The 55,911-nt window shown below is 44.3% G+C and overlaps 3 protein-coding genes across 4 annotated transcripts; 1 reads left to right on the forward strand and 2 right to left on the reverse strand.

Annotated features, from left to right (window-relative positions):
- Positions 1-646: 646 nt before the first annotated feature.
- On the reverse strand, positions 647-3,596 carry KCNRG (potassium channel regulator). The gene is made up of 2 exons (XM_054271864.1): positions 3,013-3,596; positions 647-1,170 (listed from the first exon to the last, which is right to left on the reverse strand). Exons 1-2 carry the CDS (start codon positions 3,588-3,590, stop codon positions 918-920), a joined length of 831 nt encoding a protein of 276 aa, XP_054127839.1. The 5' UTR covers positions 3,591-3,596; the 3' UTR covers positions 647-917.
- Positions 3,597-5,186: 1,590 nt separating this feature from the next.
- On the reverse strand, positions 5,187-11,611 carry TRIM13 (tripartite motif containing 13). 2 transcript variants are annotated; one of them, XM_054271863.1, is made up of 2 exons: positions 11,384-11,611; positions 5,187-6,419 (listed from the first exon to the last, which is right to left on the reverse strand). In XM_054271863.1, exon 2 carries the CDS (start codon positions 6,414-6,416, stop codon positions 5,187-5,189), a length of 1,230 nt encoding a protein of 409 aa, XP_054127838.1. In that variant the 5' UTR covers positions 6,417-6,419; positions 11,384-11,611. The 2 variants fall into 2 exon arrangements, with proteins under 2 accessions (XP_054127838.1, XP_054127837.1); XM_054271862.1 differs by lacking the exon at positions 11,384-11,611 and adding an exon at positions 11,199-11,267.
- Positions 11,612-18,823: 7,212 nt separating this feature from the next.
- Positions 18,824-29,035, forward strand: SPRYD7 (SPRY domain containing 7). Its single transcript, XM_054272105.1, has 5 exons — positions 18,824-18,951; positions 20,170-20,286; positions 23,208-23,374; positions 24,993-25,095; positions 27,589-29,035. The coding sequence occupies exons 1-5, from the start codon at positions 18,846-18,848 to the stop codon at positions 27,684-27,686; spliced, it is 591 nt and encodes a 196-aa protein (XP_054128080.1). The 5' UTR covers positions 18,824-18,845; the 3' UTR covers positions 27,687-29,035.
- The last annotated feature ends 26,876 nt before the right edge of the window (positions 29,036-55,911 follow it).

Below are 55,911 nucleotides of genomic sequence, written 5' to 3' on the forward strand. Positions count from 1 at the left end.
AGGACAAAAGATTCTTAATTTATAAAGCTTCATTAACTTACCTCTCTCAGTACCTGAGCTAATTTTGGCATCTTTACAAATCTTTGCACAGGACTAACAAGACTCTTAAAGCCACTTCTGCTAAGCCTTCCAACAGTGTTGTACTTAACAAGTGCTAAAAAATTCTTTGCACTACTTTGTTTGAAACTGTACAAATTCTTTCATCTGAAGGGCTGTTCATCACATTTTCATCCTTTTTGTGGTGAAAGCACTAAAAATTAACTGACCCTCTGTTCACAAAGATCTTTATCATTTAATTCTCAGAACCAAAGGGCATCTTAATGCCACCAGAGTGGGAGGAGAGGAAAGAGACAGTCCACATTATTTCACAGACTTCAGTGACGGCTTTCACAAAGCCACACAGCAGCACAGCTCGGGATGTTCCCCTCCCACTGCCCTCAGCCAACTGCAAGAGAGTCAGTGAGTGGAAGCACTAATCAATCACTGGGGTTTGCATTCCTCCCCCAGCCACTTCTCCTGACTGTTGGGATGACAGTTGCATCATCTTCATGTGTTACCCTGTTTTTAAAATCTACTTGCAGATTAGCACAGAACATAAAAACAGTTTTCTGGAAGGGATGGCTGATGCTTTGTGAGTCTTCATGTAAATTTTAGCCACAGAGAAAAAACAAAAACAACTCTTGGAATTGCTGAAATCTGGTCCACAAACCCAGTACTGAATCTGGGTTTCTTTTACTTAAAGAAGGTACAGCGATAAAAGGCAAGAAAACAATTTTTCCCCCTAAATACTTGAAAGAAAATGTATTTGTTACTTCCCTCAATAGCTGCAGTTTCAAGCATGCCAAAACAACAAAAAGAAAAGGTCACTAGTGCTGACACATCCCTCTTCTACATTCAAAAGATGGAAGGAAAAGCCCTTATTTCCCTTTCTGTACTTGGCTTCTCCTTGCCTGTGCTACCCCAGAGCTCCCTGGGGTTTGGTTCACCATGATGGCAAGGCCTGCTGCCCTCTTCATCCTTTCAAAAGTGTAGCATTCAGCCTTCTCTTCACTGGGGACTGTCCTGGTGCTTATGAGGCGAAATCCATCTTTGAGCAAAGTGTCAAGCAGCAGGCCTAGCACGTTAGTACCATTAATCAGCTTTCTCTTATCAGGCTTTATGGAAACATACCTAAAATCAGAGGGAAAAGCAAAAAGGAAAAAGCAGTTACAACACACTTTAACTACTTTACAGCACAGATCAGCCCAGCTGCACTGTGTTTACAGCAACCAAGGCTCCAGATATTTTTTTCTTCTTTTAAGGAGGACTTGACTCTTTCCTTCATTAAGAGTAATTCTCAGTTCATCCAGTTATGTGCTGGGGAATAAGCACTTCCCTTTCACACCCTCCTCCACCACAAAATTTACTTTCTTAAGAAATATCTGTGACAACCCCCATCTTGTCTCAACAGAGGAGAAATAAGCAACTAAGCAACAGGCTCTGCAATGCTGCAAGTTTTTCAGGTAAGAGTAAACAATGGACAGCAGAGTCACATTCACCCCAAGAGCATCACTCTCCAACACACAGGATCTCTCTCTACAAACAGTGACATTTATTGCAAAGTTACCTTGTACAGCAGGTCGTGTGGTAACAAATATTAAAATCACTTTCACATGGCCTCAAATGGTTTTATTTGATATAAAGTAGAGTGTAAGAATCTATCCAGACATTCTGAGGAGCAGAAGTCAGGTAAAAATACTATTACAAAATGTATAAACTGACAGGTGAAACTGTTCCACAGTTCACAGGCAAGTACACCAAACATTCATGGAAAGCACAAGAAAGGCAAAAAAGTCCATGTCACCACAAAGACTAAGGAAATAGAAATCCAGCAAGGCAACATGATCAAATTTTACTTATTTCATTACTCAAGATCAGCTTTTCTATTGATCTGCAAAGGGAAATTTTTACTAATTCTGAAGAAATAAATGAAAAAATCAGAAATATTTTCCCCACTACTTAAGTTGCCATAACCTACTCAACCAATTGCTAGTCCATTAAAATTAGTAATATGTTATAAAATTAAGGTTTGGCACACAAACATATATATTGCTTCACAAATGCAAAGTAGTTTTTATTCTAATTGTTTAGCCAGAGAAAGCTGGAAGAAAGATAAACTTTATTTTCTTTAAAAAACAATCAAAAGACTGCTGTGTTGGTTCATATATTCAAATAGAATATTTTTGGAAATATTTCAATGAAATTTCCATAAAATTCCAGATGTTCTAACAGCCACAGAGGACAAATTAGGTTAACATTTTCTTATACAGTAAGAACATGTCTCCATACAATAGAGACATCCAGCAAAAGATAGTTTAAAAAAACCTAAGTAGTCATTAGAATACAATACTGCTATCACAAAAATTACTGATACACAGTTATCTTAATAAAAACAGAACCTGGGCCTGAATTCAAAGAAAATCCACTGTGAAGCATATAGTCAATAATTTGTTTTTTTCTCCCTCCCCCTAATAAAAAGTTCTACAAAAGCTTTCCAGTCCTCAAAATGCTGTCTCAGTTACAATGAAGTTTTTAACCCTTCTTGCCATTCTCTGTTTCCTGTTTTCCATATGAAAGCCTTTTGCACCATAAGCTAGTGGAGATTTTAGGCTTCCACCCAGTAATTTACTTTACTTTGTTTCCTTACTGTGTTTTTCATGTTCTGTGGAAGGCGATACTGTGAAATCCTAAAGTGAGTGAGGAGGAAATTGCAGAGAGAGAGAAAAACCCAAGAGCACTTACAAACAAACATCAAGAACAGTACTTCAGGAAGCTGAGAACAGGCAAATCAGTGTAACAAATTAAACTGGCTGTTTCAGAACTAGAAAAAGATAACATTGAACAGAAAGAAGGAAACATATTTCTTTTCTTTCAGTTTCTTTAAAATGAGCTTTGCTAGCACATAGTGTGCACTTCATGAACTGCAAGTCACAAAGACGTGTCTGTAATGAGAAGTCACTCCAGAGACAGTACCTGGCCACGAACTGGTCACCAGCAGAATACTCAGTCCCACACAGAAAAACCATATCATGATGAGAGGGTCTTTCCAAAGGAAGTGGAACGAGTGGTTTCTGGGAAGGAAAAGGGCTGTTCCAGCCCTGTCCTGACTGCTGCCCTGTAAACACAGTGATCTGCTCAGCTAGTGCCTCAATGGTGGTACTGCAGGAACCAAAGATCCGGAAAAAGGCCTGCATTTCTTGGAGAGAAAAACGCACTTCCAAGATCTCCAGCCTTGGCTTCAGCAAATGTTCTTGGCTCAGGAGGTTGGCCAGGGGGTAGAGTCCATAGAATTCTGCTTCTCTCTGCAGCCTCTGATAGTCTGAGAAATCAGTTGGTAAGGAAACCTGGAGAGTCCTCAAGAAGTCCATGATGTAACTAAACAAAGCTCCATCTCTGTCCACAAAAAACTCTCCATTCACCAGTTTAAATTCCTGGTCATCGTCACTCACCATGCGTGCCAGCCTGGACTCGGGGAACTGCTGCAAGGTGGAAGCCCGGGTTACAAACCTCACACCTCCCACACTCAGAACGACCACCTCCCGACTACTCATGGCTGCCTCAGCCACTCAGGAACTGCAGGTCCCCGATCTACACCTCTGTGACTTGATCCTTCCTAACCTGCAAGGCAGCTGCAAAAACCATTGCATGCTTTTAGCAAGTGTTTGGAGTGAGGTGTGGAGCAGCAACAGGATTCCCAGGCAACAAAGATGTAAATATCATGTACAATAGTTTTGTTTGCTGGGTTTGGTTGCTTGGAGACTTTGAACTCTTGGAATTTAATGTTTTATTTTTGAGATGAACAGCTTGCAAGGACTACCAGAATACAGTGAATTGACTGTCGCAATTTATGAGACCTTGAGAGAGGCCAACAAATATTCCTGAAGGATGGCACACATTATATTTGTTTTCTAGAAATGTCAGTTCAACATTTTCATTCCATACACTGCTGTTCACACTACCACTGCAAAAAGAGGTTAAATGTGCTTCAGGCAAGACATTTCAGTACCGTATGCTCTGGAAGAAGGGCACTTCAGAGAACTCAAGCTTAAGGTTCCCTTTAAATCATTGTATCTAAGGCCAAGTCAATACAAACAGAAAATTCAATTAGCTCCTCAAACAAGATACACAAAAATACAGCAACAGCACAAGAACCTATACAAGGTTCTTCAAACACCACCAACATCCATACACCTGCTGCATCACACAACCTGTTCCAGGAATCATCCAGTCATTTTTCCTGGCTTTTGGAATTGCAATCTGGAGAGGCAGAGAGGGACAGGAGAGCAGCTGTTTTACTTGCCACCTCTGCAGGGTTAGAGCCCAGGCTGCCTTCCTGTGGCAGACCCCTGCATGCCTTTCACTGCACTAAGTTCTTTATGTTAAGGCCAGTCTTTAAGAAAGCGTGGCTCCAGAGAAACATGGATCTAACAAAACAGCCCAGCTACCCCAACAATTTGATGCTGGAAAAGTAAACTGCAAAGTATGAACTCTCTGCAAAGCACATACCATCCTGTAGCTTGTTCTTATTATTACCTCTAGAATTTATGCTTGCCCTGAAGAAACATGTTTGTATAGAACATGTATCTGAATGCACAGGGTAATTACAGTATTTGGTTATACAAAAAGATACCCCATAAAACCAAACCAAAACATACAGCTATTTCAGAGAGAAGTAACATTGTCAGATAGAAGCTGGTTCCAGAAAATGAATGATGCACGCTGCATTTTGCAGTGGAAGGGCAGTCCTCAGCAAACCTGTCAGCACAGTGCTCACCTCAGTTATAACTCTTCTTCCTCTTTCCAAATGATCTCCCCGTTAGAATGTTTTTAAAACTACAATCTTTTACCTTATTCTACATTAACATCAAACTAAAGATACAGTTTGGCCCTATATTTTGGTAAGGAAAATGATTTACGGTGAGTAATATTCCCATAATCGCCACTGAAAGAAGAATCCACAAAATGTTTTTCAAAGCTCCATTTCATTTTCTGGTTTAGCAGTACTCAAACTATGGGAACATTATGAATGTTTTGGAATCATTTTGAATCTAGAATGTTTCATTGAAGTCTGAAAAGACCAATTAATTTAAGAAGTTCCATGTTTTCTCCCCCAGATCTCTCTTAGTTCTTATATTCCAGCAGACACTTCACAACAGTTTATATTTGCACACAAACTGTGCGACGTTATCCAGTACAACCAACGTATAGTTTTTACACTTTTCTCTTAAGAGTGAAGCTCCATCTGTCATCTGTTCCCAGTAAAAGACTGCATGATCTGCTATCTCCACGGTATCTGCCAAATAGGACAAGCAAATTGTAAGGAACTGAGATTTCCAGCACTGGAGATTGTCAATGACCGACTCCACAAAGGACATTCTGGTGACAGCAAGAATGAGCAAGAAAATAAGAGAGTTCACTATAAATCTGCGTGAAAAGACTGAGGGAATCTTGAATTTGAAAGTGTTGCTTTCCTGAGGCAAGGAAAGTTTGTCCACATCAACAAGCTTTATTCCATTCCACTGGCTGGTATCAAAGCTCTTCATTGTGGGACTGATGTCCACAGTGGAACAAGGTAAAGGGGTTTCTTTGAGCACCTTGATTTTTTCCCTGAACTCCTGCATCTGCTGCAGAAATATAATGGGCTCGGACACATCTTTGAAGGCCTCTGCAATGTTAAAAGCCATCCGCTGCTCTTGCAGAATGGTGTTCAGTTTATTGATTTCCGGATCGTAGGCCTGCATCACCGCAAGCTTCATGGTCTCAAAGTCAGACAGAATCTCATTTCTCTTCTGCTCCAGCGTGTGCTGCAGCTTCTCAAAGAACTCCTTCACTTTGTCAGAATCTTTCGTCAGCATCTGCAGAGCTTTCCTCTTGCTGGTCTCTAAGGTATCCAGCCGTGAGAGGGCATCTCCACAACGCCAAGTTTCAAAGCCCTGGAACAAGGTTTCAAAAGCCCGCTTCTCCTGGGAATAAGCTTCTTCAATGGAACAGAAAACATGCTTTGTGTGGTCACCACGGGTGGCACAAACCCCACAGATCAGCTGCATGTCTGTCCTGCAAAAAATGTTAAGGGGTTGCCCGCTGTGCACTTTGCACACAGGCATTTTTGGAGTTACTTTGATTTTGTTGTACTTCTCCACGATACCCTTCAGGGAATAGTTGACCTGCAAGCTGTTGACTCCAGTGACAGGAGTCTCCTTTCTGCATGTGGGGCACTTGAAAGGGGATGGCCTCCAAAGCACATTCCGCACATTTCCCTCAAGAATTCCTTCCAGACACTTTCTGCAGAAATTGTGTGAACAGGGCAGGACACGAGGATCGTCAAACAGGCTACAGCAAATGGGACAGGTCAGATCTTCCTCTAAGAGCTCCATCATGTCCTAGGAAAGAGAAAAAAGATGGTAACAGAACTTAAAAAACGTATTTCTCCCTCAAGGAGACCATACAAAGACCAATTTCCATCTGAGACATGTTTCAGTGAGAAAAGGATGTATTTTTTCCTCCAGAATCCTTAAGACAGAGCCTCAGCTGGGTTTTTGCAGCCAGTCCCCCTTAGCTGTGGTACCTGGCCAGCAAATGGCAGGCACAAGAATGGTGCAATGCTCAGGCAAACCATTTTTTGGACTCTCAACTAGAAATGCTGGAAAAGAACACTTGCCAATCCCACCAAGGATTCTTAAAGAACATACCTCATGTACTCACAGTAACAGTGCAAGACTTACATCTTTCCTTGCTGATGCAATACACATAAATAGGATTTGCACAGAAGATACACAGCCAATATAGTCTGCTAAGATTTGATTACTTTCTACTTGCTCCACTCATCCAAAACTTCCAGTTTCAACCCCACGCACTGGTACTGTAGACAATACTAAAAGTGACTGAAAAAGCCCTGTTGCAGTGTTTCTGCTGCTACAGAATACATAATGTGTCTTTCTGCTCTACCTGCAAGGCCAAAGGAGAGTCACCACTCTAAGAATTAGCGTTTCTCTTGCTCCTGCAGTATTTTTAAATAACCAACTGCATGTGCTACTATTGAGCCATTCAGCACCAAGTCAAAATACTTCAAATAACTTCAAACAACAGCCACCCATAATCCTTGATAATTCATCATGAAACAAAACTGTGAAACATTTTTGCTCATCTGCAATCTCTATTTCCAATTCCATTCTCACAGCATTCACACCCCAGGAATTTCTTTCTGTGGAGAGAACCTACAGGAAGAATATTTATCATGTAATCCTTCCTACTGGAAGGTCTCAGTGAAAGGACCCAGTGCACTGCCCTCCCCCCACCTCTAACTAAAGCCAAGTTCTCAGATGCAGACACCTTGTAACTTACAGCATGCTCTAAGAAAACAAATAGACAATAAAGACCAAAGTAGGTGACAGTCTGTATCATCCAAAGCTCTCATACACTTTGTTTTGAGCTATAATTAGAAAGATGCTTCCCTTGCATAAATTCCTTCCATATTATACAACATTTATTCATATATATGTAATAAAATTCCTCTTATAAATTGAAAGACATCACAGAAAAGTGCATCAAAGTACTGCAAGTACTGCTGCGACATCAAGGCATGTGAATGAGCTCTTAATTAGTTTTGATGTAATTTCTAAGGTTTCTGTCCCCTCAAAGAAATATGAAGTGGAAAACACGGGAGCCAAGAACAGAGCTGCAAGGGAAGATCCACGCTGCACAGGAGACAAGAAGAGTAATAAAAACAATACTACTGACCCAAGGAAAGCAAAGTTCACTATCAGGAAGAAAAGTGAGGTCAGTCCTGACTTTCCTTCACAAAAGGACCAACAGTCCCAGTAAGACTTCACAGTAAAAGCTATTCTTGGGAAGTGTAAGCAAACCTCCCATGCTTTCCAAGTGAGGAGGAGGGATTGTCACAACCTGAAAATTCAGTAGGACTTCTCAGTGGGCTGAACAAAGACAGCAGTCCAGTGTCAGGGAACTCTTATCCTTTATTATACAGCCACCTTAACTCCCACAGCCATCCTGCTATTTAGTTGTAGAGGTGTTGGCTGACAAGCTCTTGACTTTTACAATGAACTTTACCAAGCTCCTGACTCTTCCAGCAAACTTCAGCACAGAGCAAGGGGTAAAATCCAATTGCTGGGATAGAACAAGAGAGGAGAGAGTAAAAAGGGAAAACAGAGAAAGTGAAGGAAAAAGACCACCAGTCCTTAGATCCCATATTGGTCCTGCCACTATGTATGGTCCAGACCTGAGATCAACAAAAGCCTGGGACCAATCCCTCCCTTTTAAAGTTTCCCTAGGGCACATCCCTTCATTTTTTTGTGCCATTTGCTGCTGCTGGCACACGCACAGTGAGCCCTTAGAGCCCTTCAGGAAATGAGGGGGGGGGCTGGGAGCCTGTGGTGGGCTGGGAGCCCCCTTTAGTGAGGTGCCCAGGACTTGGCCCTTCTCTTGCTGCAGGCACACTAACCGTGAGCCTTCAGGCCGACTAACAAGCCCAGCAATGAAAGGGAAGCTGGCTCACAACAGCTCTTCCCTGCCTCAGCAGGACCCTCCCTCCCAATCCCAACTTTCCTGTGACAGCACAACAGTCAGAATGCTTGAGACAACCATGCTTATGTACTTACGCCCCTCCATATATTTTCTGTGCTTGCTGGAAAAAAGAGACTTTGGAAAAGTTGCCAGCTTTTTTACTCAGAACTGAAGTCAGGAGGCAGAAGAAGCCACCACCTGCAACTGAGGAAAAAGTCCCAGAGAAAAGATCTAATAACCCTTACTAATGGGTTTCCTGTAAGCCCACAGATCCCATTCAAAAACCTCATTTTCTGTGAGGAGAATGTAGTTTTGAAGCACCTCTCACGCTCTCAAAGCAACGTTTCTCTTCCATCTTTTTCCTAGTGCTAAAAATAATGGGATGACAGGAAGATGGTATGGAGGTATTCATCCCTCCACTCTTGAATCTTCCTTTTTGTGAGCAGCTCTCTCTTTCCAACTTGTACTCATAGCTTTAAGCCACAGTAGCAACACAAAGATCAGTTCAGCTCATGTGCTAAGAGGATAATAACTACAAAACTAAAATGACAGTTTTCCATCTCTAAGTAAATGGAAATGCACAGGGCAGAAAATATTTGCTCTGGTCCATCTCCTTTACCAGGGAGGATTTTACTTCCCAGTTAGGGAGCTGGAAAAGCAACTTTGCATGCCTGACAGCAAGAACTGCAAACCCATGCAGAAAATGCTTACTGTAACACTTTCCATCAAAATTGCAGGACAAACACTAAAGATTTTCGCACTCCTAAAAATACAAAAAACACACACAAAAAGTCTTCATGATCCAACTAAAACTGTCCTGTTGCGTTTCAACCCCACTTACTGAATTACATAATTATGCTTCATAAATATAACCATTTCAAAACCTTTATACAAGATCATTAAAACCAATGGATTTTTTAAAAATAAATGGGCAGGTCTATTAACTTCCCCCCCTCCCCCTCTTACAACACCAGAAATGCCAAACCAAAAATACTGAAGACCTGTATGACTGGTTGGACAGATTAACTTCTGTCTTCTTTAATTTCAGACAGTAAATTGTCTGTGGATTGAAACATCCCTTAGCAACCTGGTATTTGTGTGATGATTTAAACTTTTCCACTGGGAATTTCTCTGTGTAACGTCTGACCCAGGTTTGGGTGGCCCTGGAATTCCCCACTTGTAGCACACAGACCAAAAGCATCTCTGGGTACAAACCCAATAGATGTCACCCATCAGAAATAGCAACTTGCACAGTTTTATCATTAGGAAGAAGAATGACAAGCAACATCAAACCATAAAAGCAAAAACAACCACACTCCAGACAAAAATTCATTTAGCATGCTTCTCAGCACAGAAGTTTGGTTTATCAGCCAGCAGCATGCTGAAAGTGAAACCAGAATTTCACCAGGCTTCAAAACAACCAAAAAGATTCCTGCAATGGTGTGTAACTGTTCGAAATGAGACTTGACCAAGTGAAGCTACATTTCTACAAGCAGCTGAGCTAGTCAGGAGAGGTCACATCTCCCTTCCTTGGCAAGGACCCTGGTCTGTGTCAGGACCCCTATGAGCAATTTCACCAGCCTTCCCACAGAGGGGAAGGGAGATGGAAGATCCTCCTTCCAGCAGCTATGATCTTAACCCTGTTCACTCCACTAAGAGAAACTGCAATCTAACGGAGGGTCATTGTATCCATTTTATTGGGGAACACCTGATCTCCATGAGCAGTAGGCAACACAGGATCATAGAATGTTAAGGGACTGAAAAGGACTTTGAAGATTATCTAGTCCCAACTCCCCCTGCCATGGGCAGGGACACTAACCACTAGACCAGGTTGCCAAAGGTCTTACCCAATCTGGCCTTGAACACTGCCAGGACTGAGGCATCCACAACCTCCCTGGGCAACCTGTTCCAGTGTCACTGCTCCTACAGTAAAGAATTTCTTCCCAATATCTAAACAAAATTTCCCCTCTTTCAGTTTGTACACATCACTCCTTGTTCTGTCACTATAGTTCCTGATGAAGAGTCCCTCTCTAGCTTCCCTGTAGACCCCTTTCAGCTACTGGAAGGCTGCTATCCAGACAGCCAAAAACACCTGGGTAAATTGCCCATGCTTCAAAGCTGGTATTTCATGGCCAAAGGTTTTTCCAGGAGCACCAGGCAGATCCAACATGTCATGACTCTACAACGGCAGGAAGGCCGGAAGAAATAAGCGATCTGTGCTCGGTGCATTCACAGCCCCATGAACACCGTTTCACCCCCAGGGCTGGCCGGTCTGTCGAGCGCAGGGGCTGCCCCAACGCTGGCCCCGCGCTCATCCCCATTGTCCCTAGACCTGGCAGAGGCTCCCTTGCCGCTCCTGGTTACAACCTCCCTCTCCAATTCCAGCGGGGAATCGCCCCTAAACGACGGCACTGCAGCCAGCCGCCGGCCCTGGCTTCCGCGGGGGTCTCAGCGCTCTGCCGGGCACCGCAGCCCGGGGCAGGGAGGCCCTGACGGTCCGCCGAGCACAGCGGGCATGGCGGCTGCCGGCGCTACCGGCGCTCCGGCCGCGGCGTCCCTCGCCGCCTCTCACAAAGCCGCGGCCTGCGCTCGGCGGGCCGGGCCCGCCCGTCCTGCCGCCCCCTGGCCCCGCTACTCACCATGGCAGCCGGGGCCGCGGGGCTCCGGCCAGGCGGGGGCCCGGCCGCCTCGGTCACTCGCTCGGCTCGCCGCGCTCCCGCCCCGGCCGCCGCCCGCCTTCCGGGCCCGCCGCTCCCGCCCCGCCGCCCGGCCCTGGCCCGCCGGAGCCACCGGCCGGGAGCTGCTGCCCCGCCGTCCCACCCACCTTGGCCCGCGGCCGCCGATCCGGCCCCGGGGCAGGAGCTGCTGCGGCTCTTCCCTTCCTCCGTTTGCCTGCGAGCGGCCGGGAAGGCCTCCGGAGCTGCCGGGAGAGGGCCGGCGGTGGATGCTGCCTGCCTAAGGCGGCGGCCGAGGCTGCAGCCTGTGCCTCCGCCGAGATATATACGGGATTCTGTTGTTTGTTAACTCTGTTAAATTACACTTGAGCCTGCAGCTCACATGGCGCACGTTGCACAGCCTAAGGAGGGGCGCTGCTGGGTGACAATCCTGCTGGGGATCTGCCACCTTCCGAAAGCACTTATTAAAAGAAAACATAATTTGAGACAGATAGCCTTATGTGCTTCATAAAAGGAGAGTGATTCATTCTTATTTGCTTGAACACACTGGTTATACCGTTTCCAGCTGGTGAATCTCTTCAAGACTTAACGTGGCCTGTAAAAGCAGTGCAGCTTTTCCACAAAACATTGACTAGTCCCAGGGAAATGGAGCAGAAGAGATCCCATGTCCACTTGAAAGAGCATTCTAGTTACAGGACTATGAAACTGAATCTGGAAGTGCTGAGATGTCAGAGGACCTTTGTGTTGGGTATCTCTTTTGCAGTTCTGATAGTTATCAGTTAACAGAAAAGGTCTCACATCAAAGTAAAACTGAACTTATTTTCAAGTTAGACTTTGTGAAATACTACATCAAAAGCTGTTCTCATATGTACATACTCTGCTTCTGCACCCACTCCCCTACTCTGCCCCCACTGCAGTCCCGTCACACATCAGCACAGGGGAGACTCTTCACCTCTAGGACTACTCACTCCAGGAACATCACAAATTGTATTTTTATCAAATGAAGCTCCCTTGCACATCTGACATACTTCTTCTCATTATTTAGGAATCTGGATCTTAAAAGCCATTCAATAACGTTACTGAATTATAAGGTTATGCTTCCCCAATTCACTGCAGTCAGTTACTCCTCACCTTCTCTCCTTGCTGTCCACCCAAGCTGGCCTGCCTGCTCAGCTGAACTCAATGGGAACAGTTTGACCAGGGACAAGCATTTTTGAAAATCCCTTTCAGAGTGCTTGCACACTGAGGCATTTCTTCCACTATCCACTGGAGAACAGCCCCAGCAGGTAGAGTTGCAGCACAAAAGCAACTGAGACCTTCAGATGTATTCCAACATCCTGCTTGTTTCTAATTGTCCAGCATCTTGTTTGCTGTTTAATAAAAACAAGTAATTCCAGGTAGTTTCCCTCAGCCACCTAAGCTGCTTTCAACTGATATCCCAATGCTTGCGCATTTACATTTGCTGAGTACTCCTTGTCTACACATACCCAACAGCCACTTTTATATCAAAAATTTCTGGGTCCTATTAATCTTCTCTGTAATTTTATGGTTAAAGATTAACAACAACATGGCATTTTAGATTTCTCACTCATTATTTCCATGTATTTTTTGTATAACATTTTCCCCATTATATTTTTAGAGTATGTTTTATTTTCTATTTGTTCTTTGGGCTGGTCTCCTTATGAATGACGAAGGAGCTGAATGGGTGGAAGAGTGGTTGCCTGCCCACCTGGGATAATGCCTCTTCGTTAGGTCCACTTGAAAATGTTCTTGTCCCTCCTTGCCTTTGATTTCTTCTGTCAAAGAGGAAAGCTTAAACTTCTGGGCAAACATACAGCAGGGTTTCTGTGCTTGGTGCACAGAAACGCTGCTCAGCCAGCACCCTACTTTAGTGTCTCACGGCTGTCCTGAGCATAATCAAATAGAATTTGGTCACTCTTCTATTTCTTATCTGAGTCACACACAACTGTAAGTCCATCTTTCTATACTTTTTAACTCAGCTTCAATAGCAGCACTTTCAGTAGCAGTTTGTTTATGAGCTTGCATTCCTGCATCCAAGAGCACAGTGTCTTCCCAAGGCACATCAAAGGCTGGTTGTAGAAGCTTCAGAGAAAAGCTGTGGCTGATGGAAAAGAACATTTGTAGATCTGTGGAGTAATACATAAACAAAGCCAAGGGAAATCTAGGCTCAAAGGAGAGGCACAGCTTGAAAGGAGGTGTTAGGATAAATGCCACTTAGTTATGGGAGGGTTGAAAATACAGGGGTAGAAATTTGGAAGGAATTATACAATAGTGGTAATTTCCAGATTTTCAAGACAAGCACCATATTTTTTGTAAGACAAAGGGCATTCATCTACTGTCATCTTTAAACTACAGAGAGAACCCAGATCATGGCTCTTCTAATAAACACTATGCCAGGAAATTTCTGAGACTGAAACTCAGAGTTGTGGTTCAGTCGGCGACCTCAGAGCTGACAGCTACTACTCCCCTTGTCTGTCCCAGCTCTGCCAGCCTCTGCAGATGCTCTACTGAGCTGATTCCACCCACTCAGTCAGCAGAATGCTATTCCCTTCTCTTTGTTGAGGTGAGTTTTGTGCTGATTCAACAAGTTAAATCAGCCCAACACAAGATTAGACAATCACCAGGTCTAACGTCAGAAGAGCGATGAAAAGAGGAGTAAGATTTTCCTCATCCAGTGGCAGCAAGCCATTAACGTGACTCAGGTTGCAACAGGTAACTCTACCCTGACAGGCAGATTCTCGGGGGGTTAAGCCAAGACAAGACTGTGCTACTGGCAAAAGTCATCATTCCTTCCTTTCCCCTTTCCTTAGTCATGCTTTCCTGAGGCCTCCTCTCTGCTGGCTGCAACACTCATGCAGCCACATGTTAAGCCAGATCAGCTTGCCAACAGAGCTGAAAGCTCACAAAAAAAAAAAAAAAAAAAAAAAAAAAAAAAGAAAGAAAGAAAGAAAAAAAGAAGAAAAAAGAAGAAAAAGAAAAGAAGTTTCCAGCAGGATCAATTTGGGCAGCCAGCTGATCCTGCAGCCAAACAAACACCAGTGCCAGGATGAGCCAGTGAGAGGGCCTGTTTTGGTGGCAGCCTGCACACACGTCAGCATAAACCAGAAGTGCCCCCACAGGCCATAATTTCACAAATGCTTCCAGCCAGCTATTGCCAGCACAGCTGCCAAAAGTAACACAGCCTTGCCCTCGGCCACACCAGCTGCTCATTCCAGGCTCCAGGCACCCGCTGTGCTTTGCTGGAGGAGAACTGATTGATAAATATAGCTGGAGTTAAAAGCAGCATTTTTTTTTCCTCCCAAATTTGTATTCCACATCAGTGAAGCACCTCTGAACCAAAGACCTGTTGGATTTTAATTGTCTCCTGCGGTGAAGCTCCAGGAAAAGAGGTGAGTTGAGGGCATTTTACAGTCTTAGCCTTGGCTGCAAACCTGCCTTCCCACTAAGGCTTCACGTCCCGTTACAGAGGTGTCAGACACACAGAATACACTCCAGCTTCAGGACAGAGACTTCTTGAAGGACTCTCCTTTATTCAGCTGTGCTGGGGTAAGCATACTCTCAATCTGAGGTGGATAATGTAGTCACTGTGGGAACCTAAATATGGACATGAATCTGCAAGAGCTTAGAGCAGCTTGATAAGAAGTTGCCGCAAGGTAACACAAATGAATAAATTATTCAAAACAGCTCCAGGTATCAAACACCTTACTGATATATAAATGTTTCACAACTATATTGTATCTAACTACATTTCTTTTCAACAGATACATCTGGACTATATTAAACATTCCAAACAAGGGATCAGAGAAAGCAGTTTCTTGTTATTGTTCCATAAAAGCTACTTTTAATACGGATTGTAGAAATCCTAGGCATTAAAAATCCATGAAGGATCATCAGCAACTGAAATGATCAACTGCTGTTTTGAGGTCTGAATTTCAGAGTCTGCCTTGATATCTGCAGGGTCTCTGCTGGCTATTTTAGCAGTCCTGAAAAGCTCTGTAGTTTTGCATACAGAACTTTGACCTACAGAGTTAACTAATATTCAGCACTTTGCCAGATTTTTCTGCAGAGGGACGTGGGGGGGAATCGATGATGAATTCAGTCAGCTCCTTAGCAAAATCCTATTTATTTACAAAGAATGTACAGCCACGTCCCATTTCCTTGCACGCAGAGGAAGCAAATGGGAGGGAGAACTGTACAGCAGTCCAAGTTTGCTGCTCCAGCCAGGATGCTTGCCCAGAAGAAGCTGTCCCTTGGCTTTTTCTCAGGGCCATACACCACTGCTTCTCCCACTGTCTGCTGGCTCTTGCGTGGTGTTTCCGGTCCCGGACATGCACACAGGCAAACACAGCTGCAACCAATCTGTGCTCTTGCTGCTGCACTCACAAGCAGTCCCTAGAAAAGTCTCCCTGACTTTCCCCAAATTAGTGCTTGCTCATACAAGTTAGCTCATCTTAGCACCACTTGGCCATGCACCCCTGTGCCATGGGCAGCAGTTTCTCGTTTTTAGCTATCTTATGCCATAAAAGAACTCAATTGCTCCTTCCTGAACAAAGCATGGCCAGCGTCCCTGTCAGTTTTAATGAGGCTTGGGCTTACCTATAGATCAAAGCTCTGCTCCAGTGGGTTTTGCTTGTATTGCATAAAGAGGAAAGGAGAAATGACCTCCAAAACAAAGAGAACAACAAGGAACACAATTAATTTCCATATGTAATTTCTTCTATGATTTGGCAAGCATCAGATTAACTGTGTAAAACAGAGGAGTTCCTACAGAAAGTTAATCCTCACAAGAACTACATTATGGTGAAGATTTCAAAAGTACAAGCACAACCTGTTTTTCATCTGAGACCTTGTCTGTATCATCCTCCAAACCACAGACCTGACCCTGGGAGTGGAAGGACTGCTTTCAATAAACAAACCTTGATTTTCCAGTCCTGCACCATCATTTACTTCTGTGCAAGTTGCATGGAGACATTACTAAATCCATTCCAACATACATAATAACTACTTTTTTACATTGGTTTTCACAGGTGTAAATGCCTCCACAAAGCACGCGGCAGTGGAGAAGCAGGTCCGATTGGTTTCTACTTGCAGGACAAAGAGGAATTATTTCTCTGAGAACAGATTAGTCATATATTACACTGTTGTAATGTGTGCTGCCACAATGGGAGAGAGCTGCCCTCTCCTGCAAATTTGGCATATCAGGGAACCTTTCTGAAACATACTTGTCTGAAGCCAGTAGATGTACTTGGCAGGGCTAATGAGAGACAGTTGTATTTCGTGAATGAAGCTCTAAGCCAGAGAATGAAACAAATCAATGACCATCATTTTCCTTCAGCAGGTCCTCCAAACAAGTCTGCATTTGTGAAATGGATGGGAGTGGTTGTGTTCTACTAGCATGGTTCCCAGACAAAATGTTTCTGCTGCTACTGTTCAAGGAAATAAAGTTAAAACACTGCAAGCAGCAAACATGTCTAGGCATGCTGAGCATAATTTTGCATCCAGTGTGGGAGGGTCCAAAATACTTGGCCACCCCAAGTGAAAGAAATGAACATTCAAGTAAGGCAGAAGCTGAATTAACCCTTGATTAGCAAGCACAATTATACTTCTAAATATTGAAGGCAAGATCTTCATTTCTCTGGGGCAGTTCTTTGTGCACTGTAAAGCTTTTGGTGCTCACACACTATAAACAGCCTGACAAGCACATTTACAAATACAGTGCTATCCTGCTGCAACTGTTCACCTCATCCTTCAAGAAAGTAATTTAGAGCTTAAATCTCTAGCTAAGTTTTCTTTTTATTTTCTTTTTTTTTTCTTTTTAAAACTATATTAACATTTATCTTTTAGCATTTACTGTAACAAATCCACAGGCAATAAAAATCCCACAGTGACTTAAATGAGACTAAATTTGTGAACAACAAACTACCAGTAAGAATCCCGATGCCCTCCATATGAAATAAATAAACATCAGTTTCCACCTAATATTTACTTCTTGGAAGTTCAAGACTAATCCCATTTGGCATATTTTAAGGAAGTGAGCTCTTGACCCCAAACATTTATGGGCTGTAATAGTAAGTCCAATAAAAAAAAAAGGAAGAACATTTTAAAGCTGCTCTTAAAATCAGATTGGTTTTAGGCACGATTTTGAGAAAGACAGCACTTCACCTCATGTTTCAAGTAAAAGGGGGTAAGTGTGACTGATACAGCCCATCCAGACCAGTAAGAGATTTGTGGCTATGAAAGTTTATTTTAACAAGGATTTCTGAATATCTGGATTAACCCCCTGGCCCCCACAAGACAGATAACATAGCACCACATGGGTCACATTACTTACATCATACTTCATACTGTAATAAAATGTTAAGGGAGCCTTCTTGGTGAAATGCCACATAATAATACATTGAAATAATGAGAAACAACAATTTCACTCCAAACTGGTTTGGAGATAAAGAAGCCTTCAGATGAAAATAATCAAATTACCTGCTATCTGCAAAACATTCTACGTCAGCAGCCCATGCCACATTTATTTGATATTTTTCTGTAGATAAATAAAAATGTGAAGTGGGCACAGGTAGGCTTCCATAGCCATGTTATCAATATTTACTGCGTGGAAATGCTCGTGTAACCCAGGGACCACAAGTCATGTTACAGCTTTTTCATTAGGGGTTATGTATTCTACCTCTGTGAGAGGGACACAAAGCTGGCCTCAAACTGTGCTTTGCAAAACAAAATAGTAAGTGCAGTGATAGCACAGTGTAGCAGTCATGGCAGTTGAATTTGAGTAAATTTAGGAGAGGTTTTGAGCACATGAAGAAGTACTCTAGGAGCAAAGTGTACTTCTTCAAACACTCGGGGTTAAGACTCAGAGATGGAAGGGCAGAGGTCTGGAAAAGAAGGAGAGAGCGCAACTCACAGCTGCACCTGCAGGCCCAGTTGTGTGAACCTTTCATTTCAGTCAGCCACATCTGAGTTTTCCAAAAATTAAAAAAGAGAAAGGTGGAGGGGGGAAAAAAAGGAAAAAGGACATAAAATAAACGGGTTTCTTGTTACTTGGTGCCAGGAATAACTGAGCAGTAACTTTCCATGAAGGAATCCCTTCCCACGTGTGAGGTTCGCGGATGCCATACCTACCACCTGCCCATCATAATCAGTGCCCTCTTTTTTTATATATGTGTATATGCATAGATACATGAATGCATCTATGCCTATATACATGTGCATAGATGTATATATGCACATGTATATATGCACAGATACATTTATGCATGTACATTATGCATAGATACTTTATAGGTATGTCCAAAAATACAATACGTCCTTTAGGAGGCTGCGCCGGCCGCCTCACGCCACTGCGACAGCTGCGGGAAAAAAAGATCAGCAGGGGCTGCACTCGTTGTCCACTAGATTTTAATTTCCAGAGGAAGAACGGGACGCTAATGTAGATTTTTATTTTTTTTCCCTAATTTAATTTAATTTCACTATATCCCGCGCTCGCCGCGGCGCTGCCCGCCCGCCATGTCGCGGCGGGGCGGGGCCGGGCCGTGCGGCGGCGGCGGCCGTTGCGCCTGCGCGGTGCGGGGGGTGCGGCCGGCCATGGCCGCCTCCGTGTTCTGCTGCTTCTCCTGGTGCCGGGATGGCGGCGCCGGGCACATCCCGCTCAAGGAGATGCCGGCCGTGCACCTGGACACGCAGCGCATGGGTGAGTGGGGCAGGGGCGCTGCCGCCGGCGGGCGGCTCCCTGGCGGGCAGGGCCGCAGCCCCGGAGCGCGGCACGGGGGGTAACCGCTGGGAAAGTCGCCTTGGGGCTGCTTCTTTAGCAGGAATTGGCAGGTTTTTAAACCAAGGAAGCGTGGTTTGGAAGTGGCTTAAAGCAGTTCGTGTTTAACTGAAGTTGATGGGCGCAGTGAGTGTGTGAGGAGGCCGAGGGCGGCAGGCTGCTCGGCGGGGCTGCCGTGGCAGGGTGGGCACGGCTGGTTCAGAGCCGAGGGGCTGAGCTCGCAGAACCGCGGAATCGGTGGGGCTGGAAAAGAGTTCTGAGGTCATCGAGGCCCACCTGTGCCCCAGCGCCACCACGTCACCCGGACCAGGGCACTTAATGCCACATCCTGCCTTTACTTAAACATCTCCAGGGACGGAGACTCCACCTCCAGTTACGGCAGTGGGGATGGAGAAGGAGCCAGGCCGTGCAGAGTCTTATCCTGCTGCTCTTTTGGGGATTACCCTTAGCATGAGCTGTCCACAGAACCGTGCCCGGGCTTTGCTGAGGACAGAGGGGATCTGGGCCAGCAGCAGCAGAGCCGGGAGAGCTGGGGAGGAATAGGTGCGGTCCGGTGCTCGGGCACAATTGTTAGCCACAGCCTCCCACGTGCTTGGCCATGAAGTGCTCCAATGGAGAAGGAAAGCTTAGCAGAGAATTTTTTCCTCTCTGTATTGGCAGGCACATTTCTAATATTTCGGAGACTAACTAAACACCTTGCAATTCCATCATCAATCATTTCTACCCGAAATGCTTTTCCTTCTTGTTGCAGAATGCTTTTTGTCGGATGTTAGAGAACAGAGTACAGGGCTTTGGTCTCACAGTGAACCCTTTCTGACTAAATTGTAAGTTATGCTTTTGATGTGGCTAAAGCAAAGGTGATAATCAGCATGGTGCCATAAAGCCCGAGAGGTGAAAATTAGATCAGCTTATAGATTTAAAATAAATAAACCCTAGTGGAAAGATGAACTAGCCTGTAAACAACCTTCCTTCGCTTGCTTCAAAGTACAGCCCATCATCATATTTCTCACAGACTAATGAAGCTTTTACTTGGGGCAGAAGTAACAAAACCTGGTCTCAATATTTAGGGCTTTTGAGGGCTGCTTTCAGGTTTCTAAAAATGTTTTGAAGTTCTGTGGGTTTCTTTTTTTCTATTTGCAGGAACGGATGTTGTCATTGTTAAAAATGGCAGAAGAATATGTGGCACGGGAGGATGCTTAGCAAATGCACCTTTGCATCAGAACAAGAGTTATTTTGAGTTTAAAATCCAGTCCACAGGTTAGTCAGCAAAAAATACACAACTTTAAACTTGGGAGGTGTGTTACATTGCCTGCTGGTGGCAGTATCTCAAAGGCTCAGCACATGCATCTTTCTAATTGCACCCTTGAACTTGTGAACGTTAGAGAGATTTATAAGTTACCGTGTGAAAGGAAATTTCTTTTTTTTTCTTTTTTAATTATGACTCTAAAATATTAAAAATAATAGTAAGGGTATTGCTAAAGGAGTGCAAATACTAAGCCCCCACATTGTTCTGTATGCTGTTATAGGCATGTTTTTCAGGTGGCATATTTTAGAAATGATTTTTCCTCAATAAATGCTTATGACCACATAAAACACTGTAGCTATGGAGTATTTTTTAAGGAGAGCAGTTTATCCAGTGATGTTTGTATCTATTTGTCTACCCTCATTTGCACTTAGCAGGCACAGTTCGCCCAAGCAAGGGTAACACTCGTTGTGCTACCCTTTGCTCTTCAGATCAAGTGTGTAGCACTTACTCTGACACTGCCTTATCCAGAGGAGCCTTTCAGCACCTTGTTCCTTTATTTGCTCCTACAAATACAGTCAGCTTCACTACTACAGAGAGCACTCCAGACGTGCCTGCATTCTGGCATGAAAAGTCAGCCTGTATTTTTAAAAGCTGCTAGCAGACACACTGAAAATGAAGCTCTGCTTTCCTGAAGTGTGTGTGGGGAGGGAAGAAGAAGGGAAGTGTTAGTCCTGAGGCAGGCCTTATGTACCAGCTGGAGCTTGATGCTGAAACTTTTTGGATAAGAATTGTTTGCCTTCAGGTGGGTCAGAGTGCAGGCAGCATGTACACAGATCTGCCCACAACACCTTGCAGTCCAGCTAGCTGGTTAGTTTTGAGCTACATGTAAGCCCATATCCAATTTAACTTGGCAATTTTATTATCCTTTTTTTGGGAAGAATCATAGCAGGTGTTGTTCATCTATGGTCATTATTCAGACAGATAGTCTATCCATGTTCTTAACACTTGAGAAACATGGGAGATAAACTCTCCTGGTTTCTGTGTGCCTTTTTTCCTCTATTCCTGTGCCCCAAGGCAGGAGAACTGTGGAAGACTTACTTCTGGAAATCTAAGATTTACTTTATCCCTGCACAGTCAATTAGAGGTTATCTATGGGGTCACCCTGACTATTATGAAGTTTTTTCAAGTTGAATCACACTCTTACCTTTTCATTCTTGCTGTTAGAGTAAATTATTCTACAGTTTCATCTTCTGAAAATAAGTTTCTTACATATTTGCCTCATTTTAGTCTTCTCTAGACTAAAAAGTGCCAGTTTGTTGGGGTTTTTTTTCATTATCACCTTATAGATAAAATTTTTACACTTTTGATTGGTTTTGTTGTTTCTTCTACAATATCTTTAGTCAGCCTAATTTATCTTGAGGTACAGTGCTTAAAATGGATGTTCTGCTTCAGCAGCAGTAGATTACCTCATCTGTTTTATACATGCCACACATCCAGAAGTTTTCCACATCAGTAGAGCACACTCACACTCAGCAAGTGTCTGTGAGCTGGTTACCAAGCCACTACTGTATTTGTGCCAATTACTGTTCCTACTTACCTACTCTTCTTCATATTTAAATAAAAACATATGCACTTTCTTTATCTCTAACTAGTTAGTCACTTTAAACCTCTCAAGAGCTTGCAGTCCTGTCAGGCTGGGATTGGCAGCGCGTTTAATCAACACATTGTCATGTTATGCAAGTAATTGATGGTAATACAGAACAGTATCTGACCTTGTGCATTCAATGCAAAACCTCAAACCCCACTTGAGTCATCTTTTTTGATTTGACAGGGTGCTACTGGTGAGTAATCCTGGAATAGTTTTCTAACCACTCGTGCCTTCATATTGCTGTAACTGTCTGGACCATGTTTTCAGCATTTGACTATTTTCAGTGTTGTATGAGTTTCAAAATTATTACCAAATCTAGGTCTGTAATATTAACACTTTCTTTTTTTCCATAAGACTAGTCTAACTAGCTGAAAAAGGAAAATTTGTTGTTTACAGATCCATGCTAGTTGGATTTAATTTTTGTGTCCACCTACAGCCTCAGAGTTTGTATTCAATATTTTTCTGGGGATGAAAGTTAAGCTGAGTGGTTACAGTTCTCTTTCTCAGAGAACCTTCTTTTTCAAGATAGATGCTGTTTGTCTTCAGTCTCCTGTGGCTACTTGTGCTGGGTCTGCTCAGGATGGAGTTAATTATCTTCATAGCAGCTCCTGTGGTTGTGTGTTTTAGATTTGTGACCAAAGCAATACTGATAACAAAATGATACTGGTAACACACTAATACTTCAGCAGTTGCTGAGCAGAGCTTGCACAGCATCAAAACCTTGTCTGTTTCTCACTCTGCCCCTCCAGTGAGTACGATTAGGGTTGCAAAAGAGCTTGTGAGGGGATAAAATCAGGTGGATGACCCAAAATAGCCAACAAGATATTCCATACCACATAGCACCTGTCTTGTTCAGGAATAAATGGGAGAGGAGGGGATTTAGGGAGATTAGCCATCTTTTACTTGGGAATTGGCTGGGCATCAGTCTACCCCTGGGAAGTGGTGAGTGATTGCCATTGCATCACTTTTTTCTTGTTGTCTCTTTCACTTCTGCTTTACTTACTAAACAATTTTTATCTTTAGCCACAAGTTTTCTTGGTTTTACTCTTCCTTTTCCCTTCCTCCATTCCACGAGGGCCTGAGTGGGGTGGGGGAAGAGAATGACTGGTTGGATGGTGCTTAGCTGCCAGAGCTAACCCACAATAGTTCTGGTATTTCCAGGAGATATTTACTGGTAGTACCATCATGGCATTAGTTAAAAAACAAATTCTTTATGCTGTCCTGCTTCAGTCAGTCTTCAAAATAACATGGTTTTTTTCTTACTGTGTTAATATCACATTTTAGGGATTTGGGGTATAGGAGTTGCAACCCAGAAAGCAAACTTGAATCAAATTCCACTTGGTCGAGATGTCCACAGCCTGGTGATAAGAAATGATGGAGCTCTCTACTATAACAATGAGGAGAAAAATAGGCTACCAGCAAACAGCCTTCCTCAGGAGGGTGATGTGGTGGTGAGTTTCTTAAGGCTTTCTTACTTCCTCACCTAAATGCCTCTTATTTACAGCTCTGTTTTAAGTCAAATTGTTCAGTTTGCATCTCTCAGTTTGGAAAGTGCTGGGATATAAATTCCTGTTATCTCTGAATGAATCAGCAGCCTGGACATGGGTGGACTTCATTCTTGGTATTGATAGGTTCCTAATGAGGGATGGACTTGACCAGGGTTTGAGAAATAGTTTCTGGTGCTGTATTTCAGTATCTACCTGACTGATAATTCCCATCATGAGGATCTTATGTTGTTTGAGATGGGATCTGCCTGAACAAATAATGTGCTGGAATGCATTACATGTCTATGCACCATGCCCAGCTGAACTCAAGAACCCTTAGCTAACTGGTTAATGATTAGCAGGACAGAGCAGGGCAGAGATGGGTCCTGGGTGATAAATTAATTGTATTTTTAGCCACACTTTTGTAGTTTATGGGGGATATTGAGTGGGGAGGGGGGGTAATGTTCACTAGAAAAATGATTGAGGGAAAATTTTAATTTTTTGTACCTTACTATTTCAGGTTTCTCAAAACATCCTTAAGTGACTTTGTTCAAAGTGCTGGTTTTTTAGTACTGTCATTTTCTCCATGTCCTCTTAGGTATTTTAAAAAATACATGAGAGCAATGCAATGAAATTGAGACCATTTATCCCCCCTACTTTTTCACACTGGGTAACTTGCCTCTCTATAGCCATGGTTAGAAATGCCAAATCTGTAGAAGCTGCAATCAGCTAGGGGTGATAACTCCACCCTTAACCCTCAGATAAAATAGTGGTCTTTTAATCCCCTTCTGAAATTGTTTTTTGAAGGGTTGCGGTTTGTTTCAGGCTTTGGTGAACTAGTGTGATCTGAACAGCTTCAGCTAATCACAAAGAACACAACTGATGTGTTACTGCTAACTTCCTCATTTCCATAAGTATCAAGTTATTTTGTTCTGTCATGAAAACAAATTTTTGAAGTCCTGCATGAGCTCACAAATTGTCACAGTCAGACATACCAAAGCAGTGAGGGAAGTCCTTTAGCTAACAGATGAGTAAGTTACTATCTTGTTAGCGTTTGCCTTCTGCCCTGTGGTCAGCATATTTATAGCGTTGTGTGTGAAACCACGGTCTGCTGCTGCCAGCAGAGTAAATGAGCTGACAGAGGTTTCCATATGGAGGTATGGAAGGGTGAACTTGGTTCCTGGCATCATTATTTACTAAAGTTATTACAGGGAGAAGATACAAACAAGAAGATTGCAATACTCCTTCTCATACTCAAAATCATTGAACATCTTGTGTTTCTTTAACGTGGTGAAGTTTGGAAATTTGTTCTGTTAACTCAGTAAGATGTGGAGTGTATTGTGCAGTACTGTGCTGCATCCCAGTTGGAATGGGCACTAAGGAATCCTGAGTATTTGAGAATACATATGTTACTGGTCACTTATTAACTTCTAGTCCTTGGCAGGATATGTCAAGTGAGATTTTCTAGGATGCTGTGGTTTGCATAATGGTGTTAAAATCTGCCTATGGCTAAGAAAGCTAAGTAGCAGTCTTATGTGTATAAACTTGTTGATGCTTTTTTTTGTTAATTTTCTGTACTTTGTAGGGCATTACATATGACCATGTAGAATTAAATGTATATTTAAATGGCAAGAACATGCATTGCCCAGCTTCAGGAATCAGGGGGACTGTCTATCCAGTGGTCTATGGTAAGTCAGAGATTTTCAAACTGTTTCACATTATGGAAAATATTTTCATTCCAGATCTGTTTTGTGAGCTGTGTATTCTTCTGACTTAAATGTAACACACATCAGTCATCTATTCTTGGCAACTCCAACAATTAATTACATGAAAATTTAAACCTAGAAAATGACAAAAGAATATTTTTGACTCATTTTTAGTGCTGCTTAATAGGAAAAAGAGCACTGCTTACTCACTGCTTATAGTGTCCACATCCAGCAAGCTGGGGAGTTGCTGCACTCAGTCTAAAAGTTGCCAGGTAAAAAAAAAATGAAGCAGATGGCAGACTTGTGGGTTAATCTGATTTATATGTGAAGCTTGATATTTGTGCCTTTTAATTTCCCATACTTCATAAATGCCAGCAGTGTTCCATAGCAATAGAATTGTTGTTTGTGTTTTCTTGAACTTCCTGTGCAGTTTCTGCTCTTTGCTGCTTGTCCTGTTGCTCTGCACCACTGAGCAGTGCCTGGATCCACCCTTTTGGCACCCTCCCTTCAGATACTCACAGATATTGGTGAGGTTCCTTCTCAGTCATCTCCTGTTGAGACTGAGCAGACCCAGCTCCCTCAGCCATTTTTCATAGGAGAGGTGCTCCAGTCCCTTCATCATCTTCATCACCATCCTCTGGACCTGCTCCAGGAGCTCCATCTTCAGTTTATCTGAGCCTCATTTAAATAGCAGCCGCAATAATTTTGGTTGTAAGGATAACCCTTAGCTGCATGTTAGGGATAATTTTTAATTCATGGTGGGCTCCTAACGAACTGTTGGCATGTTCCCATTTATATCTTGATACATTTTGATTGATACGGAGTTTTATGAACAGGAAGAAAACACACCAGTTGATTGTAGACTCTTTGAAGTCTGTGAATGTAGCTGGTGAATCCCTTGCTTCCAAGCCCTGAGGGCGGAATGGTTGTACATGGCCAGGCTGTGATGTGTCCTTCAGCCACTTGATGGCGCCGCTAAAATGCTGTGGCGGCAGCTCCTCGTGCAAAACCTTCACCATCGTCAGCAGCAGCAGCCGAGTTACTGTGTGGCTGCATCCTCCTGTCTTTTGGTAGGGGTCTTACGCAGCATGAAGAATGAAGGTTGCTTTCAGAAAATACTCGGTGGCATGTCACCCTACTGTTAACCTTTTTTCTCTGACTCAAGAAGTTCCATGCCTGGAGAATGCAGTGACCTTTTATTGCCAGGCTCTTTGGGTCTTCTTCCACAAGTGGGCATAATTTCATTATAATTATCATGTCTCCTACATGTAGCTATAACTTGAAGCCTACAGGTTGTTTTTTTACGCTACTTACTTGGTATAAACTTCAAGAGTCCTTAATTTAATGTGAACTTCTAGTCCTGTGGAAGGATTTGGCTATACAGAAGGGAGTTTCTCAAACATTTACTCTATTCAGACTAGAACTATAGATATCTTTTTAAGAGGAAGGTGGCAGATCAGGCAAACACAGTGTCAAACTTGAGAAGATAAAACAAAAAAATGGACTTAAAGGTTATTCCCTACAGCAGCTGTACCTCAGGCACTTTAATGGAAGCAAGACATAAACACTGTGTAAGTACTAGAGAACTGTACAAACACACTGATAGGAGTTTTCACAAAACCTAGGGGGGAAGAATTCCAACCTTGTCTTTGAGATAGTTAAGTTCCAAAATATGGAGATGAACCTTTTCTTGTTTGAACTAATGTTGATGTTCTGCCAGCTTCATCTCAGAAGTTGTCTTTGAAACAGACCTTGCTTTTCTGACTAGGTGGGTGTTTCAGTTTGCTAGTGAAGTACACAAAAGTGTTGCTCTGAAAATACTCATCAGTTTCTTTTTCATATTCTACATTGAAAGTACTGTTGTAGGTGGGTAGATTATGCAGGGGGTCAAAACCAGGGAGAAGTTCTGTACAAAAAAAACCACAAAAACACAATAATTTCCAATTTCAAGAAGCAGTCAAAGAAGCTCTCTTTGCATCATATGCCAATACTGATGGTTTGATACCACTGCTGCAGACATGATGAAACCTTGTAAACCTCCAGAAAGCCACTGTAGACAGGTGAAACTCCAACAGAATTAGTAACAGAAAAATATGCACATGAAGAGGTGACATCCCTGCAAGGTTTATCTGGTAGGAGCCTTAGTCTGTAGATTTCTGGAGAAATGGAGTAGAAAATTTGGAATTGATAGCCTGAAGCTCTGCTAACACTCCTAGTGAAATTAGACATTCTCATTGACTTCACTGAGGAACCATTACCAAGTGAACAGCAGAAAAGAGAGATGGTTTGCTCTCCTGGCTTAAGGCCTTACCAAATTCATTGAAGAGATTTATTTTAATTGTGTATATGTAATGGGTGTATTGAAGAAATTCTTTGTGGTTTGAGCACAGTCTACAGTTTATTAAGATGGTTTAAAAGAGGATCAAACTGTTAGTGTTCCTTCTCTAATTCCTTATTTTTGATTCTCCTCTGCAGTTGATGACAGTGCCATTCTGGATTGTCAGTTCAGTGAATTTTATCATACACCTCCACCTGGGTTTGAAAAGATCCTCTTTGAGCAACAAATCTTCTGAATGTCTTCATACTGAGAATTTGCACCCTGCACTGTTGCAAAAGCTCTGTCATCTTGAAGCCTCACTTTACTTTTAGGAAACATATCTGTATTTTTAGTAAGCACTTGTGACTGTTGTCTGCAGAATAAATACGTTAACTGCAAGACCAGGTAAATGTGTTGCTGTCCAAATAAGAGTTTTCTGGCATTGTTTTGTGGTTAAAAATGAGCATTTTGAGGCAGTGTTTTCCTCTGATTTGTACTTGATGCATAAGGAGACTAGGGATATTGCTGTTTTCAGTAGTATATTCAGTATTTTGGATAAACTGGAGCTCTGTAAGGCAAATAGTTCTTACACATATGATAGCTATGGAGATGGATAGTTGTCATGATTTTTTTCCCCCAGCTGTTTTCTCACAGAAATTATGTACTTTTTTTAAAGGATGCATTGTGTTTGTAGTCTGTGATTTGGAATTGTGGTGTCCTCCCAGTTGTGCACAATGACTAACAATACAATGACATAACTAGCAGCTGGATACTTGCTAGATACTTGTTTCTTGGCAAGGTGTAGGTTAATCCATTCCCTCAATCTTAGACCAGCAAATACAGCTTAACTGTTTCTTTTAGCTTTTAATTTGCTTTTATTGTGACTAAAAAAATAATAGAATATTTTCTAGTAATACTTTTTTGTTGAACCTTAAAAAGTAAACCTGAACACTACCTGTGTGTTTGAGGACCACCATGCTCTGGTAAGAGAGTAAGTACAGGTCATTCAGGTTGGGTAAGCAAAGATCCAGGTGAAGGGTATGAGATGTTATGGTGAAGCCTTACATCTAAACTGTAAATTAGATTATTCTCTTATGGAATAGCATATTTAATTTCTTCATGAATCATTTATAAACGGCTAAGACATTGTTCTAAAATGTAATGCCCTTGAATATACATTGTGAGATGCTATTTTTTCCCCCTCTTGTCATATTTAATATACTTCCTAGAAGAATTTTTATTGTAAAAAAAATCTTCATACTGAATGTTTGTGTTTTGGTTTTGGCTTTTCCTGGGTTAATGTGTTTGCATAAATGATTTTATTTAAATATTTTTAGAAATTAACCTTATTATGAAATTTTCAAATACAAACAGCTTTCTCAAAGTCTTTCACCTTAGAATTTACTACTTTTGTCTTAACTCTGTGGCCCGTGTTTTCCTTCCTTTTAGCCTTGCTGTCACGTGACAGTATTGGATAGAACTTTTCAACCTCGTCAGCATTATGGTGTAAACCTCAGGAAATTAGAGTGCAATTTTATCATTTCCCTTTGAAGTCTCCTCAAATCAGAGTAGGATAATAAGAAATAAAGTCTAAATCCTAAAACACCTTCCCCCCACACCTCCTTTCTTTCTGGGCTTAAATTTTTTTCCCAATTTGCTCTACCTCATTCCCCCAGCAGCACAGAGGGACAAGGAATGGGGGCTCTGCTCAGTTCATCACATGTTGTCTCTGCTGCACCTTTTTCCTTAGGGGAAGGACTCCTCACATTCTTTTCCTGCTCCACTGTGCTTCCTTCCCTTGGGAGAAATTCTCCAGAACTTCTCCGCTGTGAGTCCTTTCCATAGGATGCAGTTCTTCATGGGCTGCTCCAGCATGGATCCCTTACACTGGGTGCAGTCCTTCAGGAACAGACAGCTCCAGCATGGGTCCCCTTGGGACCTGTTCTGGGTCACAGCCTCCTTGAGGGTATCCATGTGCTCTGGGTGGGGCCCTTCACAGCATGCAGGGAGATCTCTGCTCCCCCATGGATCCCCACAGGCTGCAGTGGCACAGCTGCCTCACCATGGGCTGCCCCAGGGACTGCAGGGGAATCTCTGCTCCAGTACTAGGAGGACCTCCTGCGCCTCCACTGACCTTGGTGTCTGTGGGCTGTTTCTCTCATGTTCTCACCCCTCTCTCTGGCAGAAATGGTGCAGTTTTCCCCCCCCCACACACCCCTTTTTATCTGTTATTTTAGGGCTCTGCCGCTGTCTCTGCTGGGCTTGGTCTTGGCCAGCTGTAAGTCCATCTTGGACCCAGCTGGATCTGTCACAAATGGGGGAAGCTTCCGGCATCTTCCCATGGAAGCCACTCCTGTAGCCCCCTGCTACCAGAACCTTGCCATGACATCCCAATACAGCTTCCACACAGCCTGGCTTCAAATGTCTGATGCAGCTCAGCAAGTCCCAGGTGCCAGGGATTGCCTGTGACCTCTGTCTGAGGCCAAGAAAAATGGCCCTCTGTCCTTCCAGGGGTGTGCTGTCTTGGAGAAGCTGTGCTGCCAGCTGGATGGGTTCAGTGAGCAGGTGGCACACCAGAGAACATGAAAGGGAGATAGATAGGGTCTTCTCTGAGTCTGAACAGCTTGAAGAGCTTCAAACCCATCTGGAACAGGGGAGACAGCAGTGTCTGCCTTGCACTATCAAGGTAAGCAAAACCTCTGGAGAAAAGGATGGATGGAAGCTGATGACTTCTGGCACCAAGAGGAATGTTCTTGCCACACCTATGGGTTTACAGCTGCAAAACAGGTTAATTGCCCTCTTAGTTGAAGAGAAGTTAGATAAGCATTGGGGCCCAGGTGGTGGACAATACCAAGGAGAGGAAATAGAGTGAGAAGGAGCAGGCACTAATAGGACAAGTCAGTAATTAACAACAGATCTAGTGTTGGGAACATCATAAGATCCTAATAGGTTGTGGTAAGAGCAGACAGTGAGATGGACTGAAAACTGGACAAATGGCCAGGCCCAGAGGGAGGTCAGTGACACAAAGTTTAGTTGGAGGCCAGTAACCAGCACTGTACTCCAGGGTCAATACTGGCTCAAATCCTCTTTAACATCCTCATTAACATTCTGGATGATACAGAACAGTGCAGAGTGTACCTTTTGGGAGTTTGCAGCTGACACAAACTTGAAAGGATTGGCTGATATGCCAGAGGGTTGTGCTGCTATCCAGAGGGACCACAACAAGTTGGAGAAATGGGCTGATGGGAAACTTAAGAAGTTCAACAAGGAGAAGTGCAAAGTCCTGCAGTTGGGAAGAAACAACCCCATCTGTCTGAACAGGCTGGGGGCTATCCATCTAGGAAGCAGCTTGGCAGAAAGGAACCTGCAGGTCCTGGTGGACAAGGTGAACTGAGCCAACAATGTGCCCTTGCAGCACAGAAAGTGAATGGTATCCATGGCTGCGTTAGCCAAAATACTGCCAGCAGGTTAAGGGAGGTGGTCCTTTGCCTTTACTCAGCTCTGGTGGGGCCACACTTGGACTGCTGTGTCCTGGCCTGGACTCCTTGTACAAGAGGCAGAGACACGCTGGAGAGAGACTGAAGAAGGGCCACAAAGGTGATTAAGGGTGAGCACTTTCCCTGTGGGGCAGGGCTGAGAAAGCACAGACTGTTCAGCCTGGAGGAGGCTCAGGGGGAACTTGATCAGTGCATGTAACACACATGGAAGGAGGGTGGAAGGAATGCAAAGCCGGGGTCTTTGCAGTGGGTCACAGTGACAGGAATAAAGGCAATGGGCAGAAACATATGCAGGAGGCTCCCTCTGAACATCAGGAAACATTTTTTACTGTCAGGATTGCTGAGCACTGGCATAGCTTGGCCAGACTGGTTGTGGAGTCATCATCCCTGGAGGTATTCAAAAGCCAGCTGGACATGGTTCTGGGTAGCTGGGTCTGGGTGGCTTTGCATGAGCAGGAGGGTTGGACCAGGTGACATCTGGAAATCCCTTCCCAGCTCACCCATTCTGTGTTCATTCAAATGCTTCACCTGGAGTTCTATTTCTTATGTTCATGGGTAAAGGAGGAAGTATTTAAAGAAATTCTAATCACTGTATCTAACTGCATCCAGCAAACAACTCTCTCTGAAGACTGCTGTGGTTAAGAATATTTAACATTAGAAGCTGCTACCTTGAGCTTACTGTAGACTTGCTTTAAAACAGAGAGGAGGCTGTCTTCATCAAAGCTGGTGTTTGAAATGGAAAACATTTTGGTAAATATAAAATACTCAAATAGCTGCCACATTCACCAAAAATATGGAAAGAGCCTGTTTTTGTGGCTTAAATTTGCTCATTTCTCATCTTAAACAGAATGAGATGCATTTGTAATACTGCACAATGTAACTGTATCTCTTCTGCAAAAGTAAAAAAAACTTCTTGTTTTATAATCAGTGACACAGGAGAACTCTAAAACAAAAAAAAAAAAAAGAAGTGAATAAATTCTTATTATAATCTATTCATCAAAATGAAAGCAAGACCAATTTTCACCTGAAAATAAGTTTTGTGATGAGAGTTCTTAAAAGAAGCAAGGCTAGATTTAATTCCATTGGCCACAGAAATTGAATGTGAGTTAATCTGTGTCTCAGCCTGACATTTCAGCACCTGGCAATGAATCCAGATGTTTCCCCAGAACTGTTCCCAGTCCCACCTTTGCCCAAAAGTTGCAATTCAGTAAAAATTAAATTTCAGTTAAGATTTAGCAATATATTTACTAGTAGCAAATTTATTTTAACAGGAATGAATCATACTTCCCAGTGAAATGGTTGAGGTATTTCCACTAATTGATTACTCCCAAAATGTTTTCTTAATCTTTGAATGTTACAATTTTGACCTGTCTCTTTGAGTAAAATCTTTGTATTAACTAATGTTTCCTGAGTCCATCTGACATTATACTGTGGCAGCAAGTCTGAAAAAGACTGCATTTTCACATCCACAAATCGATAGAAGTGAAGGACACATGATACAAGTTACATATAGATCAGAGGAGTTGTAATTTTTATAATACTGGGACTGCCTGTGGTGCTTTGGGGGTAGATTAAATCAGGTGGTGCTATTCCAATAAGATAAAAGTCCTTATTAGATACTAGAAGGCTAGAAACACCTGGGAAGGATTTCCTGAAAAGGTGCTCTTCCACAAAAAAATCAGGATCCAGTACCATGGATTCTGTGCAGAGAGAAACTTCATGCTGTGCATTGGGTCTCTTAAATGCCATTCAGCACAATTCTAATCCCAGGATAGAAAAGAGCTTTCAGAGATGGCAGGACATGGTATTCAGGTGCAAATGTTCATGAGAATACAGACTGTCATGAATATTCAGGATGTTTTTCCTTTCCTCAGGCTTTCTTGGGAGTGCACTGCCATTCATACAGCTGTGTGCAAAAACTGCAGAAGGAACCAGGTTCTATAGTGGGAATTTCTTTACTTCATCTGAGTTCTTAGATTATTTTTGTGTACTCACTCATCTTTCTTATCAGTTTGTGTTGATGTTGCCTTGCATACTGACAACCAATCAAGCTCATGGCTGAGATAAGGTTCCACAAAAGTTCACAAGTAAATCAGTAAAACATTGTTTCATACCTTTTTCTCTGAATCCAGGCTTTAAGGCCCAAGGATCCAGCCTCCCCAGGAACCTAAGGTGTTGAAAACCACTGTTGCTTCTGGAAATGGAATACTTCTTGCTTAGTGAAGAACTGCTTGCATGAATGTATCCAAAACAAAGCTGCTAAGGTACTTTCAGGAAGCCTGTTATGGAAGTTTTGGGAAAAAAGTTCCTCTTCACTTCTGTTCACTGTTCCTTCCCTTGCCCAGTTCTGCAATAAAATAGTTTTCAGTTTAAATATCTTGGACTTCATAGAAATATAGAAGCACTTAGGTTGGAAGAGACTTCTAAGATACTCAAGCCCAACCATTAACCTAGGACTGCCAAGTCCACCACTAAACCTTGTCCCCATGTGCCACATCTACATGTTCTATCTGCAGGAATGAGGACTCCACCACTTCCCTAGGCAGTCTGTTCCAACGCCTGACAACCTTTTCAGGGAAGAAATTTTTCCTAGTATCCAATCTAAACCTCCCCTGGTACAGCTGGGGGGCATTTCCTCTTTTCCTGTCACTTGTTACATAGGAGAAGAGACTGACCCCTAGATGATTTCACCCTCCTCTCAGGCAGTTGTAGAGAGTCAAGGTCCCCCCTGAGCCTCCTTTTCTCAGCTAAACATCCCCAGCTCCCTCAGACACTGCTCAAAAGACTTGTGCTCCAGACCCTGCAACAGCCATGTTGCCCTTCTTTGGATACACTCCAGCATTTCAGTGATACAGATTTCCAGACAAAAATGCACAGGATTAGGGAGAGCTCTCAGGTGTACCTTTGTACCTTTGCTTTTCTTGAGTGCTTCATGTATAAGCTCTCTGTTGAGGCAAATCTTTGTGGCTTGAATGTTGAATTTTTGTCTGTTGAATATTTGTAAGAACAAAGAGGTGGAAGTACCATTTTCCACCTCACCTGGCTTGTGTAAGAGCCCTTTAATATTTTCTTTATTTTAGTTTCCCCATCCAGACATTTCAGCTTTTCCTAGCTCCTTTTCTAGCTCTGTGTTGGAGCTAAGAAAGCTGACCTGATCTGGCTGCCAAGATGAGTCAGCAGAAGAGCTCTTTGTCCCTCCACATAGTCCTAATGTCTGACACTTCCTGGGAAGAGGAATGATTTCTTAGGCACTGGAATTTCCTTTGCTGCAATCAAGAGAGATGGGCTGGGGATTAAATGAGATTGAAAAAAACATTCTTATAGGGAGCCAACTGCTAAAATGCCAGAAATTCAGTGTGAAGTGAGTAAATAAAACTAAGATCACTATTCCTTCATTCCAGAGCATGCCAAGAAAAGAGTTTCTGTCTTTGTGTGTATGTATTTAGGTTGCATTGTGCCTGCAATTTAATTTAACATAATATAGGGAGAGGAAAAATTGAAGCCAAGTCACTCCATGGAAAACTCTGGCATGTTAGTAGACAAGACACTTCCTAGCTCCAAACATGAAAACTTGAGTCATTTTTGTTGGATGTGCTCATTATATTGGCAAGCAGTACATGTTAAAATCCCCATTGTTGAGAAATCTAAATTCCCTTTTCCCTTCAAATATCTGTACTCAGTATAGGAGGGCTTATGACCTTTTTGTAAGTGAACAAATGTTATAGTGAATAATGGTTGCAGTAGTTTGGTGAGGATTTTGTGTGGGAAAAGTACTGCTCTTGGCCAAAGTAAATGCTGGCAAAATCAAGATAAGCTGGTGGAAGAGATATTTTTCATGCAAGTTGGTAGCTTGCTCCAGACAAAGTCATCTTTTCCTGTGTGTAGGGTGGAAATAGCACTTCCCTCTTCAGAGGGATGTCAGAACACATCGAAGGAAGGTGAGGCAGCCAAGGCCATGTTCAGACTGCTTGTACCCTAATGCCTGTCACAACTCCATCTCTCCATTGTCTGAGGAATCAAGTCTGAGCAGTCTGAGTCACTCATGACTAATTTGAATGTAGTAGTTATAATTCCTAAATTAAGCTCCCTGAGTAGGGAGTGCGAACACACCTTCAGATGTTACAGTAAAGGGAGGGCCATCTAATTATCTTAAGAGTCTGTACTTTCCCAGAGATTTCTTTACTAAAGGATTGAGTTCCTTTAGTCCATTTCTTCAGTTCTCTCTCAATTCATAATCTTTTTTCCATTTGCTCTAAAAGCCCATTTCCCCACTAATGTTAAAATGAGTGATACAACAGCCATTTATTTGTTGCAGGCTGACAGTTCCCAAAATCTGGGAAATTTTGTATCTATTCAAAAAGCGATGGTCAACATAATTCTGTCAGCTAAAATCCCTGTAGGAGATGCATGTCACACAGCAAAAGATCTCTGCTGAAGCTACTTGAATTATTTCCTCAGACAGAGTGAGCAGTAGTGACAGATGGCCTTTTTTCCTATTCTCCATGTATTGCTGGAGGTTTGCCTTGCAGAGCCATGCTGGTTGGGATAAGAAAGCAAACAGAGCTGCCTTGAGGCTTCACAACAGCATAAACACATTGAAAGTTGGGGCTCTGGGGAGAGGAGCCAGAGCTGGACCAAATGGTGAGGACAAAACCAAAATCCTTTGCATTTTCTGTTTGCTGGTGGTGCTGCTGCTGTCACGGTGGGGTGGGAAAGAAGGAGGTGGTGACTGTAGCTGGTACAAAAGCACATGTTGCCCATGCCAGCAAGGCTCTGGTAAAACTCTCCCCTAAGTATTTTGTCCCAGGTCACACAAAGTCTCAATGAGGTGAAGCAGGCTGGCTATGTCAGTGAGGAGAGGGAAGGGCTGATATTCCCAGCTAACACAGCCATGCAAGTGGGAAGGAGCTTCTGAGCTAGTGAGTGTTAAACTGTCAAAAACATTGCTTGTAGCTGCATCACTGCTCACTGCATTCAGGAGGGTGTTACACTGCTAAAAAAAAAAAAAAAAACCAAACCCCAGTTTTACTGAAATAGCTGTGTCCTCGCTAGACGTGCTTTTCAGGATAGCACTCTGCTATTCCCGAGCTGATAAGGCTGCCCTGCCGTGCAGATAGCCTTGACAGTGCTGCTATTCGTTCTCCTCTGTGGAATGGCAATCATAATATTTCACCCTTTGTCTTCATCCTAAGAGCCAGGGATGTCAGATCCATCCTGGGGAAACAGCCAGATCCCCCAGGTTTGGCTGTCAACTCGGCTCTGCATCCGTCGCTCCACAATGAGCCTCCCACTGCGGGCGGTGGTGGGGGAAGGTAAACTCTGACCTTGTGTGGCAATGAACTGCATAGCTGTGCCTTATTGTCAGACCTGATTGTTGCTTTCAGGATTGGTCTATAAGAAAGTTCCCTTTTAGAGCTATCTCTGTTTCTGCCCTTTGTTTCTCTTCCTTTCTCATTTTCCTGTGTCTGAATCTAGCGATGCACATGATTTATACCAGTGCAAAGCCAGTTGCATTGATGTGGAAGGATCTGCAGCTGCTGGTGTTAGCTTGACTGGTGAATTGCTCAGTGGCTTGGACTCCTCCTAGAGCCTGGAGTCATTCTGCAACTCGACTAAGTTAAGCTTCAATGATCGCTGCCCAGTTCCTCTCTTGGGCTGCATGATCTTGTCCTCGTATGGAGTTGTGCTGGCCTGCAGCCAGGCTGCACTTCTTTGTGTCCATGTGCTCCAGAAAACATATCTAACACATTCCCTTAGTTAGCTGGATGCCCTACCAAGGCCCAGTGCTTGCTTTCACCTGGCTCTGTTTCCTTTATCCTCTGAGGAGAGGAATAAGCACAAATCCTGACCTCTCACTGAGTTGCCTTGGCCATCTACAAAGACATCCAGACCAGTCCCAGTAAAATAATGGAAAATATTATTCTGGGAGGTATTGAAAACACCTAGATGACATAGACATTGGTTATAGCCAGCATGGCTTCATGAGGGGAGAGTCCTGCTTATCAAACCTAACCTCCTTCTACAACAGTTATCTCCAAAAGCCAGTAGGTGTAATCTTGGACTTCAGCAAAGCTTTCAATACTGTCTCACAGTGTCCTTCTGGATAAAATATCCAGCACACAGCTGGATAAACGCACCATGGATTGCTGAGCAGCTGGCTCATGGATCAGGTACACTGGATTATAGTGGATGGGTGACATCAGAGTGGGAAACCTGTCACTAGTGGGGTTCCACAGGGCTCCATCCTCAGCCATGTGCTCTTGGTCATCTTCATTAATTACCTGGATGCAGGACTGGAAGAGAAACTAAGTTCACTGACAACACTAATTTGGGAGGAGCTATTGACTCCCTTGAGGATTGAGAGGCCCAGAAGAGAGACCTTGACAAATCTGAGGTCTGGGCAGTCACCAACTGTGCTAGATTCTGCACTTGGGATGGGGCAACCCTGGATGTGTGGACAGACTGGAGAATGAGAAGTTGGAAAGCAGCACTGTGGAAAGGGACCTGGGAGTCCTGGTCAATGGAATCAGGAGTGCCCTGGCAGCCAGGAGGGCCAACCCTGTTCTAAGGTGCATCAGGCACAGCATTGCCAGCCAGGAAAGGGAGGGGATTGTCCCTCTCTGCTCTGAGTTAGGGCAGCCTCACCTCGAGTGCTGGGGGCAGTTTTGGGTGCCACAGTATAAAACAGACATGAAGCTGTTAGAGAGTGTCCAAAAGAGGTCTATGAATGTAGTGAAGGTCCTCGAGAAGAAGCCACATGAGGAGTGGCTGAGGTCAGTTCACCTATTTAGTTTGGAAGAGACTGAGGGGAGACCTCATTGCAGTCTGCAGCTTCCTCATGAGGGGAAGAGGAGGGGCAGGCACTGATCTCTTCACTCTCATGACCAGTGACAGGACCCGAGGCAATGGCCTGAGGTTGTGTCAGGGGAGGTTTAGCCTGGAGATTAGAGAAAGGTTCTTCACCCAGAGGGTGGCTGGGCACTGGAACAGCTCCCCAGGGAAGTGGTCACAGTGCCAGCCTGACAGAGTACAAGAAGCATTAGGACAGTGCTCTCAGGCACATGGTGTGACTCTTGGGGTGGTCTGTGCAGGGCCTGGGGATCCTTGCGGGTGCCTTCCAACTCCATATTCTGTGATTCTATGATTCTATTATTAGAAGTGATGTAGCTAAAAGCTTGTTAAAACTTGGAAACAAAACTGATTATAATATGTTTTTCAGTACAATCTGAACACTGGAGCTGTGCAGGAGATGTGATGATTGGACCATCTTCAGTCCTGTAGCTAGAAAGGAGCTGATCTTGGTAATGATTTTCAGGACCAAACAGTCACCTGTACAATGCCACCAAGCCTTTTGCCTGCAGTGCAGACAGAGGCCAGCTTGGGAGTTATCTGGAAGTATGATTCTTCATGCCAGCTTCACAAGGGGATGGTGAGTGACAGCAACAAGCAGGGACTTGCTTCTTCTCCAACACTTTGATACTACATGAGGCTGCAGCAGCCAAATAGCATCAGGCCCAAGGTTCATCTGTTCTCCAGGCAGTGCTCCTCCCAGGCACACCTTCCTCTGTGACATCTCCTTGTGGGGCCACAGCAACATGCCCTACCCATAATAAAGGCATTACGCTAAATAATATTTTACAGTCAAAAGTGTTATTGCATATGGGTACTTTGTGCCATTTGGATATGTCACTGTTTAAATATTTTATGTTTAAATATTTTCTAATGCCCTTAATTATATTAATGAAGGCAAAAAAAACCTCTTTTTTTTTTTAATTGCAGGAAACAAATAGCAATCTTGCTGCTTTCAGGTAGGTTGTAAGTCCTGCAAAATTAGCTACTAGAAACACTCTTTGCATTTACAAAAGGCAAAAGACAAAATTCTGCTCTTTTTTCCCCAGTATATCCTGGTGCATTTTTGTAATAATTGTATCCCCTTCATAACTATCCCACAGCATGGTAGTGGCATTTTAGTCAGCAAGCTTTGGTGGGAGGTGTTCTGGAGAATAGGATGGTTTGGAACTGGATGACCTTCACAACCATATTTTAGATGACCCTTGTGAAAACCATTTTTAAAACCTGTGTAAATTAAATGAGCTAATGTAGCAGTCTGCAGAAGATGCTGGATTCACAGTCAGATGGGAGCAAAGGACCCAGGAGAGGAAATTCAACTTAGAGGATGCTAATTCACACCTATAAACTACTGTGCACAAAACCAGCTGGGATTGAATTCCCTGCTTCTCTTTGGATGTTAATGAGAAAAAATGTGTAGAATAATGGGTTAATCACCCTTCAAGAAAGGCTCTTGGGTGAAACTGAACAGGGGACAGAGAGAGAAGAGGAGAGTCAGGTTTAAGTTCAACAGCAGCACCAAGAAATCTGGCTATAGATGCCCAGAAAGGTGCTACTGCATCTGCTTTTGCTTCCACCAGTGTTACAGTGGTGTGGCAAAGTCTGCTTCTGCTCTAGCAGTGAAATGGAACCTAATCAGTGAGGAATCTTGCTAAAATTCCAGATTATTATTGTTATTATTATTATTATTGCTCTCCAATAAACCATAAGCATGCTGGGCTCTCCAGTGAGCAACCCCAGTGAATGCAGTTGATGTTAACCTGAAGTGATACATTCCTGGGTGTTCCTCACTCTCCACAACAGCATTTTGTTTGGAAAGGAGCAGGGTGCTTGAGAGAGGGTCAAGCTGCAGCCTGTCCCAACCCCTTACAAAGTTCAGAGACTTGTGGTGCAGGGGTGCTTACCAGTGACCTGTAGTTTGGCACAATAACTCCTCATCCCTCCTAAAATCTCACTCATCCCATGCATCCTTTCCATTTTTCCTTGAGAGATTCCCTGTAACTGCTTCAGAGCTTCAATGCAAACACCTTTGTTTGAAATACAAAATGACAGCAGCAGATGCCTTCATAGACAGCAAAAGGCCTGGAGAAGGGCAGAGTAAATAAACAGCGAAAATTAAATATATATTATTGCCACACAGAGAGGAGCTTTCTGTTCAAAATGAAGCAATTAACATGTAGGGACTCATTCTGCTGGGCTGGGAGGAAGCAGGAGGCACATTATTTAAACAAATTGCCATGTAGCCCGTGATTATCATTAGGATTCATTCAAGCCCAGGCATTCAGTAAAGCTTCTGCTCTGCGGCTGGCCCTGTGCTGCCTCTCTATCAGTACCTATTGTTTCATAATCTCGCCATACTCGACGCTTTTTTTATCCCAACCAAGTCTGCCTTGTTTGTTACCCTCCCCACTGACTAAGCCAGAGCACATTAACAATGCAGGGTTTCATTCAGCTCTTTTTCTCGGGTTAGCTGAAAGAGGGATGTCTTCTCCCCTAATTGCAGAGGATCTCTTCAGCTTTGCAATTTCTGCACTGAAGCTTTTTTAGGGGAAGGCGCGGGGCTATACATAAACCCGAGAACTCACTGGCAGGGCAGATAATTGCTCTTTCCCTCCAAGCAGAGCAGAGCCCTCCTAAACAGCTCTGCAGAGCCAAGCTTCTGCATGGCAGACGTGGCACAGCAGCCACAGGCTCTCTCCCTCTGTCCCAGCCAGATGGCTTCCCTCTGCTCACAGCAGCACAGCTCAGGTGGGCTGTCTAGGACCTGATCTGGCCTTTCCTGGCCATGCTCTGCCCAGGGGCAGACCCCATCTGGGGTGTGAAGCTGAGCAGGACAAGGATGTGCTGCCAAGTGTGCCTCTTGCACAGGCACCACCACCACATGCTCCCCACTGGGAAGAGAATCACTTTCCTTGCAAGAACAGGGGGATTGCCACAAATATTTCCAGGTTTTTAAATTTTTTCCTCCCTCTGTTCTGATCTAGAACAAAACCAACACCTTTTTGTTGCTTTAGGACTATTGACCTGACTGAGGAGCAGTCTTGCTTCCTAGATGCTGGGGGGAACAGCCTGATCATCTCCAAGGAGCCCCAAACTTTGCATGGTCACTTTCCCCTTGGCACATCTGCCAAGTCCCCAGTGCCCACAGTATCCTGTGGCAGATTGGAGCTGTAGCACAGGAATCCATCCCTGACAAGCCTCAGCATGCTCAAACCTCCCTTGGCATCTTCCCTCACCCTTTCTCCTCTTCATGAGTGTCTGTGCCTCCCAGTGTGGGTCAAGCACATCCAGCATCCAGGACCCCACTGCACAGACACACAGACTCACCGTCGCTCCCTTCTCTCCTGCCAGGAGCACATTGCAAAAACACCCTTCCCTTCTGCAGGAAAGTGGCCTCCTCTGCTTCTCTCCTATCGAAACCTCAAAGTGATGTTTTTAGAGCATCACTCAGGGTGGATTAATCCAATGAGAACTGGGCTGTGTTTCCCTTTTGCATGCTGTGTTTCAGAGATGCACCCAGCACAGCGTCAAAGCCTCTCCACTCACAACTGAAGGGAAACTGCAACTTTAAGTACATAAAATGCAAAACTACCATAGACAAATACATATTTTGCATATAATGTGTCCATATAAACAAAGTTTATAATCCATATATACACATGCAGAGCATATATATATGAAAGAGATATTAATACTACATAATGAACACAAATTTATATTTCTATGCTATATGCACTTATTTACATTTATAAATATATATTGTGGCTATACAATGTGCTTGAGCCACTGGTTGTAGCTTAAATAAGACATTTTCAGACTAACATTTTCACATATGTCCAAGAAGAGAAGGTTGTGCCCAGAGGCAGATGCCTGTGGTTCAGGTACTGCAGATAGGGATGGAGAGGGGGTCTTGGAGAAGCTTCAGTACAATGAGCCAGGAGATCTTTAGCAAACACAGGCTCAGGGCTTTGCTTTAAATTGCGCCTCTTATGTGAGGGGAGAAGGTGCTTCCTCAGCTCAGACCCCTTGCTGCTGTCTGAATCTGTTCCTCTGCAGTTTAGGGTAGCCCTCTGGTCGCCCAGGCCTGGCCATGACAGGAGGATGACCACATTCCATGGGACAAGAAGCTGTGCTCAGCATGATGAACCATCTCCCAAAGCAGGTCTCCAGCAGCATCCCTGCAGGGTGGCCTTGGCTGGGCTGCAGCTCCTGATCCCTCTGCTAGGGGGGATAGCCCATAGCCCCAAATCTGAACCCTGTCCAAGCTTCAGCAGCAGCTTGCACAGGATTTTGAGGTTCACATTTCTGGATTTAGGCTCAGGAGATGTGGGCTGAGCTAACCATAGGCACTAAATCCCCTTCTGGATCAGGAGCTTGGTGTGGTACAGCCTAGAAGTACCTTTGCACTGCAAAACAACGACTGGCTGCTATGGGACCCTGAAGGGACCTGAGACTGTGTGTAGCATGGTGCCTGGAGAAGGAAGAGGAGGCTCAGGGGGCACCTTATCACTCTCTACAACTGCCTGAAAGTATGGTGTAGCCAGGTGGGGCTTGGTCTCTTCTCCCAAGCAACTAGTGGCCTCAAGTTGCACCAGGGGAGGTTTAGACTGGATACTAGGAAAAATTTCTTTCCCAACAAGGTTGTCAGGCATTGGAACAGGCTGCCTAGGGAAGTGTTGGAGTCTCCATTCCTGGAGGTATTTAAAAGATGTGCAGATGTGGCAAATGGGGACATGGTTTAGTGGTGTACTTGGTAGTACTGGATTAGCAGTTGATCTTAGAGCCTTTTCCAAGACAAACAATTCTGTGATTCTATATGCTAAATCAGCAAAAATGCTGAGCTGTAAGAAGCAAGACTAAATCCAGGTATCTAAGAAGTTCTAGCTTCAGTTTGAGCTTTGAGCAGGCAAGGAGCTGCGCCAACCTAACCTTCCTGTCCTAAGGCTGCTCGAGATAGTACAGGCAGATGAAGCCCCTAAATAAAGTAAGAGAGGAAAAGGTAAGAATGAAAACAGAAATGTTTCACAATTTCTGGTTTCTGAAGCATACAGGCATATTAACAAGGACATCTGAAGTCGGTACTCTGTCCAGAATGGAAAGTCACTATAAAATACTAACAAAAGTGTCTTATCATCACCAAATATTGATTTGCCCACTTCACATTTTCTTATCTTTGTGCCTTGTTAATATTGAAGTTATTTTCCATATTTTCTGAAATTTCTGTGCATCATCTGCAACTAAATTTCATAGCAATTAACTCCTCAGGACCTATCAATTGTATAAGAGAAGACTGAGAAATAAGCTCAGGGAATTCCTGAAGATGAACATTGAACTGCTAATGATTAATCATAATATGCACAATAATGAGGATGGTGATGGCCATTTGAAGACCAACATATGACAAATGATAGTCTAAATATTCTTCACTCTGCCTTTTTGTCTTGATACTTGTTTTGCTTCTTGTAATGTTAATATTGAAAAAGAATTAACTAGTGGTTTAAATTACAACTCCGTCAGTGCAAAAAAAAATTGTGTTCCTGCAATTTGGATATGAAAAAGATATAAGTAACTTCCTAGCTAGTTATTGTAAAATATTAAAAGTAAAAATAGTAAGCAGGTATTAATTCAAACACTCCAGTACTGATTGATGCTAAGTTATCCAGGCTCAAAGGGATTTTTCTTCCTCAGATGAAATGAGCACTGCAGTGTGGTGTTGGTGAAATGAGGGCTGGCTACAGTTCCTTTGGCCCTTCTGATTCCATCTGAGTTAGCTTTCAGTTTCCCAAATATCTTGTGCAATCTCAGCTCCCACAAGGGATTAACCTGCCACTCCACAGCTCACCATCTTGCTTGGAGCTGGCTCTTAGCGTGAAACACACAGCCCTACGTGAGCAGTGATGCTCCTCATACCTGCACAAACCTGTCAGAGCTCACCCAGCCTGACATCTCGGGACCTGGCATGACCCATCCCATCATTTCAGGAATCCATGTTTTTCCATGAGACTTGAGCTCTGCCCGTCATCTCCCTTTGCAGCAGGCCACAGCAGTGCCCTTTGGGGACAGCTGTGTGGCACTTTGCAGCCAACATGACACATCCCAGGCTACTATGCTGGCCCAAAACTGGCTGCCCCAGAGGGTTGGCCCTTCTCCCTGGCACACTGGAGAGGACAAGACAGCACTGTAAATCCTTGGGGTGGAGTTTGCCAGCTCTGGGGCAATGTTCTAGCAGGTCCAATAACTGTGATTGGGGCAAGATGGGGGGATTGGCCATGGGAGCCAGCAAGGCAGTGCAGGGCAGTAGCTGCCACCCCAGCAAGTGCTGGGTGTCTGCTGTAAACATCAGCCAGGCAGGAATTGCTCCAGGCTCCCTGTGATGGCAGAGGCTTTGGAAACCCTCCTCCAGCTTAAACCAGATTTGCCTTCTTCAGCGCAAGCCTAATGGGATTGTAAGCAGTTAAATCTCGGTGACTTTCTCAGACAGTGTAATTTTACACAGCCTTGCCCTCTTCTCCTCCTTTCTATACCACAGCCTTAAGATCAGACAGTTTTCTTTTGTTTCAACTTGGGTTTACTCAAAAGAAAAACAATTACTCTCTAACCAGTTTAAACAAATGTAAAATAACCTGCTGAGACCAGGCAGAGAGAAAGTGTGAGGGAAAAATACCCTGCCTTCTCCTAAATACCCTGCCTTCCCCTGCCAAGTTGCCTTCCAAAGCAGCATCTGCTCCTCCAGCCAATTACAGGTGTCAGGCTGCCTCAGGATCTCTTGGTGTTTTATAGTGATCCATTAAGGAAACACATTACACAACTCTGAGCTGATAGGCTTATCCAGGCAGCTGGGAGATGCATCACCCTCCCTTCTGACAGCAGGGTGACTTTGCTGGGTCCTGGGATGGGCTCCATGATCCATGTCCTGCCTGGTGACCTGGGCAGTTGGAGCCATTGCCTGGGCAGAGGCTCCAGTGCTCATAGGGAGAAAGCTTAAGAGGAAAAAGCAATGCTTTCTAGGGCAGCATCTGAAGAAGGATGTTAATCCATGGCAGTGTGGAAACCTGGAGAAGATCCTTTTCTTCTGGATAAACCACAAGTTCTCAGCTTATTGAAGATAAGAGATAGCATATAGCTACCAAATTAGGGAAAACCAGTGTGATTTTTGTATTACTTCAGTTTTTGTCACCCAAAGAAGAGGTGCAAACATACTGTAGCTCCTCCTGCTTTCTGTCCCAGACATGCTGGTGTTTGCTGTGCACCAGAAACCTGCTTCCCAATGTCTTCCCTGAGATGAGCTCAGCTGGTTTAATCATGGCACTAATAACTCCAAGGTAGTGGGTTTGAGCCAAGTGATGGGTCACTCTCTTAAGAGCTGGACTCGATGATCCTTGTGGGTCCCTTCCAGCTCAGAATATTCTGTGATTCTGTAACTCTGCTTGCTGTGTCTGCCACCAGGAGAGCCTGGTGTGTAACCCAGCAAGCGTCGCTGCTCCTCTCACCTTTCCATTCTGTGTTGTGCCAAGAGCCACGGAGAATTTTAAGAGGATGATCTGCATCCCTCAGCAATTTCCAAGGACACTTTTCTTTCAAATGAGGGACTTGTGATTCATGGCCAATAATTTCATGGTTTATGTGTGCTTTTCTGCTGGGCCAAGGATATTTAAAAAGTCTTTGAGCCCAGAGTGTGTGCATCTGTGTTAAGAGGCTGAAGGTGATGGGTGCAGCCCATACCACCCATGCTCCTTGCTCAGGTAGGCTGGCAGTGGCTAAGAGAGACCATTTAATCTTAAATCTTCCTACTTTCTCCCCAGTTTAAATCAATACCAAAATCAGAGGGGATACTCTTGTGATTTGGCTTAAATTTGCTTCTGATCTGGGTAAGCTGAGTTGAGATCAGGTGTTTTTATGCCAAAGCATGTGATTTCCTACATATAGTCCCTATCATTTCAGGTAGAACTCGGAGAAAGGAAAGGTACACAAGGGAAAAGCAATCCAGTGGTGACAAAGCCAGTCCTGTATTTCCTGGGGAAAATTGCTATGGGCATTCATCAGAGTGGTCCATAAAAAAAACACCACACCAGCCAAACTCACCCTGAAGAGACCCAAGTGCAACTAAACTGGCTGCCCCTGCCCTTTATAAGGCCTGGTAAATCGAAAGAAAAAAGAAGATGCTTGGAAAATTAATTACATGTTCCCTAATTGGGTTCTTTGCACTTCCCTGTGTTGGCTCCCTGCTCCTCGAGAAGCAATTTGTAGGACCAGGGCATGAGTTTGCTGAATCCTGCAAAAAACCCCACTGTAGATGAGAATGGTGAGTGTGTGCGGTCTGCCAAGGTGACAAAAAAGGGTCCCTGGTGCCACCAAGTTCACAGCAGATCAAGGAGCAGAGCAGACACTGTGCCTTCAGACACAAACTGTAGTTAAACCCATGGGGCAGTGTTCAGAAAGGGACTGACACAGCACTACCCATTGTTTTGAAGGGCGTGTAGGAAAGAAAAGGTGGCAGCCAAGTTAGGTCTGAAGCAGTCCAACTTGCGGCCCCTGCTCTGTTAACAGCAGGCATCTACTGTGGGTCTCCTCCCCATATTTTAGCTTCTCACAGGTGAGTTAAAAAGCTGTTCCTTGGGCCATGGGCATGGCTGGCACTTCGAAAAATCTCAGCTGCACTAGACTGGTTTGGACCTGTACCTGTGACAGCTACCCAGGTTGCTGCTGGTGTTTCACATGCCCATCACTGTGGCATCTTTCATCAATATGAGTGCCCTTTGCAGAGGTCTCCAGCCCATCTGCCAGAAATGCAACCTGGGTAGCAATTAAGGACGCTTGATAAAAAGCATCTGCCCTCTAATTCATTGTTTTATTTTTTGGCATCCTTTTGTGGAATGAACTCAAATAATATAGATGCTAAATAGTACTCGCTGTAAGGAATTTATTACTTTTTTAATGCTAAAAGTAACATGCAAAAACTATAGCTCCAAATAACATGTATATTGTCAAATATGTTTAAGAGGTGAAGTTTTATTAGCTGCATTTGTTGTCCTGCACTGCATTTCTACTGGATTTTAAAATTGTAGTCATGTTTTACTCTGGTCCCTACCAATACAGGTTTCTAATGATCTGCACAGAAATCTTGAAGTTTCTGCCTTAACTGTAAAATGTAAAAGTTAAATGTAAAAGGAAGATGAAGAGTGAATAGTCTTCTTTCCTCCTCATAATCTGCAGGGATTTACCCTCTAGCTTTAGGACCCAAATGTATCTCCCAGTGTTGGATACCACTCAAAAATGTAACTGTAATTATTAGCAAGCCACCACCAGCACCTAGTGAGAGTCTGAACAGAACTACAAGTGTATTATCTACCAAACTAGGTATTTACATCTGACTGCATCTCAGTCTCCTGAGATTCTGTAGTAAAGATGCTTATTCTGGCACTTTCCCCAAAGCAACCCACCAGGTTTCAGATATTACAGCCATCAGTCAATGCAGGTTGAGCATATTTGCAGCAGAGACCCCCTGCACTGCTGTCATGGCTGTAAGATTAAATTAAAAAGCACAGTTATCTTCTGTAGCCTGGAGCACTGTTATCTCTTCAAACACAAGGAAGCCTTATTCCTTTTCCACTGACAGAGCAATGCGGGGACTCACCAAGTACTTTCTATGCAACACTTAAAAAAAATTAAAGTCTGTGGCACTGAGACAATTATCTGAACTCTCATTTATTATGTGGAAGAAATCTGGCAGGACTTTTGGTAGATCTGGCAATGATTTTCTGCCAGGGAAGGAATTCCCTGTAGCCAGCAGGGAGGCTTTCAGTTTCTCATCCACTTGGCCTCCCTCTTGTTTTAATATGAGCTTGCTGAGTGCTGACAGGGGACATGGTGATGTGCAGCTCAGCATTTCCTAAAGCGAGCAGTTGAGGGGCAGGAGGGAGCACATGGGTCTGCCAAGGGGGTTTCTGAGGGGACCCAGCCAGCATTCCCCCCCAAACAGAGTCCCCTGTCAGTACCATTTTTCAGAGTGGATGAGGAAAGCTTGCAGGGTTTTGGGGTTTACTGCTGTTGTTTTCCCTCACTGCTTGTATTTACCTTGGCAGCTGGGGAAATACTGATCCGTGTTGCTGGAGGTTTGCTGGAGGGTTTCTGGGAGGCACTGGTGGTTTCTTACTTAGTAGCTAGCTGAGGGTAGGAAAAACAGCCTGGGAAAAGAAAAAAGACCACCACAAACACCTCTCTCCCTTTTTCTCTTTTCCCATGGATCAGTTCCCTGACCTGATTCCGACAAGCCTGCCAACCATCCATACTGGCACATGGCAGGGGCCTTGGGGAGCAGAACTAGCCCTTGTGCCTGGGGCTGGCAGCAGGGATGCCAGCCCAAAAGGCAACCCCCCTCTCCTAACCTAAAATACTTGGTGTAAAATACCAATTTGAGCTAAATTTTAGTAGCCACACCAAGCTGGCTGACACCCAGTCCAACTGAGCCAGATTTTACATCAACTGCATTGAATCATTGTAAAACTATCTGCAAACAATTGCTTACAAAAGGCTCCCTCCCCTCTCAAATAGCCCACACTCACATTTTTTGCTCCTGCTATGCTGTCATTGTCATGTTTTAGCTTAGATAGAGCATTGCCAACACTCATACTGCTTGAGGTTGCACTTTAAATCCAGTGTTTGAGACAAGCAGTCAAGTAGGAACTACAGAACACTTTATTAGTTTCCTTTTGCTCTCTCCTCTCCTCTCCTCTCCTCTCCTCTCCTCTCCTCTCCTCTCCTCTCCTCTCCTCTCCTTGCCTATTATTTTCCTGCCTTCTATTGCCTCTACTTTCTTTTCCTTTTGCCTTGACTTTCATTCCTTGCTTGCTCCTTACTTCTCCCTTTTCCTTGCACTGCTGAAGAAAGCTTAAAAATCCCTCCTGGGCTCACCCTGAAGACAAAGACAAACTCAGGACTGGCTTAGCTCAATCCCCACTGCTGGTAAACAGCAGCTGGTGAATCTGTTTTACCAGAGGGCTGGATGTCCCTGTCCAGGATGACAGCATCCATTGGTGGATGCTGGAGACAGGAATGGCAGTCATCTGCAGTGATGTGTCCCCTGCCAAGCTTGGAGTTAATGGCCCCCAGTCTTCTCCAGCAGGGGCCTGGCAAGTCCAGTGCAGCACCTGGCATTGCCCCATGCTGGCCAGTGAGCCATGAGGCCTCAGTCACCTCATCCAAGCCCCATGGGATGCTTGGGAATGCCCTTGTTCCAGCTGGCCTCTGAGAGTCAGACAAGGGACTGAGGACACTTGCCTTTAGGCAAGCTCGCTCGCAGCTGGTGAGATGTCATCACCCGCTCTGCTGGTTGTGATAATAAAAAGAGACAATTTAGGGTTGTACAGCTCCAACTGGGAGTGTTTCCCAGCTGTGTGTGCTTCTCAGCCATGCTACAGCTTTGCTCTGGGTTGAGCAGAGCAGAGAACAGCCTCAGTCTGTGCAATATGAAAAGCTCCTGTCAGGAGCTCTGCAGGCTTCTCACTGCTTCCTGCCATGCTGCTGGCATCTCTTGGACCCCCATGCAACCCATGTTGGTTTTGTCTTATTGCCACAGCCCTGCACCTGCAAGCCCTGTTACAACAGTCTGCCGTGAAAAGTAATGGCCACAGTGTGAGAATTGCCTTCCTTTTCCATCTCTCTTCCTGTTCCTGGGCTCTTGCTCTCAGCTTACATCACAGAACACAACAAAATCCTAGAATCATATAATGATTTATAGAATCATAAAATAATTTAGATCAGAAAAGACCTCATTGAGTTCAACCAGCAATAAGTTTGAGTGTATAAAAAAACTCCCCTAAACCCCTATATACTCACCATGGGAAATTTGTCTGCAGAGAGGTGACAGATGTCAGCAGAGAGGATGCTTAGGAGAGGACTCTCCTCTGAAGACCTCCTGTACCTTCTCCTCCCAGCTGATTGTGTGGTGAGCTTTCCTTTCACTTATGTTTCTCTCCTTTCAGTTTCTACCTTTTCCAAAGGGTAGCTGTTATCTCTGAAGTCAATGCATGTCGCAGCTACAGACTCTGTGAATAAAGCTCTGTGTGGGTCCAGCTGTCTCAACATCCTCCCCTCAGCAACCTGGGTGAGACTGCCAGCAGCTGAATACCAGCCAGCAGGTGAGCTCCACTGGTAAATAGTGCCCAGCTTCCCGAGGGACCCTGTGCCTGCCAGCTCCTGGCATTCCTGCATAGGGATCACACTGGAGCCAGGCTACAGAAGTGATGCAGAATTGGGCAACCAGGAGAGAAAGTACATGTGCTACCTGGTGGCCTGCAGAGAGAGATTAATCCAGTCACAGTCCTGCTGGAGCATCCTCAAAGGACTAAATGAAGGTCCCTCAGGATGGCAGAAAGCCATTCTTTACTCAGAGTGAGTAAAGAAAGTTACTGTGTAGTTGGTTCTTCCTTCATTGCACATTATCTTCCAACACCTAAGGCAGCGCCAAAGATGAAAACAGATTTCTGTTCTTAACCAAAACAACTCACAAGGCTTCCCATTTTGATTAACAGTTCCAGTTCCAAGGGGGAACATATGGTCACCAAAATTAAGCTAGAATATATTTTTCTCCCTCTGGTCTTCTGTGACACCATTCCAGTGGTTCTTTGCTGGGAAGTGTGATCCCTTATGGGTTCCCAGTGCATGTACGCCACATCATTAGAAAGCCATTCAAGAGGTGAATGCAGATCTGGTTTAAAAAGTGACAATATAAAAATGTCACTCTCTCACTTGACACATCTGACCAAGCATAGCATATCTTCATGTGCACTTGGAAAATTGCTGTTTATTTTCATGACTGAAATGAAACCCTCACCCCACAAGCACACAGTGTTACGCTTAGCTTTATGCATACATGGCATCTGGTTTATTCAGTCAAAATAGCTGTGCACATTGTTATTTTCAGGCTTTGAGAAGCTATTGCCATGGGGACTGAAGATCCAAATAGATCCTGAGATCAGATCACAGGAGGTTTTAAAATAAAATTGGCACTTCTGCCAATAATCATGTGAAACCAGCTTCAATGTGTAAGCACAGAGACTTACCACCTTGGTGACTCCTTACAAATCATAGTCACTGAAACACGAAGGATATTCTATATTGTTCATAGCAGATTGGTACCAAATGCATTTTCAGGATTTAAATATACAGAATGTCTCCTCAAAGGAGAGGGAGATGACAGTAGCCAGCTGTAGAGGGTTTGTGTTGGTAACATAACCATAACTCCAGCTGAATTTTTTTCCATCAAGGAACACAGAGGCAAGATCTTGTTCCAGATTCATATAGAACTGCACTTGTGACCTTCTTATCTCGGCAGGAAGACAAGCTATTAGACACAGAGAGAGAGAGAGAATATGTATACATATAAAACTATGTATAAATATATATATAAATATATGTGTATGAACTTATAGTGGAGCAGAAACTAGAACTTGTTTTGCAGAACAGAAGTCGCTGGAATCTGCCTCTACTTCTGTGTAATCTCTGCAGTGAAGCAATCTCAAGCTGTGCTATCAGCTCTGGTAAATGAAGCGATGTCAGGGCAGGTTAATACTTGGATATGAGAACGTGAAAGAAAATCCACCTTTCCAAGGATGCTGTAATCAGAGCTGCATTAACCAGGGACAGAAACAGCCTGCTCTGCCAGGCTGCAGGGAAGCACTGCTTGCACAACATACACACAGTGTGCAAATGCATGTCGTGTTGCTGGGATTAAGGGTGGGGTGGAACCAGAAGGCCCCCAGACCCACCCCAGTAAATCTTTGTGGGTTTTGTCATAATTATTGTCATTAAATTGCCTTTGCTTGCACACAAAGAAATTTTTAGTCTGAGTTAGTGAAATCAGTTCAAATCCAAGTGAAGGCTTTGGTGTCATTGCAATTCTACTTTTGAGACACTTCTGGCTTTATTCTGCAGTGCAGATGTAAGCCCTTCAGCTCTCAGCAACTGCGTTTAGGGGAAAGAGTGTATTGCTAACATGTACCAAAATCTGAAACAGGTCACCATGCTTTGTGATGGTGTGGTGGGTTGACCCTGGCTGGACCCCCAGTGCCCACCAAGTCACTTTATTACTCTCCCTTCTCAGCAGGATATGGGAAGGAAAACAGGACAAATGCTCATGGGTTGAATTAAGGACAGGGAGGTATCACTCACCAATTACTGTTGTGGGCAACAACAGAATCAACTTAGAGAAATAAATTTATTGCAAATTGAATCAGAGTAGAGTAATGAAAAAAACCCGAAATCTTTAAACACCTTCTCCTCACCCTGGCCTTGACAGCTGGGTCCATCTTGGAGCCCCCTGGCCTTGGCTCTGTGGGACATGGGGAAAGCTTCTGGCAGCTTCTCACAGCAGTCCCCCTGTAGCCCCCCTGCTGCCAAAATCTTACCATGGAAGCCCAGCACAGATGGTAATGTGCTGGCTCTTCACATCTGTGCTAGCTAAACACCACTGACTATGGCTGATCAAACTACTCTCTCCTATGCCCGTGTTAGCTATTGTGTATCGCTCACCACCTGTGCAAAGCATCAGTGTCCCAGCACCAAGCTGTCAGCATGGTGTCTCATTATTGCTCTGGAGCTGATGAAGGTCACCCCACCCACAGAGCTCCAAACCTGCAGTCAGGTTATTTCAGAACCGATCCTTCAGTGCCACCAAATCAGAGGCTATGAGAGCAAAACCATCCTTTTCCCTTGTGCTGCCAAAATACAAGACCTTGTCTGATATGCAGGCCAAGACTTGGACTTGATGATACTTGTGGGTCCGTTCCAACTCAGGATATTCCATGGTTCTATGAAACTTCTCACTGCTTGGGGTTGTCAGCATAAGGGAGTTTGCAAGTTGAGATCTGACCTTGCAGTACTCCAGAGACTTTATGTGTTCACTAAAATGAGGTTGTCCTGTCTGGATCCTCTTTGAGAGACCAACCAGAGCCAACCAAGGCTCTCCTGTGTTTATATGGTCGAACTGAAGCCCTCAGGTGGGTGTACAGGCTGGTTTGTAGAAGCTTCAATAGTTCTGGGGAGGACAGGCCATGGGCATGCGTCCTGCCAGCTGTCAGGAGTGGGCTGTGACAACAGAGCTGCCATCCCTGCTGAACCTCACCAACACTCAGCCTGGGCAACACAGCCAGCTCTGACCTGTCCACCTTGTGCACACACTGTGACCACATGGACAGACATGTGCAGCACCAGCACCCTGCTGCAAGTGGTGCTGACAGCTGTCTCCATGATCCCCGTGGCCACCTCCTCAGAGATGGAGAGCAGCAGCCTTTATCTGGCCCATGACTCTTGCAGAATGCAATACAGGGCCTTTGGGCTGCTGATGTGAGTGCCACGGCTCCCCAGACAGGCTCTCCCTCAACCACTGTGACATTCTCCACCTGCCACAGTTTCCACAGCTTGCATGAAGACTTTGAGGAGTCCTCCTGCCTAGAAGATGCAGCGAGACAGGGAATAGGAAGAGAGATGTCAAAAGACAGTGATTCTCACGTTGGTGGTCATCAGTGGTCATCATTTCTCATGGGACAACATCATAGCAGGGCTTGCAGGTGCAAGGCCATGACAGTAAGACAAAACTCCCAATTATGCTAACTGAATTATCCACTTTGAAATATAAATTAAGAGTCATCCTGCGGACAGTCACTCCCAGGTCCTCAGGGACCTTTCCTGTAAATTGCATTCCTTTAACATCTCCTTCAGCTACAACATTGCCTGTGCCAGAGATTTCCTGGCCCTTTTTGGCTCTGGAACTGGGCTTCAACCAGTGCATTTCTGGGCTGCCTGTGCCAAAGGCGCTGGGCCATAGCAAGGACTGCCCAGAGCCATTTCTACAAAATGTTTTTTATAGAAAAAACACTAGCCCATCAGGCTTTGCTGTTTGTGGCACAGCCCAGCCCAGCCTTCTGAGCACCTGCATCTCAAGGCCAAAGCCAAGAGGGTGGTGGATCCACGGTTCTGCAAAGAGTATCTCAGCAGCCCTGCTTGGATCCTCTGGGCAGGATGACATTCCGGCTCCTGATCAGCATCTAACTTAAATTTGGAAAAGCTGGTGTGAATATCTGTGACCTGTCAAGTATTGGAGCTCAGACATCTGGACAAAGGGATGTCTTCAGCTCCAGGTGGGTGCCCAGGCCCCCAGCACATCCCCCTTCTCCTGGGGCTCGGGCTGCCTGGGCCCAGGGCCAGCTTTGACAGTGCAGCTGCCTGGCCTCGAATCAAAGAGCTGTTTGAGAACAAGCTGTGAGGAGCCTTGGCAAGGACTCACTCCCCTTATCTCAGGCACTGTTTTTAAGTAGGGCTTTTGCCCTTGGTTTGTGCCTGAGCTACATTGCAGCTATCCCTGTAGCTGGCCATATAACTCCCTGGTCTGGACCTGGACATGACCTGGCACCTCCCTCAGCTCTTCTTACTCAGGTACCATAGCAGAAGATCCTTGCCCATGAAGCCCTTATTTCATGCCCACCTTGCTATCACCCACAACAGCATCTCACCAGCTCTTTTGTGGAGCTGCCTAAAAACAGGGAACAACAGAAGATGAGGAAATATTACAGACTGTGGGATTTCCTCTGAGAATAGCAGAGAAGGAAAGTGATGCTCTGAACCAGAAGGAGCAGAACCTCTTCTCCCAGTTAAAGTGTGGACAAAGATGCTGAGACAGCAACTTGGCTCAGACAGAACACAGAGAACCCATGAATAACCAGAGGTTTCATGGCTCCTCCTTCATTAACAATGTTCCCCAGACTCTGAAGATGCTGGCAAACTATCCAGCTGCTCCCTCAACGCTTCTGTTCCTCATCTGCAGATAATGAGGCATTTGTTAATCCTGACCCTGGGCTGCTCACTGGCTCTCCCAAAGCCAGCCTCATGCCAGCTCCCTCACCAGCTCTTTGTGTTGTCCCCAGAAGTGACTGCTTCCAGCAGAAAGGGCAGCCCTCTGGGACTGGTCCTGGCACAGAGATACTGAGGCACATTTCCCTGAGCCCTTTACCAGTCTGCACAGCTCCTGAGAGCCCGCTGGAGCTGCTTGTTTGTGCAAGGTGCCATTGACCATGCTGCCCATGGGTAGCGGAATAAGGTGCTCTGCTGCAGAGAAGTATTTAAGACTGCCAGGTCGACTAAGGCACTGTTGAAAGACTGGGGAACAACATCAGAGAGCCAATTGGATGAGATGCACACCCCACTGCAGCCAGAGAGTGTTTCCTTGTGGGCATCCAAGCCCATGGCTGGAGTTCTCTTCCGAAAAAGCAGCTGTTTTCACCCCAGACTGGAGTCTGGCACCAGGTAAGCTGTCTCCAGGGTGGGTGACCAGAGAAGGGACAAAGCAGCAACAGGACAACCAGGAGACACCCATAACCACCTGCTTTGAAACTGGAGGACCACGCTGTACTCTGGGACTACTCAGGTATCAAATTCACACTGACATGGCTCACTGAGCACTAATGCTCTGCTGTGAATATAAGAACTATTGTGGGTCAGACCAAAAGCAGGTTTGAATAAGAATTCAGTAAGGCTGTTGCATCTCCAACAGTCACCAGTAAACTGATGTATCAAAAAAAGCATAAGGACAAGAAAAAAAGTGATGGTCCCCCCAGCACTTTCCCAGCGTTTCGACTGTTTTCAGCTTTGGGATTTCCTGACCTGGGGGTTGTGGATCTTTCTACACAGCAACTCACCATGGGCTTCTCTTCAGTGGATCTATCTCATGTCTCCCAGAGTGCATTACCTCTTAGTTCACATGGCATTTGTTGGCAGCCTTTGACAAAGCTGGAGGGTCTACCAGCATTTAGCTCACTGTCATTACCAAGCCACAGTTGCAATGAGGTGACAACATAACTCTTTTCCTATGAAGACAAATTTTTTAACCTCAGTGGTGGAGAGAACTGCAAACCTGCATTAATGGTCTCACCAAAACAATACATGTACCTTCAGGGAAAATGAGTGTCAGAGGCATTGCTTTCATTGACTGCATGTGTTACTCATCCCTTTTTGTAAGAGAGCAACACCCAAAACACTGCCCAGCCAGCTGTTGGAGAGCTGTATATACAGCAGGACAGCCACAGAGGGTCTGGGCAGGGACCCCAGCCATTCAAGGATCTGAGCCTGCCCCAGTCACGCTGT

Source organism: Melozone crissalis, unplaced genomic scaffold, assembly GCF_028551555.1.
Source record: "Melozone crissalis strain CALT ecotype California unplaced genomic scaffold, PUWL_Pcris_2 ptg000013l_1, whole genome shotgun sequence".
Lineage (NCBI taxonomy): Eukaryota > Metazoa > Chordata > Aves > Passeriformes > Passerellidae > Melozone > Melozone crissalis.

Bases quoted from the DNA above. Each gene is read 5' to 3' on its own strand.
- SPRYD7 (XM_054272105.1), top strand. From the start codon at position 18,846: ATGGCCGCCTCCGTGTTCTGCTGCTTCTCCTGGTGCCGGGATGGCGGC. The intron at 18,952-20,169 runs GTGAGTGGGGCA...TTCTATTTGCAG, and splicing joins CCTGGACACGCAGCGCATGG to GAACGGATGTTGTCATTGTT. The intron at 20,287-23,207 runs GTTAGTCAGCAA...ATCACATTTTAG, and splicing joins GTTTAAAATCCAGTCCACAG to GGATTTGGGGTATAGGAGTT.
- KCNRG (XM_054271864.1), bottom strand. From the start codon at position 3,590: ATGAGTAGTCGGGAGGTGGTCGTTCTGAGTGTGGGAGGTGTGAGGTTT. The intron at 1,171-3,012 runs GTACTGTCTCTG...CTCTGATTTTAG, and splicing joins GGTGACCAGTTCGTGGCCAG to GTATGTTTCCATAAAGCCTG.